General features: G+C 39.6%; 1 protein-coding gene across 1 annotated transcript; it reads left to right on the forward strand.

The window, feature by feature from the left end:
• Positions 1-11034: 11034 nt before the first annotated feature.
• Positions 11035-38525, forward strand: LOC113489652 (chondroitin sulfate proteoglycan 4-like). Its single transcript, XM_026865579.1, has 9 exons — positions 11035-11195; positions 11800-15345; positions 16194-16664; positions 17484-17660; positions 21995-22193; positions 25650-25781; positions 31050-31222; positions 35647-35830; positions 36325-38525. Exons 1-9 carry the CDS (start codon positions 11067-11069, stop codon positions 38376-38378), a joined length of 7065 nt encoding a protein of 2354 aa, XP_026721380.1. The 5' UTR covers positions 11035-11066; the 3' UTR covers positions 38379-38525.
• Positions 38526-72089: the final 33564 nt, after the last annotated feature.

Genomic DNA, 72089 nt, shown 5'->3' on the forward strand with positions numbered 1-72089 from the left:
CTGCATTATTCTGCTGCTCTTTGTCCTTGTAGCAAAGCTTCGTTAACCAAACTCATGTTTTGTGAACTATCAGCACTATGTTTTGGAGAGTTTAAGGTTTGTAAGCAAACCATGTTACCTAAGGTATTCTGTGTTACTGGTAGTACTTTTTGGTCTCACCAGTTTAATTTGATCATATCTCTGATGCAGCAAGTACTGAATTAAAAAAGGAACATTGAAAATATTGTTCCATCTAGCTGTAAGGGAAAATGAGGAAGCCATGAGTGCATTTTTATTTATGAGGATATTTGAAGTTTTTTTTCCCAAGATGCTTAATAGTAATTGCTGCTGAATCAGACTGTCACTTTTTCCTTCCCCTGCAAAATTGAGAGGCATTGAGATTCATTGTAAAAGACAGGACTATCAGCATCAGATTACACCTGTGTAAAGGTAGTCTTCATCATGTTCATGAAGTTCTAGTTATTACTTTAAAGGTCATTCAATCTAGTTTTAATGAGTAATCACACAAACTTAAGGTTTTCTAGCATGAGGTCAGGTTTCCATCAGAAACTTCAGAAAAATCAGCTATACCAGTCTGATTCAATACTACTGTTCAGAAGCAAAAAGGCAAATATGAAATTAGTTTTGGAAAGTAATTGCTATCAAATGTTATTTTTCTGTTAGATTTTGAGCTTTGAGTCACCAGAACTGATCATCTTTGTAGAATATGCAGCTCCTAACAACACTGAGCAGTATGGCAATTTCTGTTACTACTGGTGTTATATTTTAAAAAACAGTGATTTTTATCATTCATGTGCAGTAAAATATATGCAGACCTTTCCAAAGTTCCAACAACATGTTAGACATGTAAGATGCTTTGCCTGAAATAGTTGTTTTTAAATTAGGACAGTTTCATATAACGAATTCCTTTTATCCTATCTTCATAGCATCTTTTTCATACCACTTGAAGTTTTTTTCAGAAGCTTTAGTATAAATCACTTTTAGAATAAGAGTGAGAGCTAGAACCCAGTATCTATTGCTCCAGAATATTTTTATATACCCTCAAGTTAGGATTCTCATATCATCACAGTGGTTTCAAAGATATTGTTGACAGATTCAAGGTGAAAGAAGGAAATATAACTAGATGGGGAAATAAATGTACACATCACAAGAATTTCAGAATGCATACTTGCAGCATGTGAAAGAATCACTTTGGCTCAGTTCTGATAAATGGTTCCTCGGCACAAAACTGAAACATGCTATCACCAAAAACTAGGAGTAGAGTCAGCATTTGTATGCTAGGGAATTCACTTTGGAGAGGACTGACAGCTTTTCTGGTGGTGCAGTGATTGAAGTCTTGTACCTGGGTACGAAGCTCTATTAGCTGGAAGGAGCTACAGAAATTGGTTCTGTGGGACAGTTCTAAGCATGTTTATAGTGCAGAATGTAAGCCCATGCAATAATTGCAAATGTATTTTTTAATCTCTCATTTTCCCTTTTTTCCTGGCAGAGGGCTGTTAAAAGATTATTACATTGGGTACCTGGAATTTGGTACTCTTTCACTAGTGTTCCCTCCCTTTGTCATCTGTCTCCACTTGTGCTCTACAATCAGAGTAAACAAGGCTTTTAAAAGTTATTAATATCACAACAGCTTATTTATATTTGGTATTAATAGGCTCTGAACACTTGGTTCCATCACTCAAGTCCTATCCCAAGGGAGAGTCTTTCTATTATATTTATGTTGGAGGTTGTGTGACCTTTTTCCTTTTTCAAAGTTAGGACCTGTGTATTTTATCTTAGAGCAGAAGTGTTTTGGGACTCAAGGCGTCTCTTATTGTTTGCCTAGCATTTAGTGCATGAGGACACTTAATGAGGCTTCAAGCTGTACTTTTACGTAGCCTGAAAGTATTTTTACTATGTGGAAACCTGCCTTTGTCTCTAGATTGCACAACCTCTCCACCTCTCACTGGAGGACTAAGACTTGGTAGTACAAAAGAAAGACATCAGTATGGAAAACTTCTCTATTTTGAGAATGAAGGAACAAAGGTGGAGAGGGGGCCAGAGTTAACAGCGCTTTGGTTTCTCTACAGCCCTGAAGTGAGCTCTCATAGAATGTGCTTAGTAGTCTAACATTAGTGTGAAAAGGTCTGCTCTACAAAAGGAAGGGTCACACCTTTTTTACCAACCACAGGGGAAAACTGGCTGGACTCTTAGCCAGAGCTTCTGCTTGAACATCTGAAATAGTAGGGAGTCAAAACCACCCAAATTTGTCAACAGACAGATAGAAAACCACTATTGTCTGGAAGATTAATCTTCATCTGATCTTCCTGTGCCAGTTGATTTCTGTTTCAGTTATCCTTTTGTGGATGAGCTGCATGGGACAGATCTTCAAGGTGCAAATCTCAGCGGGACAATGAGAAGCTTATTCATTCACATAACTAAAACAGGTGTTGCCTCTAGATATATTAGAGGTGATGAAGCCATTACCTCACCAGTCACAACTGATATTCTGTACACTTGTTGCACTTTGAGTGTGCTGTTAGGCGGGATGAATTAACTTTTATTTTGACTTTGCATTTTTCACATGTTTTCTTGAAGGAACATCATACAGTTGGAGTATCTTGGGAGGGATGTGCATCAAACATCTAGACCATAAGGACCTTCTATGTGTTTGGAACTAGGTACCAGTGCACCACAAGACAACAGTAGATGATGACAGGTCCAAAACCAGTGAATGCGATTTCCACCCTCAACCACCCCCCCCCTTTGCCTTCTTTTTAATTCCTTTTGATATAGTCAGCCCGTAGAGCTCACTGACACAGTTTATTAGTGAGGCCACTGCACGAACTGTGGTCTCAGGTGAGGAGTTACTTTGGCACAGAAGTGACTCTTGCCTTTGGGCAGTAAACAAGCCAACAAAACTTCTGGAGTTTGGAGAGGATCCTGACTCAAAATACATGGGTTGTGTTAGACTCAATCCTTTACTTTTATGATTTTATCTTTAATGACTAGAGTAATATATTGCATGACTTTCCCTCTGCCCCTAAACCAAGTTATATATCGTTATTTTCACAGCAGATTAGCAGGCTCCATGGGAACAGTTTGTCTGAGCAGCAGCAATTCTGTGGCCTCATTATGACATTTATTGTAGTGTTGGAAACAAAAGATCAATATATCGAGTATTAAAAGTAAACAAATGTTATTGTCTACAACGGAAGCATTCAGGACATCTGAATATACTTTTTGGTGTTTTTCCTTACACTGTAAGGGCCCTGGCACTAATACCTCTTGAACATTTTGAACACAAAAACATTGTCCAAATACTCTCTTACATGGCAACTACATAATTTTTCTTTTCTGCTTGAAAGTCAATTTATTTATTTATTTATTTTATTATAAAAGGGTGGATGTTAAGGGCAGGAAAATGATCTGGTAAAATGTGTCTTTTTTTCATCTGGCATGAATATAAAAACCTTTATGGCTTACATGAGTATAAAAGTCTTTCTGGGTCATTTGTTCAGGCACAGTAGGGAAGGCCTTTCCATATGACTTTCTTTGGGAAGAAGATGTAAAAGGCATCCAAAGAAGGAGCATATTGAGGTATGTGGAGCTTTGCTGTTTCTCACCCACAGTGGAGACCAAAGGGAGTTGAGCAGACATGAAGTCTGCGTTGTTCCTTTCAATTAAGAAATGAGTGTGGAATTGTGATTCCAAGATCACTGATTTTCCTTATGATCCCTGTACATTGCTAAGAAGATAGATATGTAATCTAGTCTGAAATGAGAAATACTGACAGAAGAAATGGTAAAAATGAAAAAAAACTCCACTCAGCTGTTTAGTCTTGATTTTGCTGTTGGATGGATGTGCATAGCTCATGATAACTGTAGTGAGTTTGAATTTGGTTACTTGTAGATGCATTTCTGGGGTTGTTTTGGCAGTGGAGAATACACAAGGCTTCTATTGCTTTCTGCCTTGAGTATCGAAACCAAGAGAATAATTATTCACTGTGTAACTGTTGTATTTGATGGTGTTTTAAAACTAAAGAATGAAAGCTGAACAAAAGGATAAAATGCCAGCCTAATGCCATCATGAGATGACAAGTCAAGAACCTTTTGTTCTGTTATTATGAAGGCTTTTACTGTACCTGTTCTGTTTTCTTGTGGTTACTTCTAAGAAAGATTTTGTGGACAGAGCTGGTCAGGAATCATCAGTAAAATTACTTGAAACAAAATTCTCAGAACTGAAACTTCCCTTATAAATCTTATCTGTTATGATGGAAATATTAGGAAGGTTTTATAGCCTCAATGTATTTCTAGTCAATTGAAGGTTGGCTTTAAAGGAAGAGAGATCAGGATCACAAATTAGCTAGTAATTTAGGTTGAACAGTCTTTAAATTTGCATCCTAGTGATCATGCCTTTATTTTTTTGAGCCTTTGTGTATCAATGTACATATTCATGAAGGGATGTTACAGCTGACATAGATCTGACTCTTACTCTCATCTGCTTCCACCTGTCTTTTCCCTCTGAGGCACAGAGCTGTTACAGAACAGGTTGTCTGCCCAGGCACTCCAAAGGAATTTTTTCCCTATATGATCTGCTGAATTCACCTGTTCCAGTAGCAAGGGAGCTTCAAGGCTGGTGTTGTTGGTTGAACTTCACTTACTTTTCGTAACGGTATGATTAACATCAGATGGTCCACAGCAAAATGTCCCCTTTTCAAAAGCTGTGGCATCAGATTCATTTTGAGGTCACTTATAACACTTTTTTTAGCCAGAAATCATTCTAAAAGTGTCTGCTCTAGGGGAACTTAATTCCTATCCTGTAATAACATGCTTCTTAGTTTGGTGGGTACTGAAGCAGAAATCATGCCAAGGTGCTGTAGGTGGTCTTGGCCCAAGATCTCATTTAGGGCTGGATCAATGCCTAGGATGATGTTGAGTTTCCTGCCCCACCTTCAGTGATGGATTCTGACTCTGAAGTGTTTTATCGAAGGCAAAAGCTTTAACTTAATGTTTCTTTTTTCTTTTACAGGAAATGAATATATAGTATAAATACCTGTTTCCCAGTGGCACACTGCAAATACTGGCTCTGCAACTTCATTTCTAGTTATTCTAAATTGCACTTAATAATCCATGGATCAGTTTATCTTTCTGTTCAGTTGCTTCCCCAAAAATCTAATGTTTTTTCCATACATACTTGAGTCTAATGAAAATACGATGTCTTTTAAACTTATTTTCAAGTTCCATCAGCAGTCATTATTTTTGATGCAGAAATTCACTAGTAAAATTTGGGGGCCTAGTTAACAGTGATCATAATGAAACTTTCAGGACATAAACATCCGTGAAAGCTTTGGATTTCATGTGTTAATTTCTGAGGAACTTCACTGATAAAATTATAATGAAATCTCCCACTTGCCAGTTTTGTAGGGGTACTAGGATATAAGGTTGCAAAACAAATGTTACTGCTTCTTGGAGTCTCAGTAATGTGAGAAGGGTCTGTCTTCTCGAGGTGAAACCTTCTTGTACCGTAACTTTATATTGATGTTCTGATGTTACTAAAATGGCTGAAGGAAATGGAGTAATCTTTTGATTCAGAGGTTATTTCAGACAGCAAGGTTGTGCTTCCTGTGATCCTCAGGAAGAGAGTATCTCTGTGCCTCATTTGCTGAGATGGAGGTCAGGGTAAGGACAATATGCTGTAGTCCATCTCAGTGGTAGAACAGTGACAGTCCTAGCCACTGCCATAATATGAATTTACCATAATATAAAAATTATAAACTTTTAATCTGTTTTCTAGCTTATTAGTAAAATTTAGTCCTCAATTTATCGGAGGTTTATCTCTAGTTGTGTTATTTCACTACTTGCATTAAAAAGGAGGTCACAGAATCACAGAATCATTCAGGTTAGAAAAGACCCTTGGGATCATCGAGTCCAACCCTCAGCCCGACTGTACAAAGTTCTCCCCTACACCACATCCCCCAACATCTCATCTAAATGACCCTTAAACACATCCAGGGATGGTGACTCCACCACCTCCCTGGGCAGCCTATTCCACTGTCTGACCACTCTTTCTGTGAAAATTTTTTCCTAATGTCCAGTCTGAACCTCCCCTGTTGCAGTTTAAAGCCATTCCCTCTTCTATCGCTAATTACCTGTGAGAAGAGACCAGCACCAACCTCTCTACAGTGTCCTTTTAGGTAGTTGTAGAGAGTGATGAGGTCTCCCCTCAGCCTTCTCTTCCTCAAGCTGAACAGTCCCAGCTCCTTCAATCTCTCCTCATAGGATTTATTCTCCAGGCCCTTCACCAGCTTGGTTGCCCTCCTCTGCACTCGCTCCAGCACCTCGAGATCTCTCTCGCATTGAGGTGCCCAAAACTGGACACAATACTCCAGGTGTGGCCTCACCAGTGCAGAGCACAGGGGAACTATCACCTCCCTACTCCTGCTGGTCACACTATTTCTAACACAAGCCAGGATGCCGTTGGCTTTCTTGGCCACCTGGGCACACTGCTGGCTCATGTTCAGCTGCCTGTCAGTGAGAACCCCCAGATCCTTCTCTCCCTCACAGCTCCAGCCACACCTCCCCCAGCCTGTAGCCATGCAGGGGGTTGTTGTGGCCCAAGTGCAGGACCTGGCACTTGGCCTTGTGGAAGCTCAACCCGTTAACATTGGCCACCGGTCCAGTCTCTCCAAGTCTCTCTGTAGAGCCTCCCTGTCCTCATGCAGATCGACACTCCCACTTAACTTGGTGTCAGCTGTGAACTCACTGATGATACACTCTGTGTCTTTATCAAGATCATCACTAAAGATGTTGATCAGAAATGGTCCCAACACCGAGCCCTGAGGAACACCACTTGTGACCGGCCGCCAGCTGGATTTAATCCCGTTGACCACCACTCTCTGGGACGGTCCATCCAGCCAGTGCTTGATCCTGCAGACCGTTCGCTCATCCAGACCATGAGCAGCCGGTTTTTCTGTGAGAATTCTATGGGGAACTGTGTTGAATGCTTTTCGAAAATCCAGGTAGACAATATCCACAGCTTTTCCCTCGTCCAGTAATTGGGTCATTTTGTCATTGAAGGAGATCAGGTTTGTCAGGCAGGTCCTGCCTTTCATAAACCCATGCTGATTGGGCCAGATCCTCTGTCCATCATATGACTTGTAATGGCACTCGAGATGACCTGCTCCATGGCATTGAGGTCAAACTGACAGCTCTATAGTTTCCTGGATCCTCCTTTCTGCCTTTCCTGTAGATGGGTGTCACATTTGCCACCCTCCAGTCCAGTGGGCCCTCCCCAGTTAACCATGACTTCAGGTAAATCATGGACAGCGGCTTGGTGAGCACATCTGCCAACTCCCTCAGCACCCTTGGGTGTAACCCATCTGGTCCCACAGACTTGTGTGCACCCAAGTGGTATAACAGGTCTCTGACCACTTTTTCCTTAATTGTGCTGACCTCATTCTGCTTCCCTTCCCCATCTCCCAGCTCACGAGGCTGGGTGTCCAGGGAACAGACAGTTCCACTGCTAGAGACTGAGGCAAAGTAGGTGTTGAGCACCTCAGCCTTTTCCTCATCCTTAGTTGCTATGTTTCCCTCTGCATTCAATAAAGGAGGCAGATTTTCGTTAATCCTCCTTTTGTTGTTAATGAATTTACAGAAACTTTTTTTATTATCCTTAACAGGTGTAGCCAGGTTGTGCTGTAGCTGTACTTTGACTCTCCTAATGTTCTCCATGCATAACTTCACGACATCTTTATAGTCTTCATGTGAGACCTGCCCCATCTTCCAAAGGTCATAGATTCTCCTTTTGTTTTTGAGATCCAGCCAGAGGTCCCTGTTTAGCCAGGCTGGTCTCCTTCCCCACCCATTTGTCTTCTGGCACGCAGGAACAGCCGCCTCCTGTGCCTTTCAGACTTCTCTCTTGAAGTGTGTCCAGCCTTCCTGGTCTCCCATATCCTTTGGGGCAGCCTCCCAAGGGATTCTGTCAGACAGTCTTTTGAACAGGTCAGAGTTTGCCCTCCAGAAGTCCAGGGTGGCAGTTTTACTAACCCCTTTCTTTGTTTCTCCAAGGATCGAAATCTCAATCGTCTCACGATCACTGCACCCTAGATGGCCTCCAGCCTTTACCTCCCCACATGCTCTTCCCTGTTGACAAGAAGCAGGTCCAGGAGGGCACCTTCCCTGGTCGGCTCCCTCACCAGCTGTGTGAGGAAGTTATCCTCCACACAGTCCAGAAACCTCCTGGACTGTTCCCTCTCTGCTGTGCTGTGATCCCAGCAGATACCCGGGAGGTTCTAGTTCCCCACAAGAACAACGGCAAGTGACTGCGAGATTTCTCCCAACTGTTTGTATAAAGCTTCCTCCACCTCACTGCTTCGGCTGGGGGCTCCATAGCAGACTCCCCAGCAAGATCTGCTTTATTGGCCCTTAACCTAACCCAAACACTCTCAACCCCATTATCTCTATACTTGATTTCTGAGCTCTCATAGCATTCTCTTACATATAGAGCCACTCCACTGCCTCTCCTTCCCTGTCTGTCCCTCCTGAAGAGCTTGTAGCCATTGATTGCAACACTCCAGTCGTGTGAGACATCCCACCACCTTTCTGTGACAGCTGCTATCTCAATAATTCTCGTGGTGCTTCATGGCCTAGAGCTCCCTCTGTTTGTTGCTCATACTGCGTGCATTGGTATAGATGCACTTGAGATGAGCTCATGAATCCGACACCCTTTTGTGACTGTGGGCCCCATTCCCTACCACACCCTTCGCAGGTGCTTCCATGATTTCTAAATATCTATCACTTCTCTCAAATGAAGTGGCAGAGGGAGAGCCCTCACTAGTCCACCATCCTTCAAGCCTTGGCACGCTTCCCTTGAGCTTGTTCCCAGCAGGTCCAGTTATCTCCCCCTCCCCCCTCATATCTAGTTTAAAGTGTAGTTTAGGTCTTTCTTTATTAACACCACAGTAGTAACATTTCTAAGTAATGACAAATGGCATTGCTTCCCTTACTGCATAGCTTTTATGGAACACCTGTAAGATACATGAAAGCTTCCTTTATGCTAGAAGTAAACTGGTGGGGAAGACTTCTTTATTGTTCAACTTGGAACCAATTTTTCTATACATAGTGGTGACTCTTCCTTTGCAAGAAATATGTGTGCTTCAGTAATTTTTCCTGTGTTTCTCTGGGTACCTAATACAACACACTATTATGTAGGTTTTGGCTGTGGTGTTTGCTGAAATCTTATTCTTGGGAAAGCCACCTAGGATTTTTTTTGTATACCACAGCTAATTTTTAGATACTATTGATGATTGTTTCATGAAACAGCTGGTTCATGAGATATTTGATTGGATAGTCTGTAATGTGTAGAATCCAGTTCAGAGTCTGAGTTAAAGCCACACTTTGTAAGCATCATCAGAGTGTATTAGATTAAGCAGAGGCACAGCTAATGTAGAGACAGGAAGAATTAACCTCAAAAGTCCTCTGCAGAAAAGAACTTATTAAAATGAGAAAATTGTCTCAGAATGAAGCTAAAAGCTGCAAAATAGATATTTAACTGGTAATGTTCTTAAAGAGTTGTGTCTGAACACAGCTGAAAGCATAATAAATCCTGGCACATGTAATATGAAAATAGGCAGTCTTGGAAAAAAAAGAAAAGTCAGGTATCAGCTAGCTGAAGGAATCGAAGCTTTTGTAGAATCCTTTTTCAATATTACATCAAGAACCAAAACCCTGCAGAGGGTCTGTGCAGCCAGATGATCAAGTTATTAGTGTAAAAGAAGAACTCAGAAAGAGCATGGCTACTGCAGAGAAACTGAACAAAATGTGTTTTCTGCTAATCGGGAAGATTACCAAACTGAAATTCCTTTTTTGGGAGGCACACAAGAGGGCTTGACCTAAAAACATTCAGAAATGAGATTGCTTACTTGCTAAGAGTAGCATCTGATCTCATGCTTTGAACTCCCTGGCTACCTGAAGCTTGGAGGGTGCCAAATTTTATGTCAGTATTTAAAACAAGAATGACCAGCCTGACATCCATACCATTCAAATTTATAGATACTGTAACAAAGAATAAAAGATGCAGAAGTAAGTAGGATCAACTTGGGAATAATCAATAGGACTTCTTTAAAGATAAGTTCTGTGTTTAAAACCTCTTGGAGTTTACTTGATGGGGGCAGGAAAGGTGGCTAAGATTTAGATTCCCAAGAGATTTCTGGTAAAGTCTGACATCGAAGGCTTTTGAGCAGCCATTGGATGGGAATGCAGTAATGGTTTAAATGGTAGGAAGAAGTGTAAAAAACTGATTTCTTTGCATAGGAGGGAAGTCACCAGCAGAGTTTTTGAGGGTTTGGTCTTGGGATCTGTGCTGTTCAGTATAGTTATAATGAGTGTGGTAAAGGGAGTGAGTAGTCATATGAGAAAGTTTGTTGACGTTACGGTTCTTCAAGGAAGAAAAGAGGAGAAGAGAGTGAAGGAGGCCTGTATAGAACTGAGTGAGTGGCCACAGGGCAGCAGGGAGGGTTGGAGACTGCATACAGGAAACAGGAGGGCACTTCAGCCTGGAAGAGACATGAATAAAAACATACAAAAGAATCATGCAGATGGCAGGAGACCTGTGGGTCTTCCCATCAGAGATGACAGAGGATGTCTCTAACAGAGATGTAAGAGCATGTTGTAGATGAAGATGTTTCTAAAGAGAACCTAGAGAGAAATCCTTTGGCAGTTACAAAATAGACTGTGACAAGCTCAGGAAAACACCTGAAAAAAAATAATTGGAAGAGTATTCGAAGGAAAGTATTAAATATGATTGCACTATTCTTACAATTCTCTGTCATCACTGTTGGAGGTGGAATACTGGGCTATAACACTGGTGTCTATAGTGGTATGGCCATTGGGCTCTTATCCAGGTGCTTGAACTGCTGAATTTGATACATGAGATTCATTTTCATTCATACATAAATAAGTATATAGGGAGTTAATGTATATATTTAGCTGTAGATAAGACAGACTTTCTTTGTGTGTGACTAAATCTCCTGTTTGTTTTCCTTTCTTTCAGTATCATTTTATGGTAATAGCTTTGTGGAGTTGAACATGACAGAAGCATCATCTCAGAATTTCTTACAGTTGCGGTTTCGAACAAGCAAGCCACATGGGCTGCTTTTTCTTGCAGCTGGGAAGAATGATTATTGTTTAATGGAGCTATGCTCAGGAAGTTTACAGGTATGGTTTATAATTGTAGCTGAAAAGATATGTGTAGCCTGTATTATTCAGTGCTTCTTTTTAAGCTGTTATCTATAACAATTCTAAAAGTTTATGCTTAAAAAAATGGAAAAAATCACATAATATAATTGAAAAATTCAAAATATGCTATTTATTTCTCACAATGACAGTTACTAAAATTGACCTCTCAAAGCCTTTGAGATCTCTAGATCTTAAGGTCATTATCTTCAAAGCATGAGGTTCAGTAAAGACAGAATTTCAGATTTTATGATGTTAGTGTTATAGAAAATGTTTAGATCCAAATAATAATTTTTCTGCAAGGTAAGTTCTTGAAAGATCATTGTCACTTGGGTTCTCAGGAGTTGTTGATCCTATCAGAACTGCAGAGGAGTTCATTTCCTGTTCTGCAGTTATTCAAGTCATATTTGTAATGTCAAGTAAACCTACACAAAATTTTAATGGGATTTTATTTTTTCCATTATATTTTATAAAGGAAGTGTTTAATATGAAAATTTATTAAAATTAATGCATTAACTATATATTAATACATAATTGTGTAAAATACCACTTTGGATTGTGTTAGTTAAAATTCTCTCTCTTGCAGTTGAGAATTAACTTTGGCATGGGGGAGCGAGTACTGCGTTCTCAGCAAAGATCTCAGCTGAATGATTTAGATTGGCACCTCGTTGAACTACATCATGAACATGATAATGTCACATTGGTAATTGATAACCATGATAGAACTAGTGCAAAAATGCCTGGAATTCTTTACGAATTAAATATTGATTATGGATTCTACTTAGGTGGTACTAATAAACTTGATGTTCCCTACCTTGTTGAAGCAGTACCTGGTTTTCGTGGATGTATCGATGATGTGTTGTTCAATCAGCTAGACATTCTGATGCCTTTGAGACCTTCTCCTGGTTTTAAAAATGTCCATGAAGTTTTGGTGGGATGCAGTGATGAATTCTTCGCAGGTGAAGATGAACCCATTAGTTTCTTCAGTTCCAGATCCTATGTTTCTTTCCCATCATGGAATGTTGATGATGAGGGAATCTTGGAGTATACATTGCAAACCTCAGCTGCGCGTGGCTTGCTGCTTTACCATCCTGGGCAAGCAGGAGATTTCATTGCAATGGAGATAGAAGATGGATTAATTAAAGCCTATGTTGGAAAACATAAAAGTAGAGCCCAGCTTTCCTCTCGTAGGTCAGTCAATGATAGTCATTGGCACTACGTTGAACTGAAATTTACTGCAGGATATTTGCAGCTGACTTTGGATGAAGAAATTGTGAAAAAATCATTGCCTCCTCACAGTAAGCTGCCGCTTCTGAAGGGGTCTCTCTTTGTAGGTGGTGTAGATGACAGCACACGATCAGATGTGATTAAGTTAGAGCTTATCTCAGTGTCTGGGAAGTATGCCAGAGGAGGATCCTTTAAAGGTTGCTTAAGAGACCTGAAAGCCAATTCAGAAAAGAAATCGCTAAAGAATGTTCTTGTAACAAAGGACATTTCAGCTGGATGTGAAACAGAAAGTGCTTTTAATACAAATCTTTCTTTAGAGGTGCCTGTAAAGAACGCTACTGTGAAAGCAGCCCCCACATTTGCCATTTCCCCTGAAAGCCCTCTCTCTCTGGGCAAGGAAGACAAAAGCCACCTTTTAGTTCTAAGTAACTTGGTTGTACTAGAGGGTGGACAAGCTTCACTTGAATCTGAGCATATTAAAGTCAACTTAGACTTTCAGAAATTAGGAATTCATCAGTCACAAATTCTTTTTGAAATAAAGGAACCACCCTCTCATGGAGACTTGAAACTAGGTGTTGAACCAGCACAAGAAGTAAATACATTTACTATGCAGGATGTGTGGCAAGGGAAGGTTCTTTATGTCCATGATGGCTCTGAGGGCACTTACGATTATTTTAATTTCTCCATTTCTGCCAGCAGTGAGAAGATTGTTGCTCCATATTTGCAAGGAAATGAGCAGCATGTATTTAGCATTACTGTCACTCCAGTAAATGATGCACCTGAGATCACACTTCCCAAGGGAAACTTGCTTCTTCTCATAGAGAACTCAAAGAAACGTTTGTCTAGTGATCTGATAAAAGTTCTAGATAGGGATACAGATACTGTGGATCTCTGTCTTTCAGTGCTTGGAAATCTGAATGCAGATGCAGGATTTTTAGAAAATTCAAAGCATCCTGGTAAAGCTATTACTACCTTTTCTAATGAAGACTTAAGAGAAGGCACTGTTTTCTTTGTCCACACAGGCGTCAAGAACTCAAGGATTGTTCTGAGAGCAAGTGATGGTGAGAAGGTGAGCAACACTGTTGTGTTACGTGTCATGGCAGTTCCTTTGAATTACAGAATTGTCAACAACTCAGGAATAAAACTACTCCAAGGTGTTACAGCTCTGATCACACCTAGGCATCTGGCAGTTGAAACAAATGCCAGCCTTCAGGAGCTGGAGATACGATATGAGATCACAGAAGCACCCCAATTTGGGGAGGTCCAAAGGCAGCATTCAAGGGGGGAATGGAAGCAAGTCAACTCTTTTTCTCAACGCTCTGTTCAGCGCAGTCGTGTGAGATACTGTAGCACTTATAAAGAAATTCAGCTGGAAAACGTTACTGACCAATTTAAATTCAAAGTTAGCATAGGAAACAGAATGAGTGAAGAGCACGTGTTTCCGATCAAAGTGAAATGGTTAAGGTACAGTTTATTGAAACATACTCCTCTAGAAATTGAAAAATCAAAAAATAATTACTTGAATTCAGATAATCTCTTTGCTGTGCTTGTGGGTGTAGAAATACCTGAAGATGAACTTCATTTTAAATTGCTGACCCTACCAAAGCATGGACAGATACTGCTTAATGACCAGCCTTTGAAAAAAGATTCAGTCTTTAGCCAGAAAGATATTACTGATCAAAAAGTGGCATATGAATTAATCAGCAGATACCATGAAGACAACCGTGATTCATTTAGATTCCTCATTTCTACAAAGTATCTGGAATCAACTTTATATGACTTTGAAGTCTACATCAAATCAGATTTCAGAAACATTATTTTGACTAACAATGGCCTGACTGTTACTGAAGGTGAAGGAGAGTTAATAACAAGCACAAAATTGTTTGTACGAACACTGGATAAGAAAACTTTCCAATATAAAGTTACACAGTTTCCGAAGCATGGGAAATTAAAACTCATTAATTTTTCAGGCTCATTCGAGAGTAATGATAATCTCACCACTTTCACTAATACAGATATAACTGATAAGCGCCTTATATATGTGCATGATGATTCTGAGACAGTGTTTGATGAATTTCTTGTCAGAGCTTCCAGTGAAGATCCAGAAGTAGAACCTTTGTCAGTAGAAATTAAATTCAACATTTCTGTCCAGCTGAAGAATGATGAAAAACCAGTACGTGTAATTGATAAGATATTTAACATTGTGAGAAATGGGCAGCGATTATTAACATTGGCAGATCTTTGCTATCATGATCCTGATTTGGATTTTGATGATGGACAATTGCTATATACTAGACGTGGCATTTCCAATGGGGATTTGGTGCTAACAAATGATACTTTGCACAGACTCTACCAGTTCAAACAAGTGGATCTGGAGCAAAAGCAAGTACTGTTTATACACCATGGTGCAGATTTTGGGCGTTTCGTGCTCTTTGTGACAGATGGCAAGCACTATACCTCTTCACTTCTAGAAGTTAATGCCACTGATCCATATGTTAGGTTGGCAAATAATACAGGCTTGTTGATTCAAAAGGGGAAAGAGGAAGCTCTTACCACAGCTAACCTAAGTGCTATTACAAACCAAGACATAAGAAGTGATCACGAGCTTACATATGAGATACTATCTTTCCCAAAATATGGAAGAATATATGTAAATAATCTATTGATGGATTCCTTTACTCAACTTGATCTGATAAAGGGGTATGTGACCTACAGGCATGATGACAGCAACAACCTTATTGACATGTTTAACTTTACCGTCCATGCTAGAGATGCCCATCTGGATGCTGGAGTGCATGTTCGCATATATTTGGAAAGTCATCAGTGGCCACCAAGAATTGTGAACAAAAACAATCTCTTGGTTGAAGAAGGAAAACCAGTTAAAATCAGTAAAGGAAAACTGCAAGTAAGTTAACTGTGTTGTCTGTTTCTCCATCCTTGCAGCAGGTTTTCTTCACTGCTTTCTCAGCCATTGCAGTGTCTTTAGTCTGTCTTCTCTTTAACTGCTTTTAGTTTGACTAACATGACTGCATTCTGGATGCTTAATTTTGGAGAGACCAACACTAGCAAGCTTCCATTTCTAGAAGGGAAAACTGGTTATGTTCAGGAAAAAGGCTGCCCATAGTCTTTGACTCCTTTACATATTGGTGCCTGAGGAAGTTAAGATTTGGAAATGGTACATCTGTATATTTGTTTGAGTTGTGACAATTGTTGGTACTTCGTGTATCGTTCTTAGTTGAGTTGGTGGGAAATGCCAAGAAGGACAGTGTTTTGTTTCATTCAGTTTGGAGCTAGCCCAATTAACACTGTCTGAGGGTTGCATCCAGAATTTTTAAAACATTGAGTTACAAACCTGAAGTTGCTTCCCTTTGGTTAATGTTTTCCTTCCCATTGTTTGTGTGTAGCCTCTCAGTAACTACTGGCAGCACATTGCTATGCTGCTGAAATCCTTGTTTCAGGCAGGGGTCTGCAGTTCTTAGGCTATTAGTTAATTGCACAGTGTGTTCCTTTTCAAATTTACAAAGCATTTTTGGGGTTACAAAACACTCCCATGCCATGTTTATTTAACATGACTACGTGAAGTATTTTATTGTATTTATTGTATTGTATTGTATTAGGAACTGTGTAACCCAGCTAAGGAATGCCAAGTAATTAGGTAGACAATCCCAGGGTTAAAAGTGAAAAATTCAGAAGAATTACAGAATTTCTCCCGTTTCTGTTCAAATAATTTTGGGGTATGTTTTTAAATTTAAGGTTGTTCATGAAAACAGTTCTCCATCTGAGATTGTGTTCACAGTAAGACAGCTTCCAGTACATGGATACATTCGGAAGTTTTCCTCAGAAGAGAGTTATCTTGGTGCTGACCAAAGGCCAGTTTTGAGCTTCACACAGCAAGATGTTGATGAAGGCAAAGTTCAGTATGTGCAGACAGTTTCTGACCAACTAGATGACCGTTTTTCTCTGGATGTGACCAACGGTGTCCAAACAGTGAGTGGAATAGAGATCTCTGTAGACATCATCCCCAGAATGATTCCACTGGAAGTACAGAACTTCACAGTAATTGAAGGGGGCTCCAAAGCACTGGTGGAAGACTATCTAAAAATTTCTAGTAGACACTTTGCAGGACTCAGCTGTGAATTTATTTTAATTGAGCAGCCAAAACATGGGTATGTTGAAAACTCTCATGTTCCTGGAATAAAGTTAACCACATTTACCAGAAAACAGGTAATGCATTTAGATTTGCTTTGCTGTAGACATGATTAATTCTTTGTATTGCTAAAAGCTATGGGACGATTTTGTGGGAGGTAGTGACTTGCATGAATTTGAGCTTTATTCTGGCCTCATAACAAAGATCCTTCTGCAGTTGCTAGCTGGTTATTTATGGGGAGGGAGGGTGCCTTGTAGTGAGCCACATCACTTCCTTATGTGCCACTGGTCATACAGACTAGTGTGCTGTAATCACAGTAGACTGATGGCTGCTCACACTCATGCAGAGTTGTAGATACTTTGAAAACCTAAGACAGACAAACTGTGGGTACATTTTGAAAAGACCAGAGGAAATGGTGTGTATATTGAACAAGGAAGAAAGTAGAAAAAATTTTTTTGTTTAGATCTTGTCTTTGCTCACAGAGAACCAGAGCAAGATAAGCTAATTTTCAGTCTTGTAGTCTAAGAAGTGAAACTATATCCTAAGTCACCATCTACTAACTCTATGTTCAGTTTATAGATTCCAGGAAACATTGTGGTAAGTACAGCAGGATTGGATTTTCCATTTTCCCTTCAGAAGGAAGGGGGAAAGCCAAGACTGGCAAGTTATGATATTTTGGCTAGAGGAATGGACAGATGAGGTGTAAAATTTGCTGCTGTGGACAGAACAAAGATAGAGGTACTGATCAGATATGAGCATAAATAAAGTCTTAGAAGTCATAAAAATTTGAGGCAATAAATACAGAGGGCCATGACTAGATAATATTTTTGGGTTTTTTAATGTGGCATTCATTTTATTTTAGCCTTTTTAATGTTTCAGGTTGTTATTTTTTTCAGGTGGAAGAAGAATTAATCTACTATGTTCATGATGACAGCGAGGAACCGATGGACAATTTTACCGTGATAGTAAATAACACGGAACTCTGGAAACAAAGCTTGCCACAAACTGTTTTTGTAACAGTTACTGCAGTAAATGATGAATCTCCTGTTATAAAAGTTAACAGAATTCTTCAGGTATGTTTGTCAATATTTTGACATGTTAAAGTTACTTCTAACCTCATACTGTTTAATACACCTTCATTAACAGAATGTCAGGTTTGTGTCTGGTGGGATAGTCAGTGTAATAAATGGCAGTCTTAGGATTTAAATAAATTAATGTTAATGAAGGGAGGCAGTACATGGGTAATGTTGGTTTAGGAAGATTCTAGACATAATGAAGAACATTTTCTGCTGTTGTAATGTTTATCTAGAAGGCTGACTGAGCTTTCTTTTAATCTTAAAGATACATGAAATCTCTTGGACTGACATAGAGCTTGTGGGGTGTGATGGCTTGCACCTGGATCATTGTTGTGTTTTAGTGTTGTTTGCTAGGGCATCTTGAGGGCTGTTTATGAACAGTGTAGCTTAGAAGAGTACCAAAGGTAGTCATGATGAAGTTACCTTTGCACAGCCTTCAAACCCTATGCCTCTTGTCATTAAGTATACCAAAGGGTCAGACCTGCTGATAGGTATTCTGCTGCCTGCTCCTCTCTGGATCCCCAGTGGGACGGGACGAGAGAAGAGAGCAGCATTCTCACTGACACTTCATTAGAGAATTACTACATGTTGGGTATTTCTGATACAAAGCAGGAGTATTCCCTTCTTTAAAAGTTCCTGGTAAGAATAATACAATGGAATCCTTGAAAATCTAGGATGTTAGAGGTCATCAAAATATTAGGACAGATTGAAGCTATTACTGTGTGATACTGTGAGATAAAAAAAGGATATGCTAACTTGCTTCTAACTCTGCCACGCCCAAATTCCTGAAGAAAATTTTAAATTGTTGACTGATGCTACCATTTGCTCTTAATAATCATAGCTGGCTTTTTAATCTTTTAATCTTCTGATCTTTGAAAAAAGTCATTACCGTCACTTCAGTTTCTGTGTTTTTTCAAATTAATTAATTAATTATTTATAGGATTGTTATTTGTGTTATAATAGCACTCAGAACCAGAACCAATTTATTATGGGCACTGTGCCCAAGTAAACCAAAAAGCCTCTGTGTGTAAGGCTTCCAGTCTGAGATCTGATTGGTAAAAACAAATTAGGTGACTCTGAAAAGCAGAATGGAGTGGGTATAGGTCAGCTGATGAACCTGTGGTCACAGTAAACCAGCTAAGAGGCATAAAGACAGAGAAGATATTTAGGAATAGGTTTGAAAGAAGCTAAGCAGGGTATTTTGAGGCTACATCATCCCCAGTGCTTTATGGTACAGTTTACACATTGATGGCACCTAAAACATGTTTAATTTTACCTAGTTAGTTGTGTGTTGCAGAGGGAGAATGGGTTACTATAAAGATAATCAACCTTGTGTTGGGTATTTAGCCTTTTCACATGAGAAAAGACAATTTTTAAACAGTGGTAGTGGTAGTATTATGCATCTTTGCAGTGACAGCAGGTAATCCATGATAATTTGCAGATGCCCTGTGCAGAGACTGCTGTCAGAAGGGCTGGCTCACTTCATAAGCATTCGGGTGGTACAGAGTAATACTTTACCTGGTTCAAGTAATTACAGTGGTACTCTACACACATGAGCAGAGCACACAATAATGTTTGTCTAGTCACAGACAAGAGGGATATATGTCCAGTCAGAAATTTTTCGGTGTCTCCCTTTTGGTGCATTGCTGGCATTGAACTGCAGTCTGTTAACAGAACTGACTGAGGTCGTGCAGTGCACTGCAGTGCAGCATATGGATTTTTTCTAAAAATATCTGTAAGTCTGTGCTTCCCAAGAGCAATGATAACAGAGCTTAACCTAGCCAAAGTTGATCCTCTCTGCTGGGGAGGCAGTTTGCATACCCAGAACCAGGGTGCTGCCTTTGTGCCTCTGATTTTGTTGGTCATGCATAAGCTATCATTGAGGAATAACCTTTATTATATTGTCATAAGTGGGTACTAATATGCACACATATGTTGGATTCATGTGCAGACTGAAACAAAGCTGGAAGTAAAGTTAAATACTGGGAGAAAAGCATGGAGATGATCCTTCTTCAGAGCAACTGTGCACATCTCAAGTAGGTGGGAGGAAATGGATTTTTCTTAGCCCTGCTAGATATTGAGATGAGCCAGGCATTCATTTGTAGGGTGATACTTACTGGCTCCATGTTCTAGCCAAGCAGTCTATGCTCCTCAAGGACATTGCTGGTGGTGAATGTTGAGTAATAAATGTGTGTTGCTTTATATCTTTTGAAAGGTTGGAAAAGTACAAATCACTATCCTGGCATTATTTGCTATATTTATATATGTGTTAAAATATATTTATTGGTAGTGATGCTCTGAAATGACTGTATCCTCCTGTTGCCACAAGAGGGCTGTATTTTCCTAGAGTTAGATAAAAAAAAATATATTTCAAACACTTTTTTTGTTTGTTTTCTTTAAATGGCTCACCAGAGTATGAAAATGGCCATGACTATAGAGTGTTTCGTGGAATATATAACAGGCAAGGAGACACTGAGAAGCACTGCAAGTAGAGCAGAAGAAAATCTTTCCTGTTGGGCAAGGTCATGAACCTCTTTTTGGGCCATGCCTGTGAAACGTGTTAGGTACTTGCAAAATTAGTGTCATGCTACATCCTGGAAGTTCAGGTACAGTTTTTATGGTGGTCTTCAAGGACAACGTAGTCCCAGATCTGGAAAATAAGATACTTGTACAGTATTTGCAGTAGTCTGAGTGTCCACATCTCTGCAGCTATTTTCAGCTGTTGGATCTCCTTTCATTCCTCAAGGATCATGTTGCAGGTGTCATGTACAGTACTTCAGAAGCATTGTGTGTAGTGTGCTGGAACAATAGAAATAAACACTGGCTTTACCTCATTTTTTCCTTTAGTAAGAAAAAGCTCATTTTTTCCTTTAGTAAGAGAAATTTCAAAACTCTAGGACATTTAATGAATCATTGTTAATAATATGTTTGCACAGTCCCTTCTTATTCTGTATGTTTGCATGTTCTGTGTGTGACCTTTTATTTTCTGTGTAGAATAATCTGAATCAAGTGCTACTCAGTTGAGTTAAAGGCTCTCAGTACAGAACAATGTACTCAGTACAGAACAGTGTACTTAGTACAGTGTTTGCTATTAGTTATCATTCTGTGTATTCACAGGTGGTTTCTTTTATCAAACTTTAATAATATTAATCAAATTACAGAGAAATGCATATTTCAGGGGAGAAAATAACTATTTCCTGGTTGCAAGATGTTTGCTGTTATAAAATGTAACACAGCTTCTTTTTCAATCTTTTTTTTTCTAATTAGAAAACACATAATAATTTTATTTTAGTATCTGTTTTTCCATGGCACATATTTTGTGACACAATGTAATCTGAAATCTTTCCCCTATTGAAGTGTCATGGCAAAAATCCCAATTGTTTTAAAAGGTTTTCTTCCATGATTTTTATTAAAAAATAAAATTAATACTTAGGGAAAAATCTGTGATCGCTGATTTTTGGGTTTGGCAGAGGTAAAAGCCCTTTGTCAAGGATCATGTTTCCTCTTCAACCATTTGGTGTGATGTTACTACCAGATATGTTTTAAGTGTACTGAGACCCTAGGAAGACAGGAAGAGATGATGCAGTCCTTTCTGCTTGAAAGAAGGATCTTGCAGTTTGTGCATCTCTTAAGCTAAAAAAAAAATAATTTAGATTTACTAGAATTAAGTAATGGGTTTTATACCATCTTTCTAAAAACTAGTTAGCTTGACCTTGTATTGCAAAGTGCCAGGCAGCTGTTGGAAGTGGTGATTCCTTCATCTCTCACTGGACTGAGCACCTCCATGGGTTGTTTGGTGCACTAAAGGATCTTTAGTGTGTGTTGCTAGAAGGAAATAATGCAGCTACAAGACGTGTTCCACTTGTATTAGAGATTGTGCTGTCCCCAGGCTGGTTTTTTTCTTTTCTGCTGGTGAAAGTAGAGCATATTGAGTGTCTTGCGTGCTGTGAAGTACACAACACTGATATTCATGTGTATGTCTTGGAAAGGAACTCCTTGACTCAGTTATCATAATAAAATTTTGTTATGTTTGTAAGAGTTTGGATAGTGCCTGACAAAAAGAGCACTCATGCTGCAGCTGTCTAAAGCTCAAACTGGTATAGGGTATTTTTGTTTGTATTATTTTGTGGTCTTGTTTTTTGAAAACCATTTGCCAACACTAACTATTCCAGTCCATGATCAGAGATTTGGGTGGATAGTAAGGAAACCTGTCATAACTGCTAGTGTTGCATAGCACAACTATTTACTTTTTATTTGAGTATTTTTTCCTCCTGATTTTCTTTTGTATGCATTTTATTTATTACTATTATTTTTTATTTTTGCTTTTCTAGATCTGGGTGAGTTCAGTCACAGAAATAACTATTGATGACCTCTGTGCAGAAGACAAGGACTCCTCACCATCAGAACTGATATATGCCATTACTCCACCGAGCAATGGGCACTTGGCTCTGAAGCCTTTTCTAAACAAGAGCATCCTTAGTTTCACCCAAGCTCATATAATTGAAGGGCAGCTGGTATTTGTACACAATGGTATGTGGTTTCAAAAATACCACCTCTGTTACCAAAATGCTGCTCCTATTCAGTATATTTCTGTTTGTATTCCTTTGAAGATCTCCTTGTAATGTCACAAAAATCTCAGAGCACTGGTTATGTGATACATGATCTCACAAACTAAACAGGAAGGCATCTGATAACTACTTAAATGTGTGCTCACCAAGAAACCATGGTCTATTAGTGGTTCAGTTGGTAACAGCTGTCTTTTGGAATGCAAGTTTTTGCAGTAGGGGAATGTTGCCATGCAGCTTTTGGAGATATGAAACCCATTTTTTTGACCATTGTCATTGAGAATCTCCTGAAGTCTTTCTGTCTTGCTACAGTGCAGAGCTATTCATGGACCAGCAGTCTCTCAGATACCTACCACAGTGTAGTTGTGTTGCTGAGCAGCTCTGGGAAATGAAGTTGTGCTTCATCTGAGTGAGATCAACCTCCCTTTCAGACTGTGACAGAATTCAGCTTTAACCATTGACTTTTCTGCTGGTGGCCAGAGCTAGAGATCAGATTATTTGTGCTGTTGCTACAGAGAGAATGCATGGGCAATATAAATAGGTGTCAGGGCAGCTTCATGCATCCTTGAGTGGCAGTGCTTGGAAGCCACAGGAATGAACATCTCAGCGGGGTTCCAGCTGGAGGAAGAGGTGAGGGCAATAGCTGCTTTTCTTTCTCCAGCTCTATTAACATGTTACCTGAGCTGAAGAAAGAGGTGCGAAAGAAGGAATGAACCCGTTTTGGGGAAGGAGATAGAAGAGGTACAGCACTCTTTTGCCAGCCTCAAGGCAGGCTGGAATTATTTCCAGTGATCCCTTGGGTGCAGTGGTCACTCGAGATCTATGCTCTGTCTTCATATGGCTTGGTGCAGGTTACAGTGCTCCAGCTTCCAATGTGCTGTCTTGCAGGGTGCATGTGCATTGCTGAAATTGCTTTACAGGCAGCTGGTGGTGAGCTGTAAGTATCCCGCTCAATCGTCAGGAAATGAAACGTTAACAGCACGGTAGAAGTGAGGCAAGCTGTTTTAAGTTGTTCCGAAGGAGACTTTGACTTTTAAAAACCCTGTGGTGGTATGATTGTGGTAGTCTCAGTGTGAGGAAGTGAACCCACTCTGTGTTCCAGAAAGGGCAAATGCACATCTGTAGTCTTAGGAAGAGAATCTTGATTAATGAAAGTAAAAAGAACAACAAATTTTATTTTCCAGTGAGTGGGAGTATGGGCTGTACAGTAAATCTGAAATATAAAATTGCCCAGGTCATATGTCAGTTCCAGCTGCTCTGGCTCTGCCATCTGCTTAGCCTCATGGCCTCCAGTGTTTCAGAAAGCACTTTGGACATTTTGCTTCTTTTCCTTTCTCAGCCTGTGATTTTCTTTCCTCCTTCATCTTGAACTGTTGCTAGAAGTGTACTTGTTACTCTCATCTTCTTGGTCATAGCCTTGTCCTGAGCCTTCCCTTATCTGGTTGCTGCCATTCAGCTTTTTACTCCTTTTCTCTTCAGCAGCTCTGTCCCTTGTCTCAGTCTTATAGTGTATGCTAGCTTCTTTGGCTCGTCCTGGGAAGTACCCCCACTTCATGTTCTCCACAGCCTGGCATCTGCTCTCCCTGCTGACTTTCCAAGGAGAAGACCAGCATTGTCTAGGCTGAGGGAGTTCTTCCATCCCTTGGCTGGTCCTCATGGCACCACAGTCTTTTACATCTGTTCATGGCAGTGACTCTCCATCCTCAGGGTCTTTTGTACTGCCAAAGAAAGTACTACCATACTTTTCTTTTATACATCTAACATTAAACCATATAAAGATTTCATCTTTGCTCAGTCTTACGAGTTACATTACACTGCTTATTCTGTGCTGTTATGAATCTGCCTCTTTGTTTTCATGTCTTCTCAAATACTGTGTTTGTTTCCTCTGTAATCCCCAACTATTCTCTCACCAGTGTACATGCAGAACCAGAACTTACCTTTCCTTTTCTGTGCTCTTCTTTTAGTGTGAGAATTCCTTCCCTTTTTCTCTCTCACATTACTCCAGGTGCTCCCATCCTGCTTTCACATTATGGGGTCTGCCCTTAAACCCTGCCAGTATTTTCCTTAGTGCAGTACTGAATTGAACTCTTGTAGATTCTGAAGTCTCAGTGTCTTTTCAGTGCAGTTTTTACATTCCTTTCTCTGGTGTCCTTTTTGTCACCTCCTATCAGATGCACCTTTAAAAATTGCATGTGCTAAAATAATATATGCTTCACCCAAGCAGCACTTCAGGGACTAATCCTGTTCCTGACCTGTGTCAATTGAGCAATTGACCTGTATTAGCAAAAAAAGCAAGTGAAGCTAAGTAAGCCTTTTTTTTTTTTTTTTTCAAACTGAAGCAAATAATAGACTCGATGCCTTTTTAAATGTGCAACTAGTGCATTTTTATCAAAAGAAAACATCAGAGAATAAAAGCTTTTAAAATAAAAACAATATAACCTGGTCTTCCAGAGAGTCTGCAGTCCCCACCTTTATATAAGAGCATTGCCTTGGGGAGTTGTTAACTATAATCTCAGAACCCACATTTTATTCTTCTGATATGTTAATTTATAGTTAGGCAAGGAGTGCTGATCTTTATGTGAAAGTACATGACACCCTCTCAGGTTATGTATTTATGTAGCAATGTCGGCTAGATTAGGCAAAGAAAGTAGAAGAGCATTGGTAAAGGTTTGCAACAGTTAATGTTACAATTTATCATTCTCTTTTTCTACCTGATTAATCTGGGGAGCCTCTACTTAAAGCAGTAAAAAAGAAAGATGTATTTTTACAGGAATCCACTCAGACTTCTGGAGGTATTTTGCAATTGCTTGTGACAAAGTACATACACATCCTAAGATTAAAGATAAAAAATGTGCATTTATTAGGAGTACACATAACCTCTGAATTTGTTTAAGCTGTGACAACATACACTCTTCAGCAAAGCTAAGGTGGAGCAAAGAGGCAGAGGAAACAACCTGAGAGTCAATTCAGTCTTTTAAATGTAAATCAAAATGAAAGAACATTCTGATTGTTTTTCTCCCTAGACTCCTTCTTTGCCACAAAGTGACTGCTTCAGTTCTTTGGTTCCTCCTACGATATAAAAGGAGTCAGAAATCTGGGAGTCATTGACTCCCCAAGTGTGCATTGGCTTCAACTCCACTGAGATCACTGAAGAAAAAAGGAAGGGGCAGTCTGCTGGTTGACATCTAAGGGATGTCTGGCCTTCATTGTGAACAACAGCCAGTAGTTCTTCCTTGGAAAGGTGTTCTCAGCATTATTAATTTCTTCTAATTAAGATTCAAAGGTATTATCAGAAATTGCTTCAGGATGACTTGCATGTATTTCACTGTAGCAAGAACAAAAGGTGTCCAGTGTATGTTTGTATGTTTTGAATGACAAACAGAATAATGCAAGAATAAATGTATGGGTTTTTTTTCTACAGGAGCAATGTCTGGAGGCTTCAACTTTCAGGTAACAGATGGTTTGAACTTTGCACCTCGACAGATTTTTAGCATCACAGCTAGGACACTAATCATTAGCCTTGAAGTGAACAAAGGACTCGGAGTTTTTCCAGGTCTGTTTTTAAAGATTGTCATGATTTTGTCCACTTGAAAAAATTGAATAATATACAGTTATTTGTTAGATAGCTAGCTGGCTAAACTATAGAAAACTGTACCTGGGAACATCTATCTGTCTGATTTTTAAAAAAACAGTTATGTTTCATCAAACAACATACTGCTTTATTGTTTTATAGTATTATTTTTGATATGTGCATGTGCTTGGAGTCATGGAAATTGGCAGAGAAATACATAAGCACAGTGTGACAATAACACTGTCTGCCTAAGATCTGAACATTCCTCACTCAGATTTGTTTAAAAGCTCTATATTATATTCATATTATTTAGAGGTGTCTTAGCTGATTGTGATTTTGCTTGGTAAAAGCAGAGTGAAGCTTGTGTCTGTGGGACTCTGAATAGCACACGTAAACTTGCTAGATTGCTAGTTCACTTTCTTATTGTCTGAGTTGAGTTTTGGAGAGTGGCACAGACTCACTGATGAAAGAGAAAGACTGGAGACTTTGATTCGTGTTTGTGCATTTGGAACTAGTTGGATCAGCAGCTGAGTAATTTCTAATGAAATCTCCTATTCCTGCGGGAGTTGATATATTAAGACAGTCTCATCAGAGCCATTTACTGCTTTGCACTGGCAAAAGTAATCCTTCATTGGATTAGTAATCTAACATTAATTGCAGGATTAAAGGGAGAAATGAAGATCAGTCTTCTCTCGGCAATGTCTTGCATCACACTTTTGTTTGTGCTACCACCTTTTTGAGCTGAACGTGATCCATAGGCAGAGAGAGATTGAGAATTGGTAAATTTCTATAGGAGTGATTCTGTACCTTGATTTATTAATTTGATACAGAAGAGGAGCACTTCAGTTTCTTAAACTTCCTGAATGTAAGATGCATAAACAAAGGCTTGCAACAAAAGCCACTTAAACAGAGGCAATGAAACATGAGATCGTAGCAGCATGATTTTCTGATTCAGTCAATATAAATGGGATTCATGTAAATCCATTTACAGAGTTTATTAATCTCGGATTCTGGTGTGTAAATTTGCCTCAGGCACAGGGATTTACAGGAATTCTATCATAAGACAAAGATAATAGTAAGAAATGTTTGCATGATACTTCATAGAAGGCAAAGTCTCTAGACTGTCAATCAGTTTTGCAGTGTGCAAAATGCAGTATTTCTTTCAGCACTGCAAGCTGCATTCATCTAAGCCTACAGTTTTTCCTAAATTCTTGCTTACTTTTGGTTAGCAAAATTCCATTTTGGTGTTAAAAAGTATTACTAGCTTTTTCATCTGTTCTCTTTATGATACTTTTAAAAGACATTCTAAAGCTGTATGGGTTTCAGCTGTACTTTCTCATCATGAAATGACTGTTATAACAATGATGGTGCCAAATGGTTAATACACATAAAAGGAATAGCCTGTGTCCTGTTATATTTTGTAGCACTACAAGAAAAGTTAATTTTGAGGCAACTTGAAGAATCTTCTCTCTAGGGAAGTAGAAATTGAATATATTGTGAAGAATTTGTCATATCTTCATGACTGGGTGTAAACTATTCTCTTAATCATATTGTTCTGCAATTTTGTAAGAGCATGTACTGCTGTCTTCTTTTGTGTTGGATATACCAGGTTTGTTTATACAATTTATGGATTATTTTCTGTTCATCAGAAGCTTGTTTTATTCAGCTTGCTCAGCAAATTGACTGCTAGATACTTGAGGTTTTTCTTACGTATGTTAGATATCTACAATGTGAGGATTTGCTTTTTTCAGGGAAGCAAATGCTTAAAAAAAGGAATGAGCTAATTTGTTCTTTGAAAAGGAGAGGCAGCCCGACTTGCAGGTATTCAGAAGCAGAGCTGTCTGAACAATCAGTAGATGAGATGATTCATAACTGTTTAGCAGTGATAGGCAGAATGCTCATGCCAAAGCACTTTACAAATCTTAAATCTTAACTGACGTTATCTGCCTTGACTTGTGCAAACCTTTTGATGCTGTTCTGCACAACATCCTTGTCTGTAAACTGGAGAGCCATGGATTTGATGGATGGACCACTCGGTGGATAAGGAATTGCCTGGATGGTCACACTCAAAGAATTGAGGCCAATGGCTCAATATCCAAATGGGGAGCAGTGATGAGTGGTGTTCCTCAGGGACTGGTGTTGGTACCAGTGTTGTTTAACATCTTCATTGGCAACATGGACAGTGAGATTGAGCGCACCCTCAGCAGTTTGCCAGTGACACCAAGCTGTGTGGTGTGGCTGACACAATGGAGGGAAGGGATGTGCCATCCAGAGGGACCTGGACAGGCTGGAGAGGTGGGCCCATGAAAAACTCATGAAGTTCAACAAGGCCAATGCAAGGTCCTGCCCATGGGCCTGGGCAGTCCCAAGCACAAATACAGGCTGGGCGATGAGCAGATTGAGAGCAGCCCTGAGGAGAAGGAGGTATTACTGGCTGGAAAACCTAGTATGAGCCATTAGTGTATGCTTGCAGCCCAGAAAGCAAACCAAACTCTGGGCTGCATCAAGAGAAGTTTGACCAGCAGGTTGAGGGAGGTGATTCTTCCCCTCTATTCTGCTCTCATGAGACCCCACCTGCAGTGCTGTGTCCTGCTCTGGAACGCCCAACACAAGAAAGACATGGACCTGCTTGAGTGGGTCCAGAGGAGGACCACAAAGATGATCAGGGGGCTGGAGAACCTTCCCTGTGAGGACAGGCTGAGAGAGTTGGGGTTGTTCAACCTGGAGAAGAGAAGGCTCCAGGGAGACCTTATAGCGGCCTTCCAGTACTTAAAGGGGCTACAGGAAAGATGGGGAGGGATACTTTATCAGGGAGTATAGGGTTAGGATGAGGGATGTGGTTTTAAACTGAAAGAGGGTAGATTTAGATTAGATCTAAGGAAGAAATTCTTCACTGTGAGGGTGGTGAGACACTGTAACATGTTGCCCAGAGAAGCTGTGGCTGCCCCCTCCCTGGCAGTGTTCCAGGCCAGGTTGGATGGGACTTTGAGCAACCTGGGCTAGTGGAAGGTGTCCCTGCCCATGGAAGGGGGTTAGAACTAGATGATCTTTAAGGTCCCTTCCAAACCAAACCATTCTGTGATTCTATGTAGGCAGTAAAAATGTGTATCAGTATTATTAGGTACCAATGATGGCCTTATGCTGTTGCATTCTACTTGTATGGATTAGCTTGACCCTATTCTACATCACCCATACTTGTATGTCTTACTCCCCTCTCTCCCTTCCTTTCCCCTGCGTTTGAGTGGAGTTTGTTTTGTGACCTCTGTGCTCACATCTTTGGGAACAAGCAGACAGTGTTCTCACTTCCCTTTTTCTTCACCAAGTCTGTTGGCTGGCAAATAACCTTACTCTCCCTGTTGAGGTGTCAGACTAGAGCAGAACCAGTGTGGGTGCTGGAGAAGGTTCTCAAGTCTCAGGACAGATGTGGGTGAAGGAGAAGTTTATGTTGGGGGAGCATCTGATTTTACAGGACAGCATGAAAGACTTTATTGTCTGTAGCCCTAGACTGCCTGTGCTGTGCAGTGAGAGAGTTCAGGTCTATTATGAGCAAACAGGGACTTCGTGGCACACATTCTCTCCTCCCATGTCTCTGCACTGTGATGGTGGTGGTACGACAACCTGGTATGGTTATGACTACAGTGTGACCATGCTTGGCAGTTACTCTTTCTTACTCTGTTAAGGCAATGAGGCCTGATTTGCCTAAGTTGGAGGTTACTGAGAAATAACTGTGTTTGCAGATACACGTGGTCTGGTTAACTGCTGCTCTGAGTTGTACATTCTTGACCACATCTGCTGTACACACAACATAAGGTCATGCTTCCCTTTCTGCCTGTTACACAAAAAACAGAAGAGAGAGGAGGAGGGAGACTTCTTGAATTAGATATAGTGTGAGAGAATATTTCTAGACCTGAGAGACTGCTTCTTTTCAAAGCAGTATGGACACAAAGAGGCATGGGAAGTTAAAATGGGGAAAACAGGCAGAGCCAGGAGGTCTCATTTTATTATAACAACTCTGTTTCAAAGTACATGTGGTTTGAACCAGGGCATTACTACATGTAAACAGACAGAATCCTGGTGTTACTAATGGCTTGCAAAACATCCCCATTCTTCAGTTTGCTTACCATATTTTTTTCTTCTGAATGTTATAGTAGAAACATGTTATTTTGTGTTATTCCTGTATAAACATTATGCTTTATTGAAGATGGGTTGGTAATGCAGAGTTCAAGGATATATACTGCTAATATCTGAAATTATATATTGATACCTATAAAAGCTTGTTGCTCAAGAAGGAAAGAAAATGTAAAAATAGAGGCAGAAGTGGGGGCAGAGGGAATAAGATTATGGGAATCTATTCTCCTCCAAAAGTATCAAACATGAGATTTAGTTTGCTGAGTGTGTACCATGAAACAGTGCATCAAAAAGAAGCCAAATAGTACTACTTTTCTTTTTTAGGAAATTACTAGGTTTGGTTTTGTCAGAGCTATGTCAAAAACTGTCTTGGTTTGACTAAATGCCAGAAAGCTTTTTATAATATTTAAGTCAGAAGGTACTGGTTAGCGTGGTGCTATGTTTTAAAGGGATTTTGTTACTCCTCACTCTCCATACATCTTAATACTACATTATTTCAGTTCAGGATATTGTTCCTGTTGTGTGGTGTTCTTCCTAATTAGTTTAATTTGGTATTTATGGTTTAATTTCATATAATGAAAAACATCTTTCATATTGATAAAGTGTGGTTCAAGCTTCTGGTAATAATCAGTTTTGGTTTGTGTGTTCACTAGAAACTTTGCTGTGTTAAGGCTTCTCCTTGCCAAATCACCCTGCCTTCTGTAGGCAGCTGGGATTACCAAAAATGTTAACAATGGCGGCTCCAGCTGGAGTTTGAATTCAGTTCTAGACATGTCATATAGGAACAGGGCATCTTATACATGCTCTATTCCTTACTTGGGTTTGGTTTTTTTTCTGCTTTTTGCAGAAGCTAGTATTTATTGATTACATGTGCTAAAGAGAACTGCATTTTTTTTCATTTGTAAAATAAAGGTACATCCTAATGATGGGCTTTTTGATTGAAAAAGCTGTAGAAGAGTTGTAACTAGAAGATAAATAGAAAAAGTGCAAACCTGCTGATCTTATGTTATTAAAATGATAAGTAGAATACCTAGAGGAGAGTGTGAGTTGTGTATATAAAACTTGCCCTTTTAGAAAAATTTCTGTTGCATATTTATGTTATTTACAATGGACATTTTTTAGGTTCCAGGAAACCTATTTCACGACATGATCTGAAAGCTGTAACCAGTGATGTGACCAATGCAGGAAACCGAACTATAACTTTTATGATTGTAACCTCCCCAAAGCTTGGAAGGCTGATCAGAGTAAATTCTGATAATACCACTCAGGAAATCCTCAGTTTTACGCAGTCTATGGTAAGCCTTTTTTATAACAACTAGTTTAGGGGTAGAACATTACTTCAAAGGGCATCTCAGTTGCTTGTTCTTTGTCTGATCCATTTGTATCTGTTAAGTAACCAGGCATATGTGACCCATCAGTGCAATTACCCAGATTTGCTATGTCATTAGATATCTGGCATGTAGTAATGAATTCAAGAGGAGCCTTTGTTCCCCTCTGCTTGGATACTAGCAGGGTCTTGGCAATTTCCACTGTTTTGCTTGTAACAGTATTTTTCAAGAAGAGCTGTTCTGGTGCCATTAACCAGCAGTCTGAATTTGGAAGCCTTTAGTTTTTGGCAGAAGGAGTAGCCTTTTGCTCTATGAAAAGTTCAAGTAATAGATTCATTTCAGCTGTACACAGTCCTCATGGATGTCCCCAGGAGGACATTTATGGACTTGATTGGCTGTGATATTAAGTGTCTAAAGAATTTTAACTGTAATATAAGGTCTCATACTTGAATGTCTAAAACGTGGCAGCTCATGTAACTTGATGGAAAACATTCTTTTGCAACGGAAATGATTTATGTCTGTGTGCAGAATCTGAATATAACTGCTTTGTGTGCAGTAAGTTATTCTCAGAAAATCTAAGTGGGGAAGATAAAAGGAGCTTAATCTTCTAACTTTCCCAGAGAAAAAATTAAGAGATAATTTGGTCTTAATCTAAATTTACAGATTTTTAAAGTGGCTGTTTAATTTAGTATATGAAGGAACGAGAAAATCTATTGGCCTGAAATTTAAACTTGGCCAGTCAAACCTGGAAAAAAGGTTGACATTTTAACTTGTCATCAAAATTTGAAACAACCTGAGCAAGGACTGTGATGGAATGAATCTCCACTTAAACTTCATAAATCAAGGTGAACACAGAATGTTTCTCTTAAAACTATGTTCTAATCCAATTATGTTATTGATCTTGTTGCAATCATTGCTGAATTTTGTCTTACATTATGAGGGAGATGAACTGCAAAATGACACCATTCCCTGCTGTTTCTAAAATGTGTGATTTTTATGAGCATTAGATGAAACAGTTGAGCATGTCAGAAAATCTTTCAGCTAAGGTTTTGAAGGGGTTTTTTTTAGCCTATGGATATGATCTTTAAATATATTTATCTGACAGTGCCATGGCAGAACGTGCCACTCTAGACAGCTTTAGTTCTTACTAATGTATAACTAACTTTCCTTTGAACTTTGTAAATCATATAAGGATTTGAGCTGTAAAAATGTGTATGCTTTTATTCTCTGTCAGAGGTATTTGTATTGGCCATTTTCACTTCAAACAGAGCTAAGTGATATATTGCAGGTAGAATTAAGGTATCCTAGCCAGTTTGCTATTTATAGTGGTAGAATATGGGGTATAAAGGAGAAAAAAGAGATCCTAGATAAACATTCACTGTCTAGAATGCTGTAGCCATATGAAGTTAAACGTCAGTGAGAAAATGACATTGTTATTACAAGCATTGTATATTCTCCATGTAATGGAGAATAAGACATTCAATTTCTGTTTGGTAGTAAGCTTGTAAATCTGATTTGAATTGAAAACAAATTGCATTAGTTTACTTCTTTGGGTTTTCATTGGTTTCATTCTGTATTGAGGAACTTGAAATTTCACTTCTGAAAACTACTATGCAGCTAGCTTAAAAAAGTAGTTAGCACTTTTGCTATGATGCTGAACTCTTCCCTATGGCCTCTGGTTTATTGCTTCATTGTCAAAGAAAAAAAGAATTGAAATCACTATTGCATTCCAAGAAATTTTTTCACAGACAGTTGTTGTTCAACCAGTATAACAAAACTAGTTGCCCATTAAACAGACTTGAATGACACAGTATTTTTTGACATAAAGTTTGGGTTTGTTTTTTTTCTCTACCAGTATTTTCCATGGTGTCTTAGAATTTTTCAACTTCCATCAAGCTACAGTTTCATTATATTTAATATCATTACAGAGGGGAGCAAAAAAATTCTCACCAATTCCATTCTCTTCTTAACCCAGATATTAGCATGGGCTTGCAGTTGAAAAGAAACTATTAAGTTTGATACTAAACACTGCTGAATTTAAAGGATGCATATTGTGCCTGCTCTTTCTCCAGCTTAAAGTCCTAGGGGCATGTTTTGAAAAATTATCCTGAACCAACTTATCCTTTCAATATCAGTTTTGTTTGTTTTGTCCTATAATATCCATTAAGAATTAAATCATTATAGGAAAAGCATAAACCTGGAGATGTGCATATAGGATTTTATTACATCAATATGAATATTTTAGACAGTAAGATGGGATGGTTTTGAGGCTGCTGGGAAAACCAAACCTGAAAGCCCTGTTTGCCTAGAGATTTCCGTGGGGGGTGTTGCAGTAATTTCGGTATTGTCCCTCTCTGTAGTCACATCTTAGATTTGATACTTGCTGAAGCTCTTCATCTGTGATAGCAGCAGGGTTTTTTTTTTGTTTTCACACCTTTCAAGCATATTCGATAGGAACCTCTGCTAATGAGTTCCTTCAGGATGTTTTCAAGCTGTGCATAATATGTTACAAAGAGTAAACTTAGAACCATCACCATCTCAGACAGGGATCTCGCTGGCAATTATAAACTACAAATATAAACCAGGTCAGTAGTTGACTGGGAATTGTCAAGGATTTAATAGGTATAGCTGTCTTCTCTTCAAGTCAGTGAGTGAATTATCAAGCAGATCAGACACTGAATCTACTGGATGAGGTTTAAGAAGTGGTCTTGTGGTTACTAGGAATCCTATTACAGTTTCCATGTGTTACGATACTGATCTTAAAGTTTGGGTGTAGTTCCAGCTGATGACAATCCTAGTCTGAAAATACTGCCTTTTGCTTTGGGGCTTGAAGAGATAAATGGCTCTATCTTGTATAAATATGTGTTCATCTGAAGATTTACTGCAGTATTTTGCAGTACTTTGAAGGTTAAATCCTCATGGTATGATGATCTGCAAGGTCAGTGAAAGCAGGTATAGGACAAGCCAGGTTCCTTCCTGTCTCTTAGGAATTCCCTTCTTGCTGTGATGTAGAAATTTTCCACTAAGTAATCCCACCAGCTCTTTGGTTATAAGTGAGAGTCTGTTTCAGTGGTCATCACACCTCCTTTTGGATTCTGTAGTCTCTTATCAAGTATCTTTTCCTCTTCACCAAGAAACACCTGCATCAAAGTCCTTTTCAAGCCTTCCATCTTTTATATGCTTTTTCAGGACAGTGAGTCCAGCCCCACTGGTATCCTTATAAAGAAAAGCCCTAGACATGTGTTGTTCCAATTCGCTAAAGATACAGTCTATCTGAACTCCAGATCACCATTACCATTGCTAGTTTGAGACAAGTTTCCAACGTTTTATATCTCTGTTCTTCACATAAGGCCTTTATTAAGCATTCATGCCTGATAACATTTCACCTACCTTCAAGTAAGCTTGTCTGGCAACACAGAGTCCATCTTAAGAGAAAGAAATGCAAGATAATCTCAATATAAATTCCATACAGGCTGGATTGATGGACCGAGAGCAATTGTATGAGGTTCAGTAAGGCTGAGTGCTGGGTACTGAACTTGGATCACAACAATGCAATGCTACAGGCTTGGCGAGGAGTGACTGGAAAGCTGTCTGGTGGAAAAGGACCAGGGGGTGTTGATTGACATCCGGCTAAATATGAGCCAGCAGTGTGCCCAGGTGGCCAAGAAGGCCAACAGCATCCTGGCTTGTATCAGTAACACTGTGGCCAGCAGGAACAGGGAAGTGATCGTCCCCCTGTACTTGGCACTGGTGAGGCCGCACCTCAAATACAGTCTTCGATTTTCACTACAAGAAAGACATTGAGGGGCAGGAGTGTATCCAAAGTGGAGCAAAAAAGCTGGTGAAGGGTCTAGAGAATAAGTCCTGTGAGGAGCAGCCCAGGGAACTGGGGTTGTTTAACCTGGGGAAAAGGAGGCTGAGGGAAGACCTTACTGCTCTCTACAACTACCTGAAAGGAGGTTATAGCAAGGTGGGTGTTGGTCTCTTCTCCCAAATAACAAGTGGTAGGAGGAGAGGGAATGGCCTCAAGTTGCACCAGAGGAGGTTTAGTTTGGATATTAGGAAAAATTTCTTTGCTGAGAGGTTCTCAAGCATTGGAACAGGCTGTCCAGGGAAGTGGTTGAGTCACCATCCCTGGGGGTATTTAAAAGACGTATAGATGTGGTGATTAGGGACATGGTTTAGTGGTGGCCTTGGCAGTATTAGGTTAACAATTGAACTCGATGATCTTAAAGGTCTTTTCCAACCTAAATGGTTCTGTGATTCTCTATACGTTGTACAACGGCCTCTCTTGAACAAAGCTCTTAAGATTTTTTTTTCCCCTCTCCTTACATGTCTGTGTTTAAAATTATTCTTCTTTTATACCTATGGCATTTCTTTACCCAAAACAGGTGGATGAAGGTGTGATCATGTATGAGCACTTACATGCCGAGTCAGCTGGCTGGAGTGCAGAAGATTTTTTCACATTTACTGTTTCCTCTCCACCATCAGTTCTGGACCTCCAGGTGTTCCATATTGTCATTTCATATGAAATTACTAGGCATGATGGGAACAGTCGTCTTCTGGCAAATACAGGTAAAGATGCTGTACTGTTTGGCCTCCAAATTGTTTTGGATCTGTCAGGGTTCCAATGAACAAATTTGACAAAATGAAGACTACCTTCAGTAACAAATGACCTGAATAATTTTGTCACAGAGTGTAGTGTAGATAGTAGCTTGGAAAACTGCATGACTGCATCTTTAAAAATGGGATTACTTGTGTTTGATCCTTCGTAGTGCTCTAATGGGTATTTTCCAGTTTGCTGTAATGGTAGGTGAAAACACTGTCAGAAGCTTTGAGATACTGATATTTCTTTAGTCTTAATGTATGCATTAATAGAAAATCTTGTCTCTTATATGTGATGGTATTTTAAAAATAGTGGTAATATATTTTTAGCCATGACATATGGAAATCAAGGATATCGTGATGGAGAAGCTTTTCTGAGCATCATCAGTGTTTGATATCTAATTTCTGAAACATTGCAACTATAAAATAGTCAATTTCTAGAATTCTGTTTTCCTTTCTGCTAGGTGCCATAGTCCAGGAAGGAGGCAGAGTATTAATCAACAAAACAAATTTAGATGCTTCAAATCTATTGATTAAGCTACCTGAAGTACAGCGCTCGATGTATGAAGTCTGGTATCAAGTTGTATGTTTACCCCAACATGGCATGATTGTTGCTGGAGAAAGAAACGTTACCAAAGAAAAACCTAACTTCTCCCAATACATACTGAATAAATTTGGAATTGTGTACATACATGATAATTCCGAATCACTTAATGACAATTTCACTTTTGCTGTTTGGTTAAACCTGAAGAGCAAGTCTGCAACAAAGCCCCATAGTGAAGTTTTAGAGGAGATGTTTAATATCACTGTTGTTCCTGTGAATGACCAGGCTCCAGAATTGAAGACTAAAAGGCTGCACTTGAAAGTCTTGCAGGGAGATGTGTCAGTGCTGGGGTCAGAGAATCTGAAAGTTGAAGACCTAGATAATGCCCCAGATGAGCTCAAATACACCATTGTTAGCAACCCCAATAATGGTTATTTAGCAATGAAAAGCAATCTCACTGTCTCTATAAAGGATTTCACACAAGCTGATATTGACAGTGGTAAGGTTTGGTTTGTACAGGATGGAAGTTCATCCTCTGGGGTGTTTTATTTCAGTGTCACTGATGGCAAACATCGTCCTTTATACAAACTCTTCAGTCTTGAAGTCATACCAATCACTCTTGTCCTGGTCAACCGTACCAATGTTGCACTTCCACAGGGCCAGACATCTGTCACTATTACTAACATGCAGCTTTCAGCTGTCACAAATGGAAAGAGCACTAATATCATGTATGAAATAACTCAGCCGCTCAAATACGGGCACCTGATGATTGGAAATGAGCAGGTTACTAAATTTGAGCAGGCAGATTTGTACGCAGGAAGCCTGTCTTACCACCTGACAAATCTCACTGCATCCAGAGAAGTACTGGAGTTTATGCTTTTCACTGCAGAAGGCAATCTAACAGGACAAGTGCTGAACATCACAGTGAAACCTTTATTACAAGTTGTACCTGACATGCAGATTTCAAATCAAGCAGCTTATAAATTCAGAAGCAGTGACCTGGATGCTTCTGAGCTAGCTAATTTGACAAATAGTAATCCTAGATTTGAAGTGATAGTGCCCCCGTCTCATGGAAGGATTGTAAAGAAGAGGTTTGTGAATGATGCTGTGTTTGAAGATATTCAGACATTCACCCAGACTGACATTGATAATGGTGTTGTGCTTCTAGACATAAATACGAATATGACAGGCATTGATCTATTAAATGACTCATTCACTTTTATACTCAGGGCAGATGCTGTGCAGCCTGCTGTCGGCTGTTTTCAGTATTCCATCGTGCCATACAGTCCTCCACTTGTGCAGGGTTTTACAACTGAAGTGCCTTCCATAACCAGCATGACCACTTTGAAGATTCACACTACCTCAAAGGGCAAGACACCAGCCTCCTCTGAGAATGAAGAGCCTGCAGTAGCACCACGGAAGACTGAATCAACCATGTGGCCAGGGCAGAATCACTGGGGAAATATACATGAGGAAGGTCCATTGCTAAATCTGACAATGGGAACAAGTGGATCTGCGAGGATTAAGACCACAAACCAGGTTAATGCCAGGAGTCCCAGAGAGCAGGCAGGTGAAAGCAGCAACCCTTGGTACATCATTATACCCCTGGTTCTGGTGTCTGTGCTACTCATCGTTGCTGTTATTTCTGTGTGCGTTATGCTAATGTGTCAGAAGAAAGAGAAGACAAAAGTGCTCGTCAGAAGTCAAACAGATACAGTCCTCAGTAGTCCAGATCGATGTATTGAACGGAGCTTGACTGTACCCAGTGTTACAGTGACTCCTCTCCTGAAGGGGGCCGAGAGAAGTGCACCCTCAACACTCATAAGAGTAAGACATGAGCAGCTGCTTCCTGCAGTTGCTTCTCCAACTGTAGAACGGCCTCTGCAAAACAGCTGGTTAAACCTTGATCCTGAAATGATCCAGTATTGTCGAAAAACAAACCCAACTTTGAAGCGCAATCAATACTGGGTGTAGTTATGGCCAGATTTGGTCATGCTAGTTGATGCAGTATGGAAAAGAGAGCATACATCGTTGACATATACTTTGTTCTTTATTACACTTATTTATTATAAGTCAAATGATGTTTGTTAGGTGAAATACAAATATCTGTGAAATAAAAATTAATAATAATAATAATAATAATAATAATAATAATAATAATAATAATAATAATAATATCTTACCAATTATGCTGACCTTAAAACAAGATTTCAAGTCACTACTTCAACAAAATTCCCACTTAATTCAGTACAAAATTTGGCCCTATAGATCTTGATTGCACCCTGTGTATAATATTTTTTGTTTCCCATGACAGGGGTAAAATAGAATGTTCTGTTATGGATTATGTATTTTTAATATAGTTACTTGTTTTGAAGAACCAAGTTTGCTATAAAGGTCTCATATTCTTTCCTGAATTGTCACTTCTGTTTGAAGAACTTCCATCTGCTTCTATAAGTAGTTGCCAAGGTGCTAATTTCAATAATGTCATTTTGACCCCAAGGCTGTTAAGAGGCCAGTACTAAAGGTGCAAAGCTGTGATTTTTTTGACAGGTGTTCATCCTGGTCACTGAATTGGAAATCTAGAATTCAGCTCAGCAACAATAGTGCAGCAGTGACAGTATATAAGGATTTTGGTAAAATACTCTTTAAGATGTTGTTTGTTTTGTGTTTCTTTTTCCTCATTTGATATTGAACTCTAGCCTTTAATGTCTACAGACTGATAAAATGCATCCATGACCTCTAATCCACGTGGCAAAAACTGTATATCTGCCAGTCAGCTTGTCTGCTGAATTATCTTTAGGTTTAGGTTATGTCTGGAAGTGCCTATTTCCTGCTCCTGACAGAGGGCTAAGCTCTGCCTTCAGTGAAGCAAACAGAACTCTCAGAAGTCTGGGCGTTCAAGCACATGACAGTAGAAGCAAATCTTGTGTTGTGTGTTCTGGAGCTACTGACAGAAACAGTCCTGGGAGGAAGTACTTATCCTCTTCTGAAGTTTCACAATTTACCCTTCATCTCCCAGAACTCCGAACACATGTACTTACACACTATGACAAGTACTACCTGCTCTAAGTTTGTCCCAGTGGTAAAATGTACAATAATTTTCCTGCAAAGGGATTTTTGAACTTTTGAAAATCCAAGCTCAATAGTGATGTGCAGTCTCTGGTTAAGGTCCAGTCTTTCTTCCACTGAGGACAACTGCAATATTCTTGTTGACTTCAGAGAACAAACTGACTTCAAGGGAATAGTGATTGGATCATAACCAGTCTCTTACCACTGAACTTATCTATTTTCATACTTTTGCATTGTTAAAGCTTCCAGTTCCCTTCTCTGCAAAAACACCATGCTCAGTGTCAGGATGCAGCCTCAGCACTGCACAGTTAACAGTGGAATATTATTTTTGATTGAGCCTATGTACTGCAATTTTTGCTTTTATAGAATGGATGTATGGGCCTCAACATCCTTGGTGCTATTCATTTCACACTACTTTGGATGATTTTTTTGGTTTTGATGATTAGCTGTGTTTCTGTCATTTATATATTTCAATTATGGGAAGTTTTCACTGGTGAAGAGGGCCAGACTAAGCCTCCGCTTACTGCTGTGTTCTGGGAACTAAAACCAGGAGCAGTGGGGGCAGTCAGTTTTATCTTCACCATGTCTGCCATGGTCAGCTGTGATTTTGGTGCATTTTGAAGCAATGCATTTTTCAGAGCCCATGTCAAGGAAAGTAGTCCATGTCAGTGGAAAATATGCAAGCCATATCTTCAGCTGGTCAAGTTAGTGGAGCGCTAGGGACTAAAGACATGATCCCTTTATGTGCTTAAACTAAAATATATTTGAACCCTGATACATAGGTTTTATTTCTCTACCATTTTTCCCTGACAGGAGTGTGAGCAGGTCTGATTTCAGGCAGTGTGGTCAGTGTAAAAGGTCAGGGTGTTCAGGTGTCCCAGGTGGACTGCTGCAGACCTGCATTATAGACCTTTTCTACTTTCCCAAAGAAAATCTTTGTGACTGCTTTTAGAAACTCTCAGCCAGAGAGGTGGTGCTGCCAGCCATCGCAGGGACACCCCAGCATCCTTAGTGGAGGTTCAGCTCTATGTTCTTGCCATTTTCTGAGAGCTCTTCTACTAACACCATGCAGACAGCAGCTTCCTCCAAATCCCAGCTGTCAGCTACAGCCTGTCTCTGTTGCCTTCTAGCTGGCAGCAGGAACCTGATTCCTTTACACCTCACTCAAGGCCTCACTCCAAAGAGAACTAAAGAATTATCATTCCAATGCTTTCCTGAACTTAAGGAAGCCTGTCTCACATTTCCCTACCTCTGAGACGTTCTGTCAACAGCAAAAGAGGCATCATACTCCAATACCTACCGGGAGACCAAGCAACATGCCTCCAGTTTGGTACCAAAATAGTGCAGTGCTGAAAGCTGCTCGAGTCTGGTTTGGTGACAAAATCTACACTGCAGACCTGTGACAGGCTGGACAGAAATATGGAAGTGAAATGTGTGCTTGTTGGGATTTTGCTAAACATGTTGTAAAGGCAGGTGTGCCCAAAGTTGTGGTGCTCAGTGTTCAGTGGAGATCGAACATATGGCTGCTGTAGTGCTGGTGATGGTAAGAATTGAGACCATGACATAGTAGCAACTGAGTCAAAGAAACAGCAATGCAATTAGAGCTCCGCAATTGAATGGGCATTCTTGAGTTTCAGCGTGCTCTGAGCAAGAAATCATACATGAAAAGTACAGAAAAGGTGGTAGAATTTGTGCTGGCTTTTTTGGCTTCAGTATAATGAGCTGAACTCTTGTTCTGTGTTTCCAGAGTGCTTTTGGCTGCCAACAGCTGTTCATTTTAAGTAGATCAGGCATTTTGAGCATTGGGTTAAATTTCTAAATTTTTGAGAGTTTTTGTTTGTTTGTTTATTTTGGTTTTGGTTTGCTTTTTTTTTTAAACAAAACCAGCTTAAATGCCTAATTCATCAGTGAAGTGTGCCAGCAGTTTTCCCCCTCAGTTGATGCTGCTGTGAGATAACCAAGCATGCCTGACACATCATGGAATATTTTGATGAGAACTTTATATGTATATACGTGTATTTTATCAGTGATTACTGGGTTTCATACAAAATGCAAAGGTAATATTGTAAGTTTTAACAACATAATGAATTTTGCTTTAAGATCCTACCCTGAATTTCCAGTTAAAAAAGAAAAAGTCTGGTTGCATTAATATAAGCTTTCCTTCTTTCTGGACAGTACAGATAGTATCTGGCAGAGGACAGTTCATCTGGCTCTTACATAGATATTTAATATAGGTGAAAGGAGTTAACTCTGGATGAACAGAGGTCACTGGCTTAGCTGGAAGTCCAGCTTTGAGATGGTAAAAGGTTGCTGAGATGAGATCACCCTGGGTTTTCCAAGTAACAATCAATTAGAAAGTCCCCAAGAAATAGCATTTTGTACCTAGGGATCCTTTTTGTAATTTGAGGAACATACATAGTTTATGGTCAGGTTGGTTTGAATCTTTTCATTGTTTCACTCAACCTTGAAGTTGTGTTTTATTTAGGTTTAAGAAGGATTTCTTTTCTTGCCAAATGGGGTTCTAAACTGCAGCATTAAAGTGCCTTGAAAACATAAAAATGAATAAACTTTTGTTTATAATCCACACACTTAACGTTTTTGTGCTTTCTTTAAAGACCTGTGATCCATGCTGAATCTCAAGAGGATCCCATTGCCAGTAACAGCATTGTTCCAAGTTTTCTGATGTTAATTTTTTTAATTGCTCATGTGTTGAGATTCGTTGTGCTGTGCCCAGTGTTGTGCCTCTAACATAATGCATATGGCTGGAAAACGAGGGATGTCTTGTGCACCTACCTGGCTGTGTTCAGCACTTGCATGAGTCTAACATCAAAACAAATGCATTGGTTTGAACTTGCTCAAACAGGGCTGCACTGTGTTCATTTCTGTATGTTTTTCTGTAATTTAACTACACATGCTTGAAAGATTTTAAAATACCGAATTCTTAAATGTTAATACATTAGTGCTGTTTTGTCATTAAAAAATCTTTATGTTTTTTCATCTCTAAAATTTGTCAGGTTATCTTTTATTCTCAACCAAAAATACAGTCACTCCAGACTCACACCAAATGCATTGTTTGGCCTGATTTTGGTTTTTTGTTAATCAGAATGTACTGGTTTGTAGTTATTCCTGTAACTTGAGATAAAAAACTTTTCTTGAGGTGTTAGAAATGCTGGTGGCCCAGGGAAGCAGCTTCTTCCATGTCATGATGCGTCATCCTGAGCACAGAAATCGGTGTCAGCAGTAGTGGCACTCAGTCACAGGGTCATTTGCCCACTCCCCTAGCCCTCTTACAACTCAGCAAATGTTGGTTTGGGAAAAAAAAAAAAAAGAAAATAGGACGGAAATGGTCATAAATCTTGCTTATGTTTTTCCTTTTATTAAAATAGTAGTAAGGGCTAGCTACAACTTTTGCTGCAGTAGCCCGTTAATACCTGCAAGGTCAAATTCAGCAGTGGACATACTTAGGTGTCCTGAGCTACAGACCTCCATTCTGCTTGCACTAATTTTTTCCAAGTCAGTCCCCGTGATGTTATGTTGAAGTAAATTCTGTGAATATTTTTGAACAAGCTGAAAATAATTGTCCTGGCATATTCAATGGAAACCCTATTAATTTATCTTCACTCGTTTCAAGCTAAATAATTCCTGCCAGAGCTTGCATATCCCAAATACAGTCCCAGAACAAAATGTACTTTCATTGCAACTAGTGAAATCCATAGTTTCACATCTGCTTGTAGAGAGACTGTGGTGAAATGCTTGCTTTATGTGATTGTTTCCTCATTTCCAGTCTTGCTGCTTGGTTATTTTTGTGGTAGTGTTTTGTATGTGCTGGTAAGCACTATTTAAACATGAAGTTCACAGACTGAGTTTATAACTGCACCTTTGTTTATTGTTGTAAAACTGTTTATAATGCATGGCATCACAGTGAAAGAGACATCAGGTCTCATAAATGAGTTGGGGAAAATGAAGACTAAGCAGATTGGGAATTGCTATGGGATGGTGCCAAGTGTCAGAACTTCCTTCAAGAACACAGGCAATAGATCAGAATAAATACATGCAATTTATAGCATGTGACTGGTCACAGTGGTTTGCTCCAGCTAATACATTGTACAACTTCATCTTGCAGAGCAACTTTTATGTATGGTGCATGAAAGCACATCGATGATAAAATTCTTGAGAGAATAAAAAATAATTGGAGGAATAAAAATTTCACATTTCATATGTAAGTACATACTTGAGTACATGTAAATGAAATTGAAGACATAAGGGAGGACACATAGGAATCTGGTTTGAGACATGCTTCCCCACCAGGGAAGCTGCTCTGCTGGCAAGGGGTTCTGAGGAAGAGGTTGGTTAGAGAAGCAGGGGAGGGTAGTGGGATGGGACAGAGACAAGTTTTCTGGGGTTGGATGGAGTTTCTAAAATCAAGGGAAGGTCATTTGGAAGCAAATTCATGGGCTTGTTTGAAAGGCAGAGGTGATGTGCTGGGCTGTGCCTCTGGGAAGTGGGCTATGATCCACCACACTGCTTGGGGAGCTCACCTCACTGTCGGAGAAAGGGAAGAGCAAGAATCAAGATGACGAGTTTTGTTCTCATTAGAGGGGAGGGTCATGCTTGGGAGGGGGGGAGGCAAGACTTAGAAGCTCGGTTTGCTTTTTCTTCTGCTTCCCTCTGCAGCTGGCAGCAGATCTAGTAGAAGTAAATCTCCTATGGCATGAACATTTTGAATGTTGGCTTACAAAGGTGGCTGCCTGTCAAGAAGTCCAGTTGTGGGGATGCATGAGATCAGAACATTAAAATCCTTCCTTATATAATCATTGCCCAGTCTGGCTGAGCCACGTTGCCTAGGGTGTAACTCAGATATTAAAGCCTGTTGGCATGAATATTGCCTTAAAAATAGAGCTGCAGTGTTCCTAGTGTCTTGGTCAAAGTGCAGAAAGGAACAGAGTGAACTTGCCTGAAGTTTTGACTGATTGTATTCTCAATGATTAACTGTAAATCTAGTTATCTGTGGACACTGAAAGGTATTATAAGTAAGGCAACTGAGGTGTTGATTTTGAGCACTGAGCTAACTAATGCAGATAAAGATGGACCTGATCTTAGTCCTTGAAAGAAACGAAAGTAACTTGTGGGCTGATCTCATTTACACATGGCTGCACAAAATACTTTTGAAGAGCAGCTCTAGGGCTGAGTAGACCAGATGTAGAAGTAAGCAGAAGTGGAACAAATTAGCTAGAAAAACAACTGCCTGCTTGATAGCATCTCGTAGTCACTCTGTATTGTTCATCCCAGGTCCTATATGCTGCTAGGAATGCTACAGTGTAACCATCAGTGAGACAAAATGCCCATTTTCCTTCCCTAAATGACACTGCTCCTGGCTGTAGGACTTAAGGTTCATCTAGCCTTCCCTGTTGTGCTAGTCTCTTTGGTGGTCTAAGGACTAAGAACTAAGGTTCTGAGAATGGGATCTGCCCTCAGAAGCCCAGTACTACTGTGTGTGCCACTCAAGAGCCAACAGGATGGTAATGGTTGGTCAGCACCGATCTGTGTTGTGGCCTACTCTAATCCAAATCCATAAGTTACTCTTCAAGACACATTATACCCATTTCAGTTTCACTGGCTGCCCAGAAAGCCTGAACATTTCGACAACAGTGGGTTCACGCTGCCCTCAGTGATGCCACAGCTTGGGAAGCAGTTCTTCTTCCCCGAACACCCAGCTCAGCTGTGGCACGTGCTGTGCTTGGCAGACCTTGGTCACTTTGGGAGCCTATTTTGTGCCATAACAGGCTGTTTCACAGACAAAGAACAAGACCCTCCACTCGGCCTGGCCTCTGCACTGCTTCAGCCATCAGGGAGAGGTCAGTCCTCTCATGTGTCTTGATGAGCGCAGCTGCTGAAGGAGTGGCTTGCAGAGGCTGTCGGGTAGCGGAGCTCTGCTCTGGTTCACAGATTCCCCACTTCCACCCTGCTGGGAAATTCTCAGCTAGCAGCTGTGAGCAGAGGGCAGTACTTTGCTAAAAAACCTGGACGTGAGTTTTAACTTCCTTTTTTTTAAGAAATACTCCCACCCTTTCTTTTTTAAGAAACACAAATCTAGAACAAGAATATGTATAATCACATATATAAATCAGAGCCTCTGCCAGGAGCAACTCTAATAGTTTAGTTGTGAACAGTGCATCACCTCCCAGATGTTAGAACTACAATCTATACAAGGATGGATGTACATACCTGAACCCAGCTTTGCTTGTTACCTCTGTGACAGTTTATGTCATTGTCTGTCACTTGTGAATGTAATTTTCTTTAAACAAGTCTTACTTGCTAGGAGATTTAATTGTCTCTGATATGGAACTGTTACATGGTTTAATGCTTACTGGTCACACGTCACCAATATGTGTTTCTTTAGTTTATGAGAAAGTTCAATGAGAAGCTGTTCCAGTACATGGATTTTGAAACAGAAAATTTCTAGTACTTCAAATGGTTGAAAGTCTTTAAAACTCCAGAACTCTTGGAACCGATAAGTGTGTTTCAAGGAATAGCATGGCTGCTCTTGGCAGTTTTTCCAACTTTTATTGCTTTGGGAAAAAAACAAACCAACCCTGCTACATATGGGTAACTCTGTAAAATTGTTTAAAATAAATAGCAAAATATATTTTGCCCTACCTTCACACTCTGATGATGTGAGACATGGACACTTAGCTTTTGATACTTAAAAAAAAAAAAGCAAAAATAATGAGGCTAGTTGTTTGTGTGGCCAGTGCGGAGTGCACTGAGACTATGACTGTCTTTGTCTAGTAAGTGAAGAGCAGCTGTAGCTGGAGATGTGTTTTGGATGCCGTACAGGGAAATCATCCAGCTGGTTACATGGAGAGCATATGCTTAAGAAATACCAAAGGTGAATGTAGCAAGCATCTCAAGAATGTATTTTATTTTCTTGTTTACAGTTTCCATAGGGCAACAGAGTTGTTGTTTTCCTATTAGGAGACATTTATATTTACAAAGTAGTCCACTGACCTCAACTTTTTGTTCCATGCTAGAATGGACAACACACATGACTAATAGCTTCCACACAAGCATGTGATTTGGAGGGAAGGAGATGCCTGAGTCAGAGTCTCTGCAATCTGCCTTTGAAGGGTCCCCAGGCACAGGAAATGGCACAGCCTCTCTTGCTTTCGGGGCAGACACACAGGACTCCTACATCCTATCAAAATAACAATGTTGGAAATGCAGACACAGTGGATTTGTAGCCTGACTGGTTGAAAGTGACTTTTCTGTGCTATTTGGTCTTTCAAACATAGCTCAGAGGGATCTCTCAGAGGGGGTGTAATGGGAGTAAACACTGTTGGCACCAGGATGTTGCTCAGTGTGTGAAATCCAGTGTGTTGGCTATAGTAACTGAGAAAAAATAATATCTTGTGAGCTTTTTCACTCCAAGGTAAATCATAAGGACCTGGGTATCACCACACCTGTTTAGTTGATGACATACATCAGCATTTGCAAAACCTTCAACATTTCCAGTAGCCACAGTCCTGGCAGTGCCTGGTTTGATTGGGAGATGCAAAAATCAGACTGGCCATTCTTGGGACTTGCCTTGGATTTACACTCTCCTCAGTGATGGAGTAGAGAGTTTAGGGCTAGCAGTTCAGGGTAGAAAATGATCTGTCTCTAGCTTACACCTTGGCTGGGTTAATAAACTAAACTATGTTTCCTTGACACCGTGTTTGCAAATCCTACACACTCTGGGAAACAGTTGGTGGCAGGTAGGGATGGTGATTGGGCATTCATTCATATAACACTGGGGAAATCCAGATTTAAACATGTTCCTCTGACTTGAGAAAGGTGTCCCACTCCACTCCCAGTAAGACCCCAAATCTGTGAGCCATAGGTGCTTTTTGCAAAAATACCAAGTGAACAAAGACAGAGACTAAACCTTCATTTAGTGTGTTCTCCAGAGAAGTAGGGTCAACACCATGGTGAGTGCTCTGCCCTTTCCAAGTCAGGTGAGTGCTCTGCTCTTTCCATTACTGTGTGAAAAGAGCAAGTGAAAAATATGTACCCCTACAGGTGGAACCTTCTGGGATTTCTGGGGAAAACAGCTGAGCTGGTTTAGCTGTTACCTGAGGCGCTGATGGAGGAGTGCTGGAAGACTGTGCTGAGTGGAGACTGGCTCTGTCCTGCAGCTTGTGGCAAGGAACCAACCTCCCTTTCATCATCCAGACCTTGTTCCTTCCTTCTGTCTGGCTCAGGCAGCTCCAGGCATGTTTCACTAGCCAGTATGAAAACCTTTTTCAGATACCTAATACTCCTTTGTATTGTGTGGATGAGTTCGTATGCCTAACTCACTAGCTTGCAGGTTTTATTTTTATTTTTTTTATATAATTTTTTTTTTTTTTTTTTTTACCTAAAGTCACTCATTCCCAGCATGGTGTCTAAGCATTCAAATCCTCTAGGACAGAGGTATAGCATAAATTTCCTTCTCCAGAGAACTGTCCTTAGATGTTAATGACAAGGGTTTTTTCCTCTTGTTTTATAACTTGTTTGTTTGTTTTCAATTCTCAAATAAACAGTCCCACATAAATCGTATCATGTCTTTCTCTGTAGTCTCAGGCAAAGCAAAATTTCTGACATTTTACTGTTACATAGCAGTTACCTGACAGACACATTTTTCCATTGCTTTTGCAACAATGCTTACTTTGTTTTCATGTTTTGATGAGTTATATTCATCTATGCCTGCTCTGTCTTGACAAGTTGTTTCCCTGTTGCTGCTCCAGCTTCTACTGTTATTCTAACACGCACTAAAAGAGCCCAGCTGGCAGCAGGTGTGAATCTACCATGGCAGAGCCTCTTTCTCAGATGTTTGCAACACAAAATCACACTCTTAGAACCCATGCTGTTTTGGAACCACTTTACAAGAAGGTATTTTGGCTGCTTTTTAAAAATGCAGGAGACAGCTTCACAGAACACTGCCCAAACTTGCTGCAGAACAAACTTTTATTAAATGCTGCTTTTAAGAGTATAGGAATAATAATATAAGGGTGCAGGGTTCAACTTCAAAATCCCTTGTGATTTGTCATCAGGTTTCTCAGGTCAGGGCATTTCAAAACCTGGTTCTGTATTAATCCAAAAGTGATACAAACAGCTGCATGTGCTAAGCTACAAATAGTTAAGGGACAATACCGCTAAGCACAAAGAAAGGCCCCTCGTCAAGTATAAATGAGAATGATATTTAATAGGAAGTTCATATAAAATTTAATCAGCTCAACTATTTCATGCAGTCTGCACAGTCATATTTTACATGTGGTAAGGATGGTGTGAAGTGATGATTATGCGTTGGGACAAGGTGGCACAAAAATGTGTTAGTATAATGCTGTCATCTCTTCATTGATTTTTTTGGGGATCTCATGGAGTTTCCTAGTGTCTCGGCTGTGCTGATACTCCTTATTGTAAAATACTTAACTAACATCACTGATGATCTGGCACTGAGCCCAAAAGTTATCAGTGTTTCTCCTTTCCTTGTCCTCATTAACAAGGTGGTAATTTTTTAAAAAAGAATCACTGGAAGATGAGGAGCAACAAGATGAATGAAGTCTATCTTCCCTTGGATGTGTGTTTTATAAGCCCTAATCGTGCCCTTCCACAGGTTCACCTTCAGCTTACTCCCTTCAGTTTGCTTTCCACAGAAAAACTTCAGTACATCCTCTGGCTGACTCAGAGCTACTTTTGTCCTGACAAACCAGGCAAAATGTGCCTACACGGTAGCCAGATGGCTGCTGCCTCTTCAAATAGAGAAGATGCTGAGTAGGGTCTGTCTTTCTCTCATCATGAGATACTATATTGGGATTCTTTCCTCTTTGTGACTGCCAATTTTTGATGAACTTGTAAGAACTTGGCATCTCTGAGAACTTCACACCTTTTTCAAAGTTGGCTCAAGTTGGCTGTTGCACTGAAACTGGAGCTGGGAGGCAAACAGGCAGATGGCATAGTTGCACAGGGGTTGTTCCCTTAGAAAACTGGGCTAGAAAGGAAGAACAATTCAGAGTTTAAAGAAGTTTTCAGTGTTGCATATATTGAAATACTGAAATGTGTAAAACAGCTCACGGAAGCAATCTGGTAAAATTATGTTTTGTAGATAACTGAAGAATGAGGAACTATGTTTTAAAACATGTTCTGTGATTGTCAAAGATAAATGCTATTACACCCTGCTACAGTTTTCCTCCCTCTCCTCTTTCGTGTGTTACTCTTAGTTATTGAGCTTTTTTTTTTTTTTTTTTTTCTCCTTTTGACCCTCTTTTTCTTTGCTGTGCTTCAGTTGTAATGGCAGACCGGGCTTCTAAAAAACCTCCAGCCATATTCACACACTCAACTATATCTGAGGGACAAAAGTCAGAATGGAGCTTACTTCCTCATAGAAAGCAGTGACACTGAAGAGGAACTACAAATGACTACAGATGACAGTAGAAAACCAGTTCAGCCTGATCTGCAGTCCAGTGTTTTGGATCAAAGATCCTTGCCTGTAGTGGTTTAAGGAAGAAATATTATCTTAGTACTTCACTGATGGGGGCAAAAAGGAGCAGATTTTTCACTGATGGTAACCATGTTTGGAAAAGCAGTTGAAGTAGGAAAGGAACCGTGATTTAGTGAAGGGAAATATTTGAGGAAATCAAACCTCTTATGAGAAGACTAATAAGCCAAATTATTTATTTGAATGACCAAGATTTGGCTTGATGATGACCTATTGAATGTTAGCAGGTAACAGGTAACGCAGGTAACAAAAAAGGGTAGAGAAAACTTTGATCCTGACTGTTAAGAAATTTAGAAATAACAAGAAACATTTCTGAGTGCACAGCTTAACTACTGCAATAACATACTTGGGAACATCATTGTGCTTTTTTTATTGGGAAGTCTTCAAATTAAGCCTGAAAGCCTTTCTTAAATACATATTGTAACCCGAAGACATTAATAGGCTATAACAGACTTAAAGTCTGAAAATTTGCAAATTCAAGGATTGAGTCTAAGCCTTGTCAAGTAGAAGTGCTCTGGTGAAAGAATGAGCTAAAAAAGGATCACCAGCAGCCAAGCAAAGGGACTCTACCCACCTTATCTCCTTTGGGAAGAGGAAATTAAAGGGCTGGCCTATCTTGATGCCCAAGCACCTCCTCCTGGCCACAGCACATCAAGTCTCTCCTCCTTGGCCTCTACTTTCTACCATTCCAGCAATTTCCAGTTTCTAACTCCAGGGGTTGTGAGTACTGCCTGCCTGAATACATTGACTTCTGAGTTGTTGGGATGATTAGTAGGCTCCTACCTAACTCACACCTTGGTCTGAAGGCAGGTTGGTGCCTAAAGTTCTCCAAAAAATAACAAAAGAACCATAATATTTCTTCACCTCTTTGAATTAGGCTATTATATAAGTATTCTGCTAGGCATTTTGGAGTTTTACCAAAGATGCCTTAGATTTTAAATATTGGTCCCAGTGCACTCAGTCTGTGTCATCGCAGATGTTTTTCTCAAAGTATAGTCAGGCTTTGGTTTGGGGTGGGAATTAAAGGGTTGAAAGGAAAGAGCAGAGCAGTAAGGGTTGCTTTATACTTCCTTAGGCTTTCGTTAATGCTTTTATTGGAAGAGTCAAGTAACCATCTGGCTGCAGCCAGTTTCCTGTGCAAAGTCCAGCAAGGGTCATCCCCACCATGCTATGCTCTGAGAGAACTTTAAGTGCTTGCCCGTTTCTAAACAGAATTAATTAATATTCCTTTTAAAAAGAAAATGACACTGGCATTTGTTTGTGAATAAACTTCCTAAAGAGTAAGGCAAGGAAATTTCTACAACACTGGAGGAAAATGTTATAGCTGTTTTGTCCTGCATTTTCTTAGAATGTATGCAGCTCACACTCTTGGAAAATGGCTAAAGGCACACTTTGTTTCTCAGTTCGCGTTCAGATTCCTAAAAGGCTTATAATAAGCAGCCATATGGCTACTCTTTATGGTTCTTGATGAAATAAGGATGGTAGTCTGAACTCTGTATCTAGAGAACAGGTGTCCATATCATTAGAAATTACCAGAGTAATTGATAAAGAGGCCAGAATCTCTGGGGGCTATGCAGTCTAAGTAACCTTTCCATAATGAAAGGACTCAATTTCATTTTTTAGATCATTAAACTGTGGAGGGTGTCTGGTTGTTTTTCGTGTTTGGCTCTTTGGTGTTTTTTTCCCCAGACAAAAATGTTGTGAGACTCCCTAATGTCAAGTTTTCAGTATTGCTGTATTTCTAATATTAAGCCCCACAGGATGGGTGCTGTATGCCTGTCCTGAGATTCTTGGTCTGGAAAAAATGCACTTGTCAAATTAGAGACAAAATAAAACAAAGCTGATTCCTTCTAAAAAACCTCACCCTTCAGCACTGCTATTTTAAATTGTGTTAAATTGTTAGGGTGAAAACAATGCAAATTATTGCAATAGGGGAAATAACAGTGAAGGACACTGTTAGGTTGCATCTTAAGAAGTACAAAAGGTGAGCTTTTTCCAGGATAAAATTATGCAGTACCTTAATAAGTATGATACGTCAGCAAAATAATCAGGTTTGAGAAAATTCCTTTTAGATCACAAATTAACAACAAAATATTATTTTGAGCAAGAACAGATTTGTAGTGGGTTTTTTTTAACCTTTTTTTCTGAGTGGAATTTAAATTAGATTCGGTAATTCAGTAGTTTTATGCTTTTAAGAAACATTAGATGATTATACTATCCCAACAGAAACCTGGGATGGTATATCCACACTTTAAATATTGCAGTTCAGTTAGAAAGTAACCTCAAATGGGGTGTTTTTCAACACCCTGAAATACTCATTCTACACTGATAATGGGAAGAACTGTGTATTTTCATTTACATATTCAAAGCAGAGTATTTATATATTTGGGGAGTTATAGCAGATGTAAGAACCTTAATTTTACTAATAACTGGAAAATATTTTGAATGTGACCTTTAGCTTTCAAAAGACACACTGACTTTCCCCTCTCAACTTCATAGTGAATAATGAATGACACATACTTATGGTTAGCTCTGCCTGAGATCTCTCTGTTGTGAAACCTATCCCTTTCATTACCGAGAAATTACTGATGCACAGGAAATATAGGCTTCTGCTTCATTCATGCTTACTTCAGTTGAAGGTGATGTATTGATTATTCATATTGATTTTGAAAAGGGACATTTCATATTCTAGTATCAATTACGAGAGCAGAGGATTCAACAATTCAAGTGTAGTAGCATGCAGGAATGTTAAGGGAAGCAACTCAAATATTATTCATACACTCTTCACATATCAGTTCAATATAAACCCAAATATTTTCATAATTTTAACATCATTTACAAAATAGATCTGTGGTTCCTCTGTGTTCACCTGCGTTGAAAATGAGGAAAGAGAAAATAAGAGGTAGCTAAATATAGAGATCAAGATTTCAGAAATCCTGGCTTCCGATCCTGTCACTGATTTAGTAAATGCCTTTAGGTGAAGTGCTTTAGTGGGGGAGCTATTTGCACACATCTTCAGGGCCTAAAAATGAAGGTATCAAAAAACTTCACTAAATAAACACCTGTGCCTTATCTTCTGTTTGCTCCAAATTTCTTGACTCTGAACAAGAATCTTTATCTTCACTGAACTGACACAAAGATTTATGTATTCATGTTTTTAAAAGGATCAAGTTCTTTATTCTGAATAAAGCAATGGAATTCAGCCATATTCCCACTTGGGAAAGTGGGAGATAACGGAAAGTGAATTGCTGTTATTAGGGGAACATTAGAGTTAGAGTAAAAACTGATCTGAAAGCAAGGGTCCCCACAAGGGACTTAGCAGGCTCAGCTGTATTGCCTTTGCAACTCTTAATTCTCACTGCCTCTCATGCAAACCGCCACGGTGTGCAGCATGCAGATGATCCCGTGGTCTGCACTGGCAACCACCCCCTCCTTTCCCATGACAGGGGGAAGAACCCACCCATACTACCACAATTGTTTCGAGGTCCCACACCCGCTCATGCCTTCTTCCATCCCATCCCTCTTCTTGCCCTGTTCATCCTGCTCAAATTATACAGCCGACTCTGCCTTTTTTCCTCCTTGGTTCATGCCACAGAGATCTTGCCTACAGCAATAACTTCCTTTAAATGAATTTAACTGATTCAATCTTACATATATCCAGCTACTGTTACTTCCAGTAATGACTTTTTCAAAGACTGGTGTAGTCTTGATATAGTCTCACAGACAATTCATTGCCCAGATTTTATGTTAAGATTTAATGTCAAGAGAGAATTCTTGAATACAGAATTAATGTCTCTTAATGAGCATTAGAAACATAATAACAATAGCAACTGGAGGAGGAAGATACCCACACATGTCTGAATCTGTCCTTCTGGCAATTCTGTGCAATGCCCCCTTCCTTCTATTCACAGGATACAACCATTCTACAGGCTCAACATGTTTCTTTTCAATGTGTTTGTGGAGAATGCTATTTCACTCTGTGCACTGGCAAAAGGTAAAAAAAAAAAAAAAAAAAAAAAAAAAAAAAAAAAGCATTTTGCTTGATTGTCATAGAACCTGTCAAGACAAAAAAGCAGTGATATTACTGTAAATAAAGCTGTGTGACCTTGCCTTCAACGTGTCTAACACGCAGAATGACTAACATTCAGGTTTTATTAGCAAATCTGTTATGTCAACATTTCCTGGTTGCAACAGTCATGGGTTTCTCTTTCATCAAAATATGATGAGTTGGGCAATGTGGCTTCTTGCTTGACAGTCTGAAAAGATGAGACTACAAACTGCAGTAAATTACAGCTGAATCCACTGTTGCAGATTCCCTCCATCTTCCACACCCATGGTGTTTTGTTTTCACTTTTGTCCACAGGCACCTCTCCTTTTAAATATTATTTTTCTCTGGCCAGATGAATGGTTAAAGAATGGAAGGGAAACACAGGGGGAAAAAAATGAGAGTGGAAGACATCAGGAAAATATTGCCCAAGTGCTTAAATCTCTCAAAGGCACTCTCAAGGCACTCTCAAAGTGCACAAATAATAAGGTAGTCCTTTTCTATCTTTTTAAAAGTTATTTATTTCTATAGGACCTTTATTGATTCAGGTGAATGATCCAACAACTAAAGTTGACTGCCTATATGCTATTCAATTTTCCTTAAACTTGCACCCCTTTGCTGTATTCTGACATAAGACAGGTTCTTAAAAGAGTGTTTGCTAAATTTGTGTCTGAAGAGCAAAATCTGGGAAAAAAGCAACTGTCCAGCCAATTTTTATAAGTGGTTCATTTCATATATGCAATGTGCCCATAAAAATATCAACAACAGAAATCCTACTGGTTCCTTTGGATTGAGCTGCTGTTGACTGTGTTTGTTCTCTCTTTCCATCCAGGAAAAATGAGTTTTAAATTTCATTCCAAAAGCAAAAGAACTTGTCAGTGCTTCTATTTTTTTCCAAAGGCAAGTTCCATTTTCCTGTGTTAGCTGTCCAGAAAGATGTGTGCTGGGGCTCCTAAGTCTCTCCTGCGCAGTTATCAGTTCTGGTGTTCCACTGGAAGGTGCTGGCAGAGAGATGTCTCACTTCATTTGCGTCAACCTCAGAAGGAAGATGGAAAAGTTGGATTTAGCCAAGGGGACTTGCAGACAGCAAAGCATTACATGATGGCTTCTAACCTGCAGTGCTGTGCATCCTCTGGAGCAGATCTAGGGAGAAGAGTATCATTTGTAGATACCAGCTATTATAAAATCTGAAGATCACAGTTACAGAATCATTAAGGTGAGAGACCAACTTGGTGATTACATCTTTATAGGTAAATTAAGAATAACAGAGATCTTTCTCTGGCACAGAGGCCCATTCTCTTAGGAGAACCCTCTTGCCTTTGCAAACTTGATGGCCACAACTGGAAATAACCATGTCTAGGAAATTTTTTGAGTCTAATTTTGTCTTGGAGCAAAATCTTGCTGAGGACAATTCTAGTGATATAACAGCATCAAGTGCCACTGTCTAGGCACTCCCCAGAGCACTATTGGATTCACTAGCAGTGGTCTCCATAGCATGACCTGTATGCCATGTACTTCAGTACAATGATAACAGTCAGCTGGTACAGCCTGAGACAGGACCAAAAACTTCACATAAGTTTTTTGTCAATGATTGAGTTCTTAGACCCTGTGTTGAAGTAAGTACATAAGCTCTAAAATATTAAGCCTCTTTTAAAAGAGAGATTTTTTTCCCTGTGTACTGGAAGACTCCACTGGAGGAGATTACAACACAGGAACAGCAGTGCCCTGTGGCTCACAGCTGTATATTCCACTGGTCTGGTATTGTCATGTCCCAGCAAACAATAGCTCCATCTTCTGTGGGTCTGCGAAGTCCCCAGGGAGATTTCCTCACATAAAATCAAGCTGGGACTCTGTTCATTGTCAAAAAAGAATAAAGACGGTTCACACCAGCAAAATAGAGAGACAAAATGCTTATACTGATAGAGGATGATAGGAAAATATATAATCCCAGTGGCTTCACAGTTGTATAGAGCTTACTTCAATGAGTTGTGCTAGCCAAACTTTCAAAAATACATGTGTTCCCATGTTTGGCTTTATGATTTCCTTCACACTGAATTCTTCTGCAAGACATGAAGGAAGTGGCTTTTACACTTTTTATATTTGTTAAGTGAACCATTAATAATCAGGTATGCTGTAAAGAACATTCAGTGTGAAGGAAACAGGACAGCAACAAACAAGTTTTGGTTTTGATGATCTCAGCACTGAGGAAGACAAGAAGCAGCTTATGCCCCGTTGTTTGTGAGAAGTACAGCGTCTAGAGAAACCAATTCCTGTGAAACTACTGTTTTTATGGCAAAAAAAGAAAAAATGGCTGATTCACTGAAAATAAACAGGACTTTGAGATTATGACTACAGACATTCAGCAGCTGACACAAAATGCTGAGTAAGTTTGAAAAGAGTCCTTTGCCAGCAAACAGGAACTGTTTACTAATCTGGTGGTTTAACTCTGATATATTTTTAAGTGAAATGTCATAATTCTCAGGGTTAGTCATTTGACAAAGAAGAGGCCTGACCCTACCAGTTGCCGCACATCACAAGTACTGCTGAGGCTGTCTACACTAAATTCAGCTTCTCAGCAAGGTGCCCCTTAACCTGCCCGACAGAGTATTAAATACTTTCCTCAGAGTATTTTTGCTCAGGTAGAATAGGTAGAGTGACCCCCTGAAGAAACAAGGAAATGTTGGTCTTTTAGCTGCACACACTGAACTGAATGACCAAGTACATCCATATTATGATCTAGCAGCTCTGGTGATGCAAATGAGGACCCCATCTAAAAATTAAGAACCCAAGACAGTTCTTCACTTACTGGGGAACTGAAATAGTTTCATCTCAGTGGAGAGAACCTGATTTATATACATGAAGTTCCCGAGTCCATACTGGCCTATTCTGTCCTTAAATAGTATGTTTTAAATATTCAGAACTAGTACTGCAGATGATTGTATCATTTTAGAAAGATCAGGATCTTAGAAGAGATATCTGGGCAGCATGGGATAGAGGTTTCAATGATTTAAAATTATTTAATGCAGATGGATGAATTGTGAGTATTATGAGTAATTCATCTGACAAATGTGGAAATTTCTTTGCATATAAATACCTCATAATATTTTAAGAACTAAAATTATTATTCAACCTGCCTTCACATTTAACAAGACTTAGAATTTGGCCCTGCATACATTTGGTATGTCAAAATGTGTGAAAAAACATCTTTTTATTATGTTGGATGCCTAAATTTATTTTTCTTCTTTCTTCTCTTTGCTATGGCATTTTGAGGTAGTGTGAACAAAATACCCCCACAAGTTCCAAACTGAAAGAAAGAAGTGAGAGATCACGAAAGTTCCTTGTCCAGACATTAGGTCATGAACATTTGTGCTGTTTAACGCATTAACAGCTAAAACATAGAGAAGGCATCAATTTCCATATGCAGTTGCCTGTATTGAGCAATGTTTAACAAAATCACAGTGCACCCTTTCCTGCTTCTCTGAAGTTACAGTAGTAATGAATTAAGTGGTAAATCACTTCCTTGGCCCCTTTTATAAAACAGTGTCTGCTTTTGGAGAAAATTAAGTGTTTAAAAAGTTCTATATGAGATGGCACAAATTGATCCTATTTGTTTTTCTAGTTTACAGATCTCACCGGTCTTTTCCAGTGCAGTTCATCAACATGCAGTTCATTTAGAGAGAATTTAAGCCTGCTTATAACTAGCTTGCTTTTCTGTTGCTGCTTCTGAATCTCATAGAAATACTCCACAGATCATAAATTAGAAACAGTAAACTAGAAAACAGCATTGGAAAATTCTTATAAGTGACTTTTGTCGTTTCATCTGTAGGATACAATGTTTGAATTACTTATAATAAGGGAAAAAGTGCTTACTGTGTCATATCTGTCACCAGTAAAGCTAAGGTGCTAATCCAGGAAGGCTGAAATATTCATACACTGAATGATACCAGGAAGAGTTTTGTATCTTTCTTGACATTCAAGAAAATAAGCAACCAATAGTGATTATCCCTCCAAAACTCTACTGTAAACCATATGCTGGATCATTATGCTAAAAAGTCAGATCATGGTCTGCATTTCAAAAGTAAAAGTATTTTCAGTTGTTGCTGGGTAGTCCCAAATCTTGCATGCATCTTAGTGCATCTGTGCTCTCCTGATACCAATTTCATTACAGAGCAATAACCCAGCTAATCCATTATCCGCACTTAGCCTTTATCAAGACAAAGTGTCATATTGATTTCCAAGCCTTAGACAGATTGACAAAGCAGAATGTGCCATTTGAATGTAAGTATTCCCCTGAAGGCACATTATTTCTAAGATTCACAAGGCCTGTCTTAGTTTAGACCTGTTCCATTCTGAGTAAACCAGCTCATTTATAGAAAAATGTGTTGTACATGGCAGATACATAGCATGTTTTTAAAAATTCTCATATGGGTGACAGTTTTAAGACATTGGGCAAGTAGTTCCCACTGATAGCATAAAAAGTACTATAATTTCTTCCATGTTAGCACCATTTTATTAAGATGCCCTGTTCCACACCAGGTGCACGTGATATACATACCTATGAAGAGTGGGATAATTCCAACAGCAATTTAAGAAGGTAGGTATGTAACAAGCACCACACTGGCGCAGAGGTGCATCTACCCCATCATCCTGTGTCCAGCAGTGGCCAATACTGGACACCTACCCAAAATGTAAATCGAGAGGATACGTACATAATATTTGTTCATGTGCTCCTAATATCCATCAATCAGCAGATTTTCAGAATCAAATGAGTTTTTTAATTCAATAGCCCATGGTGGCTTTCTCTGACATGATTTTGTTTATTGCTTCTTAAACATATGTGATCTTTTTGCATACATAAGTTCCTGTGGTGTGAGACTCAATGACTTGAAAGTACTTTGTTCAGATATTGGAAAAGAAAACAGTCTAATGTCAAATATTTTAATGGTATTCATGATATCGATGTCTACAATATCTCTTCTAGTTTGCCTCTTTCCAGTCTATATAATTCTTCTATATTTTCAGTCATCTGACTCCATTCAGGACTTATGTATTGGATAGCACTGTATTTGTCTAAATGCATGTTGAATTCTGTGCCACCCTCAAAGCAAGTAGTCCTGGCCATGGCAAGACAATGGAGACATAGCAATTCACAGACCCATAAATTCAAGTCGGTTGTCGTCTGGGGACTCCCTGTAAGAGAAAATGTGTTTGTTGATAGAGATGCCTTGCTGGCTAATTCCACTTGCCTGACTTGCTCTGCAAAACAATCCCGACACCCCCAAAATTTAGTGTGTGTAAAGAATGCCACCTTCAACTGCTAAGCTCGTATTAAAGTTGGCAGAAAACGTGCATTGCTGTCATTTTTCAGCTGAGCTCGAATACTAAGCCCAGCTTCAATGACACCACTGTTCAGCACAGGACTGCTGCCAGCAATAAACTCAGAATAAGAATGGTAACTGAAATATTTATTCACAAACACAATTTCAGGCTACACATGGTTGCTCTCTGTACATGCATTTGCAATGGCATGGAAATGACTTGTTTCCTGCTTGGTGTTATTTCTGCTTCAGTTGCTTGGCTCTTGCTCACACTACTGGAGCCAGGCTGTCAGGGGAACAAAGACCATCTCCAGACATCTCCAGATCTTGAAGACAGATGTGCTCTTGTCAGTCTGATCAATGAGCAAGGTGGAGGGCAGACAAACTGTCTTGTACTGGGGGTCACAAAACTGTTATTTATTGTACTACTTCCAAAAGATAAATGAAGTCTTGAGTCAAAGTGAATCTTCTAATTGAATTATCCAGTGTTCCAGATGGACACAACCTTAAAAGTCCAGACCATGCAAAGAAGATATACTATGAAAGGAAATCTGGATCACATTGCACATTAACATGTGCATCTTCCTGGGTTTTGCTCTATTTGTGACCCAGTGAACCCAGCATCTGCTATTTTTAATGTGTAAGATAAACATTTATTTCTATTTCTGGTACTGAGCAGCTAATATAGAAAGCCCTTCTGCTGGAACAAGGAAGGCCTACAGCTGTCTCCTAAGCCACTGGCAGCTCTCAGGAAGGTGGGATTCCGACCCAGGGCTTAGTTGAATGCCCAGCTGTCCTCAGGAATGAGAGGAAGCCTGGGGACAGGTGAACCTGGGGACGGGTGAGCCTGGGGGTGCAGTGAGCCTGGGGGTGCAATGAGGCTGAGATCAGCACTTCTTGCTCCAGTGACACACCCTGTTCAGGGCAGCACAGCCTGGTTCTGCCCCAGGCTGCAACCCAGACACCTGAGCAGCTGTGGACCCTGCCTGTGGCTTCTGCTTGAGAACCCTTCCAGGATATCCCTCTCCTCTGGTATGGTCACTTCTCATCTGGTACCTCTGATTCTGCGGCTCTTACTCACATGAGAAATTTTGTAGAGTCAGGGTGGGTGGCTGAATGTTTTGCAAATGTTGTGGCCCCATCCTATAAAGAAATCAACACTGGCTGACCCCATGTCTTGCCACAAGGCCAGAGGCTCAGGAAGATCTAGTAGATCCTGTAGGATGTGAAAGCAGACAACAAGTATTCCCATCTTTCTGTGAGGAAATTGAGTCAGGGAACTGACAGAGCACATCACTTTATTTGATTAAATCACCATTCCTGACAATTTCCTCCAGATGTTTACTGTACAGAATATTAAAAAAAAAAAAAGTTCCTCATTTATCATAGACATTTGCTTAGCTCCAGCTTCCTGCCACAGAAATGCTTGCTATTTGAATTTTCTTAGGTAATAACTATTCAAACTTTCTTTTGGTTAATATTTTGGTTAGTATTCCTTGCCATGTAGACATCATTCACTTCCAATGATGTCAATAACAAGCATGAAAATAGTAACCCTTATAAAGTAATGTAATGTAAATCAAATTCTAATAGTGTGATGTCAAACATTAGAACTACTCAAGTTGAAAGAAAAGCCACACAACTCAAAAATGACAGCAGTCAGACAGGGGAAGGATGGTTCTCTTGGGTTTATAATTGGCCACTGTAAAGCAGGCCAACAGAAGGTCTGAAGTGGTACACAGAAATCATGACCTACAAAAATCAACATGCCTTCTAGACGGTGACTCAAAAAGTCTTTAGAATCTGGTAGTTCATTTAATCCCCCAATATTTTTTTTCAGAATGCTACAAAGTCCTTTTCTCCATTAAAAAAAAAAAATATTTTAGAGTGCTGTGGTTTTAATTGACTCTTGTTTGTAAAAATTGCAATGCTATATATTAAAAAAACACTAGTGTTGCATACAGGTGACAGCTGACACATCGCAATACTCTACACAGGTTATTTTCTAGCATTTGAAAAATATATCGCTCCTGGTTATGCTGAACTTACTGCAAGCTGCTTAAATATTACCTAAATATCACATCAACATTTAGAAAGCTGCAGACTTGTTCATATCACTCCCGTCATCTCTGAAGCAAAGTTTCTGTAAAGAAGAGGCTTGGCATATATATCAAACACATTCTCTAAAGATTCCTCCAATTGTATAGATGTGTCTTAAGATCAAAGCTTTGGGGAAAGGGAATGAATGACTTTTTAAAAGTGCTGGATAACAACTGAGAAGGTGCTGTGTCTGAAAACATGCCAAAGCTTTTTCAATCTACCTGCATGGTATGAAGACATGCCATACAGATTAAAATACTACAGAAGGTTCAACTTAAACAAAAAAGACCAGAAAATTAAACACTTGAACTCTGATTTTATACCATTAATTAAAACAGTACACATCAACCATGCCTTCTCCATTAGATGTAATGCATGTGACAGGCCACCTCTACAGTTTGATGTTTTACACATACCAAAACAAGAAATGAAAAATGGTCCTTGGCAGGGATGAGTTTTGAATATTTTTAACCTAGTTGAGCCCTAATCTGATGCAATCATTTCACAGGCTGATCTTTATACCTGTTCAGTATTAAGCTGAATTGAAAGGTGAATCTTACAGTGGTTATAGCAAGATAAATTAATTTCCGATGTGAATTTTGTGTTCAAGACACAAAACACAGGAAGGCAAAAGGACACCCACTTTCACTCAATAACACTTTCCTGCACTCAGAACTTTCCTGGGTTAGAGTTAAGACACTAGGAATTGAAGTTTTCCAATTATAATCCCAATTACAGACCAGCAATTCTACATCACTGCAAAACCATGAATACTGGACGTCACTTGAAATCCTGTCCATCTCATCTCTTCCCCTAATGGGAAGTCAGACAGTCTTTATTTCAGTCTTTATTTCAGCCTTTATTTCAGTCTGTTTCAATGCACAGACCTTTACATTATTTCTTCTGAATGGGTACAGACCCATTAGAAATTTCATATATATGTAAAGAGATATATAACATAGATGGTTTTGCTATCTTGATCATCATTTCAGGACCACTGAGAAGCACACATACTTCCAACACACATGCACACTCCACAGACCACTGATTGAAAATTATGTGTCTTTTTTTCTAAGATAAGGAATTCTTCTGTGCCTCTAGCAATATGCATTCACAAAGCAGTGGATTAAGGATGATTTGTCTTTTCAAGATTGTTTTGCTTTGGATTGTTGACTGCTGAATGCTAAGGATATGTAAGCACAATTCTAGTTTGTTTTCCTTTCTGAAAAGAGCCAAAAATCCTGCTGGCATCTTGGGTGGTCTAAAGCTCCTTTGTGTGTGTCGCCAAAACCAGCAGTGTGTCATACCATAAGCTGCTGAAATACACCTTCAGTTTAGGTATTATTGGTTTTTATTTATTTATTTATTATTTATTTTTATTATATTATCTATACACAGGCCACTGTACAGCGTATGGTAACTGCAAAGATTAGAGATTAGGCTATGGATGTACCAGTACAACATTTTCAAGCTTCAGGATACTGACACTTTGGAATGGGTTATATCCTACAGGCACTCTCAGTTCTACTGAGTGAATGTTGCTTGTAGCAGGCCATTGTTTGTGCATCTGTCCTTAGTAAGGACTCTACTGAACTCACTGGGAATCTGGCTGATGGCAGAAAAGGATTGGATGAGACCCTTGATTTTCAATAGAAATCATTTTAAAAAATCCAAAACACTGTGGGCATGTGTGTGTGTGTGTGTGTGTGTGTGTCCCAAATTATAAAGCTCACTGAATTTGCATTATAAATATCTGCTGTGTGTGGTGAATGTTACAGTTTTGGCCATATTATTGTATTTTATATTTACTTCCCCATTCTATTCCTCTGTTTCAACTACTTCCATGTTGTTGCAAGGTGCAGAGTTGAAAGGGATAAAAAAGCACAATATAAGGGACACCTGCAGTTTCTCATCATTTTTTATAGACAGTAATATCCTACTGACTAAGCTATTTTACCAACTTTGATAAAACTTTATATTCCTTCTATAAAGTTCCATGGGATTTTCCAGGAAGCTCCACAGACCCTTGACAAGTGCTGAATCCTATTTGACATAGCTGAGATAAAAAGTACACTGTTGCTTGGTGTAAAAAATGAACCACATCTGTTTTCTCTGTTAGAGTACCAGGGTATCCAGAAGCAATATTACTAGCCATAGACTATAAAAAAAGTTTTGCACACTCTGTTTCAAAGGCAAACAGTAAACCTGTATAGGATTTTTTGTAAATCTGTGGGATATAATAGAGGTTTCTCATTTTGCAGTCCCTATGAAATGGGGCAGCAGGGTTAAAACACTGAAATTCAACAATGTGAAATCAAACTCTTAAATTCAGGTGGAACTTTTTCATGTAGATGTGATTTAAATTGCAGTAATAATATAGAGTGCAAGAGAGCTTGCTAGAGTATTTATTAATGTTCTCATTTGGTTTATTTGCACTCTATATTCTTCAATTTTTTTCATTCTGATCCCTCTACACTTTTGATACTCACATCCAGGAAATAGGTAAATGTAGAAAATAGGGAGAAAATAATCCAGAAACATGCAGGAGAAAGGAAAGCAGATACCATGGAGAAAGCAATGCATGCATTCTACTATTAGTCTACCTACAGCAAAGTCACTGTGAGTTTGATGTGGTTTGTTACAAGGGGAGAAGCAGCCCATTTCTCTAAATCCAGGCAGGAGAAAGCCTTGATTGGAGCTTGGGCAAAAGTGGAAATAGTGTATTGAATACCTAAAGCTTTTAGTTGAGAAATCAGAGTCTTGGGCCTGAGCTCAGTTTCTTCATGTATCTTCTGATGATGACAGGCACAAAGAGATCACCTTGAGCAGAACCTTCATTTCATCATCAGTTTAGACTGGTGTAAGTTGTCTTTGCAGGTTCAGACCTGGTTTGAGAGGCACTGCCACCCCTCCTGGCGGCTTTTCCTTCCTCATGTCCCACTTCTTCCCGTGTGCTAATGTGGAGGTTTCCATGACTCTGTGCTGCACTCAGTAAGGGAACTGATTTTCTATTTTAGGGAAAAAATATGGTGGAAAGTAGTAGCAAACATTGTAATGTTCATAAGCAGATGAAGGCACTGTTTATGAGGTTAAAATTGTTCTGGTTTCTAGCTGGTTTTGAAGAATCACATTCACATCACAGTGTCCAAATATTGGAGGTTTCTGAGTAGACAACAGGCTAAAGTGTGGAGGAAAGCAAGGAAGACATAGTAGTACATCGGAAATTGATAGAAAAAGTAAGAGGAAGGAAAAAGCAGCTAAAATAAGCATGGGATGAACAGGGAGGAAATAATATGAAGCCATGAGTAGATAGCAGAATACCTCAAGACAAAACAGGAAGAATGACAGGAAAAATGGCAAACACCAAAAAGCAATGGAAAAAGGTCAATGTTGAAAAATTTCTGAGTGTCTGTAAGCAAAAGCACACAGACATGAAAACTGGGGATGGTGGTGGAAGCATGTTATGGCTGATGTCTGTCAAACTGGGTTTTTTTGTATCCATATTATCACAATAGAGGAAAATGAACACTGTTCCACCAGTAACATCTACATATAATTATTTTTTACTTTTAACTCTATTTCTTTTTCATACTTCAGAAAACTACAACTAGTTTTTGACAGGATCAACATCTCAGACTGCAACATTATTTGAGCAACAAAACCACTTCACAATCCTACCTCAATGAATATTCAAAATAGACATGAAGTCTGCAAGCTTCAGGCCTTATTGTTGAGACCATGGGACACTCCTGGGAATGTAAGCCCCATTTATGAAGTGCTAGGTGAAGGTTAAATTGCTATCTTGGGCCTTGGGGTAATTAAAAGGTAGGATAGGTAATGAGTACCACAAGCTTCGTATCTGAACATCTACATACTGAGGAAAGCACACGGGAAAGGGCAGCAGGAAAATTCATCTATCAGGAGTGTGAGAAATAATGTGCTTCTTTTGTCCCAGACCACCTCACTTTGCCTCAGCAGGGGCATTTCCAGTTCAGCCCTGGTAAGGTGCTTTTCAGCATCTTACCTCATTCATCTCACGCTCTACTGACCTGTCTAAGACCACCATTTCCTTTATTTGTGACTGTGCTACCCTGCCTTTGAATTTGGGACACGGTGAGAACAACCACAATAAAATGTTCTAATAACCCCTGGGGCAGAAGCTTTTGTAAGAGGTGAACAAGATATATGAAGGTAGATAAGGGGCTAATATGATTTGTTTTGAAGTCATGTTACCAGTATGCTAACTTGAAATTTGGCCAGGAAAGGACAGTGAACACCCCCATGATTTCAAAAAGTACTATGAAATTTTTAATCACTATATGTGGCAAGAGACTAAATTTTTCCCATCATATGGGATTCCCATACTCTGGATACATTCACCTTTTATAGAGCATTTATCATTATATCTAAATGCTGACATCTAAGAGGCAGTTGTATTTCCCCTGAGAGGTATAAGAAATCATGAAGGAAATCCAGGAGTTTGTGAAAGGGATTTTGTGGCAGTGAGCTGTCTCAGCTGAATGGGCATGTCTTACAGCACACAGATCTACTTCTGTAACAAACACAAACACTTAAACTGTATCTTAATGAGGGTCTGAAGTTCTGCTTTCCCCTTGCAAACAAAACTGAAATGTCTGAATGGACTTAGCTATCCTTTTTTTATTATTATTTTATTCATTTTATTTTGTTAACATCCAGCTAGTTTCCTCCAGATCTGCTATAAGCAATAAGCAGAAACCAGTCAAGGTAAGATACTTCACATTCACTTTGTCTGGAGGCACAGACTGCTTCATACATTTTGGGGCCATGGCCTTCTCTGTGGAGCTGCCCTGACAGCACATCCCTGGGAGAGAAGTGCATGAGCTGTATCTGTGGTAGGTGTAGGCAAAAGATTTACCCCGCTGCCCGTGGTGAGGTACAGAACAGATCACTCTCACAGAAAGAAAAATAAGGTGTGGGGAAGAGACATGCACAGGTTGAGTGGCAGTTTGACACATGGCTGGAAACTACAATGATATCAGCCTTTATTCCCAATAATTAGGTAGGTGATAGATGTTAGATGTAAATGTAGATTTCCCAAGGGACAAAAAAGAAATGGTGAAGGAAACAGAGATCACAGCAAAGTAATTAAAACTATGGGGCCATACAGTGACACCTCCAATTAAAATACATGTGGAAACTAGCTGTTTCTGTAGGGGAGATGTGAGCTGGGTAGAGCCTGGTAGTGCAGCAAGAATCTAAGACAACATCCATAACTTAGACAAAAGACAGTGAAGCTTGCCTTGCACCACATGACAAGATGCTCTGAGATCTTTAAAAGGTAAACCTTCAGTAGAGCCAACTAAAATATAACCACTTAGTCATATGTCACCCTGAAAATACACCCTATATATGTTAATACTTGAACATGTGAATAGAATGACCCATGTCAGAACTCAAATGTAGTATCTAAGCTATAAAATATGAAGAATAAAAGACTAGTTCAAATTAACTTAAATCATATGAGCATGCAAAAGTTAACTCAAGCTCTGGCTAGTTTCAAAGCTTAATGTCTACTTTGCTCTGAGCCTTTGATAACATATTTTTTTACCCAGCAGTAGAAAAGATTGCTGAATGGAGACAGGACATTTCACAACAGGCATTACACCTCTGCTCCTCTCCCTGCATGCCTCCATTCCTAAATATCGGAGTCAGTGTGGGCCTATTGGTGCATGTCCAATAGAGCCGTCACATTTTCCCCGTTAACAATATTGTCCAATCTTTCCCATTCAGCTTCTGTCATATCCATTGGAAGTGTGTTATTGCATAGCAGAATACTAGAGGGGACTGACAGGGGTAGCAGTGAAACTTCCAGAAAAAGATTAGGTGTTAAACAGCTCAAGCTTTTATGAAAACTCAAAAGCCTCCAGACTGCACTGACATCTGCAGATTTTTAACAGCTTATGATAAGCTAAAGTTCGTTTTACAGTGGTGTTAGTTTTTTTAAGACTTGAAATTAAAATTAATGTAGCTTGTGATTTCCAGTAACTAGCCAAACTGCCTGCAAGTCTAAAGTTAGCCTCATAGGATCGGGGTGGAGTGCATGTGTGGGAGAGACAGGACAAGAGTGAAAGAAATGTATAAATAAATTCTGGATTGCTGTTGAAAGCTCAAAATTTAGAAGAAGCAAATGCTGACTTTCCCACAGCAGCAGCAATTAAGCTACAGGTAACTTTGTATTTGTGAGATTTTAAAAAATAAATGGGATTCATACTTATCCTTTTCTATTTGAACACCATAAAAAGTCAAACAACACATCCAGCTCCTTCCACTGTGTCAGCTGTACAATGTTCCTCCTGTTTCAAACACGACGTCCGTGGAGCACTTTGCAATGACTGTGCACAGAGCATCAGCAACTGGGCTGCAGTCCTTGGTATTTGTTCTTAGGCAGCACCTTGGAGAGGAACAGGATGTTACTGATTAAAATTCTTATGGGTACAATTGCTTAAGAACAGACAGACATTGCTTCCACATCCCTGTGAATAGTGGTTGCATGATTAAAGCACACTGGTATGGCTGGATGCTTTATTATCCCTGACACACTAATTGTTGCTTTTCCTACAGATGATACTAGGGCTGTAAAGGGACTTTATGATGATGAACATGGTGTTCTCAATTCTGGTCACTTTAAACAGGTGCCATGCCTTCAGCCAGTCGAGAAGTCATTATACAACCATTATATGCCTCTCTTGCACTCAATCTTTTGTGCCACCCATTACCTCACCAAAGAAATTTGGGCCATCTGATTGCAACCCTAGGCAAACTTAAGGGAAGCCGAGATTAGGAAGTGGTGAGGAGAGGTGTTCTCCTGAGTGTTTCTTTATCATCTCCATTTTGTTCTTTTCTCAGTACCCAAATCAATACTCAGAATTTGGTGTTAATAGGCAGTAGATTAAATGAAGTAAGAATTACCACTGTGAGTACCAAGTCAGCTCTTCACCTGCCGTGGGAGAAATACCTCTGACTGGGCTGGAGACAGACACTGTGTTGGTGCTGGAAAGGGGGTCTGGAACAGATCCTCATGGCAGGGCTATCACCTTCACAGCCAGTTTGTGGACACCATGACAGCTGACATTGCAGCTGGGATGAGGAAGACTAGGCAAAAGAGAGCTGTGAGATATGAGGGATGATGCAACACAAGGACCCTCAAATTTTGGGTCCCACCCAATGCTTCTCCACTGAAAACTCTACCAAGAAATTATGGAAAGTCACTTTATGCTTTTTTGAAACAAGCTTCATTTGATCAGTTCATTAAAATTTTATGGGCAATTCCATTTCTAGTATTTGCTGAGCAGATCCAAATACGGGTATTGGCGAAAAAGCAAATAAAAGTAACTCAGACTTGCTAGTTCCTTTCCCTAGTTTATTCTACTTTGTGCTTGTAAAATTACATTTACATTTGCTCACTAACCAAAATACAGATTTTTAAGAGAAAAATGCAGCATTGTCTGAAGTTCCTTCTGAAGTTCCTCTGAAAAGAATTCTGGGAGAGATGATTACAAAACCCTCAAGCCAAAAAGCTTTATAGTCAAGCACTGACCACAAAGCTTGCTGTCCAAATTCTGATCTCAGAGCAGGGTAAATTTGGTGTAATACCCATCTTTTTGGTGGAGTTGCTCCAGTTTTACACAGCAGTAACTGGGAACTGAACTTGGAACTTTGTCTTTAATTTTGTCCAAAAATGTAAAAATAGAAAAAAGTATGCTTTCAACATGGAGTCCCACAGGAATTCAGAGGGTCATCACATTGAATCATTTTCCCAATTGCTCCCCATGCCTTCTCACAAAAAAAAATGCAACTCACAAACCCCACAGTGTTTTGCCAGTTCAGCTAGAAAGAGAAAAATAAAGCATGGTTTGCCTGACATACACATACAGAGATTTAACATAGGTGTGAAACATTTGATGTGCGACATTTATTAACCTTCTTTATAGTAGTACTGTGAAGATGAATTAGTTATTTTAAAAGACTTCTTAAATGTGCATGTAAAGTATGACAGCTATCACATTAATAAACGTCTCAGAAGGTCTTTAAGTTAATAGCAGAGCTCTGGGTATGTACTCTTTGATCTTTGATAAGATTGAAGGCTCAGGTTTAGATTGCAGCATAAAGGCACAGTGCTGAGGGAATCTGTGGTGAACATCTAGTACCCAGGATGTGCTCAGCATCCTTCAGAGTGGTGCATTTAGTGTGAGGGCTTGTCTGCATAGGGACTTACCCCTGATTAATTCCATGTGTGGACACTCCTATTCCAGAATAGTGGGTGGAGAAGACAGCCTTAGGCTAGAGAAGCATTGTCTCCCTCTCAGTATTACCCTTGGCCATGACCCCAGTGATGGGTCCACACATCTGCTGAGGAAGCTGAGGACAATCTGGCGACCCAGGCAGTAGAAAGGACCCATAAGCTGGGGGGTGGGATGTGTGTGTGCTCTCTGAAACAAAAGCCTGGCATGATTGCTTTTACATACAGCAGTATGGCAGGCTTCCCCAAATTGCTATGCATGAGAAGGAAAATTGGAACCATCTGTGTCAACATGTGCCATAAATAGAATACATTTCTCAGGAAAACAGCCAGCAAAAATAGAGTATAATAATCTTCAGCTCAGTATTTGCATGTTACTAATGCCAGAAGAAAGTATTAGAAGGGACAATGGAAGATGGTTATTCTTATTAGAAGAACAAAGCATTAAGAGGGATGTTGACCACAGTATTAGGGCACTATAAGCCTTGACAAAGAAAGAGCAAGTCTGTGACAACAGATGAAAATTCAAGAGCAGTGTTATGGTTGTTGGGAATAACTTGAATCAATATAGCCCTGAAGAGTTTAGCTGGGAATCCACCCACTCTGGCATGCAGCCAAGATGAGTGTATAAACCACAAAATCCTTTAAGGAAGCAGTTTATAAAATGGAATGAAAAAGTGCTTAAAGTGTTTTATTAGAATCTCTTCTTCTGGACTGTGAAATATAAATGGTGGATCCCCAAAGGAAAGACACAGCCCAGCCCAATACATAGGCGTCAGCATGACCTTACAGCTGTAAGCTGCTTGGGTTTAGCTTTTGCAGTATACACTGCTGGGTGTTTCCATCCCTGTTACCAGAGGCACACTTGGTCTTGCAGCTGAGCACACCTTACAACAGTGGTGGTGTGTTATTATGGGAATGTTTGCTGCAGAAGAGGGAAGGGCAAGACTACAGCATTTCAAGAGGCTCTTTGCTTGTCTGTTTGGAATACTGAGGTCTACACATCTATAAATTTTTCCTTTCCAGTGCTGCAGGGTGAGACATAGGCACAACAAATAAGCTCTTTTACTGAGATATTTTCATAGGGGATAAGATTTCTATTTCCTCTATGCTCACTAGAGAAACTGGCTCTGCTTAAAAAAATAAGGCAGGCAGGGGATTTCTGAGCCAGCCTTACTCTTTTTTTCTGAAATAATTTTATCACCTCTGTGCATGCAAATCTTGAAAGAGGTTGTTACTGTCTGTAAATAGATTGGCTTTATTGTTATGCTGAGCAGCAGCAGAAGAATGTGGATTTACAGTGAAGGCGGGGAATGGGCAGCCAGCCAGCCTGGTGGTGCCACTGCTGACTGAGAGCATAGGCCTATTTCTTACATGTCTTGTGGCAGGCTTGAGTAGCTATTTCATTTAGTAGAGTAGCACACAGTACTGCCCAGTTGCAAACATAATCACAAGCAGTGTTAAATTCACTAGGCTGTGATTAGAGGTAGTCAAATAAATATTCATCTGTAACTCACTTTATGATGCATCTAAAACTCCATCTGCCTGAGAATAAATAAGATGTGATTTCAGGTCCCCTTCCCTCACTTGCAATTTTTCAATAATACAGTGTGTGTAGACATTTTATTGTCCAGTTTTGACTAATCTATGCAAAATTCTGCTATTTATGATTGCTTCTGACACCATCAAAGTCACATGGTGCCATTTAAATTTACACTGTGCACAGGTGTGTATGAGTGTCTAAGCACTGGCAACTGGACTCGGACTGCTTGTCATTGGGCCTGTGTGGCCATGGGGATGACAACTGGGGTGAGTGTGGGACCACTAGTGATTATCAAGCAGGACTTGTTGGTGAGTAGGTCAAGTGGCCTGAGAACCACTCTGGGACAAGTTTCTCCTTCTAGTTTCTGGAGCACATGCTAAAGCTTTAATTTGATATTACCAGATCTTGTTCATACTTATAACGCTGTACTCAAGAAGGTGGCTTATTTCTAATTTTTGCTTCATGGAGAGATTATTGAGATATATTGTTATCAGGCAATTGATAGGACAAGGGTAATGATTTTAAACATAAAGAAGGTAGTTTTAGATTAGATATGAAGAAGAAATTCTTTACTGTGAGGGTGGTGTGAATATGTTGCCCAGAGAAACTGTGGCTGCCCCCTCCCTGGCAGTGTCCAAGGCCAGGTTGGACAGAGCAGCCTGGTCTAGTGGCAGGTGTCCCTGCCCATGGCAGGGGGTTGGAACTAGGTGATCTTTAAAGTCCCTTCCAACATGAACCATTATATGAGATTATGATTCTATGAATTAATATGCTATTCCAACATGAAACATAGCATCTGATTTCATGGCCTTT

Source organism: Athene cunicularia (assembly GCF_003259725.1).
Source record: "Athene cunicularia isolate RWA chromosome Z unlocalized genomic scaffold, athCun1 chrZ_part1, whole genome shotgun sequence".
NCBI classification, from domain to species: domain Eukaryota; kingdom Metazoa; phylum Chordata; class Aves; order Strigiformes; family Strigidae; genus Athene; species Athene cunicularia.

Coding starts and splice junctions, on each gene's coding strand:
- LOC113489652 (XM_026865579.1), top strand. CDS start 11,067: ATGACAGAAGCATCATCTCAGAATTTCTTACAGTTGCGGTTTCGAACA. Junction 15,346..16,193: donor TCAGTAAAGGAAAACTGCAA/GTAAGTTAACTG, acceptor TTTAAATTTAAG/GTTGTTCATGAAAACAGTTC. Junction 35,831..36,324: donor TCGTCTTCTGGCAAATACAG/GTAAAGATGCTG, acceptor CCTTTCTGCTAG/GTGCCATAGTCCAGGAAGGA.